Here is a 72,089-nt window from a genome sequence, read left to right as displayed (position 1 = left end):
CACTAGAGAAGAGAGAAGAGAGCAGGAGTGGTATGATAACTTGCTCACAAAGCACTCGATTACCACCTCTGTTGGCAGGAGAGAGAGGTAACTTTAATTCAGAACAGCGTGAGACTCTTCAGGAAGAAAGGGCAGAACCCTTTGATTCATTTCCCAGGGAGCAGGAACCCAGACCTAATAAGCCAGAAACCAATTGGATGAGACCACTGCGGGAAGTTCCCATGGGAGAGGGTCTCAGTTTCGTAAATGTGCCCCTGACCAGTACTGAAGTGTGTAACTTTAAGAAAGAACTGACCTCCCTGATAGAAGATCCCCAGGGATGTGCTGAACAGTTAGACCAATTTTTGGGACGATATATATATACAATATGGGGGTCTCGACATAGAATCCCCAGCAGGGGAACAATTGGTACTAACAGGTTTTGTTACCAACTCAGCCCCAGACATTAAGAGAAAATTACAAAAGACAGAAAATTGGCATGAGCAGGGAATAACCCAGCTTCTACAGATCACACAAAAAGCATTTGTCCAGACATCTGAGGATAAGCAGAAAGCAAAGGCTAACATTTTGATGCAAGCAGTTAAAGGAATAGTAGATGAGTAACATGAAAAAAAAGGCAGGGACTGTGTGCCAGCTCCTGAATGTTGGGAGAAGTGCAGGGAGTGGGAGAGTAGAGACCAGAGATAATTTCATAAATCACGACTTCCCACTTCAGTCACTGACCAATATTGATTAAAATTCATGCTAAAATTTAAATGTCATAAATGATCGTTTTTCAATACTGTAGAATTAGCGAATTTAACTACCAGTTAATTCCAATTTATGAAATAAATTGTATTTAAATGTGATTTTGCACAGGGAGTACCTGAGAGTTGAGTGATGTTATAACATTTGCAGGGAGAAATGTTTGCGCAAATAGGGTGAGTTCTATACATCTTAACTTTAAGTGTATGTGAGATAAAGAAAGGATCTGATGTGTAAAGTGGCTGGATCAGCCAGTTGAAGGGGGAGTGTGCATGTCCCTTTAAGTGCACTGTGGCACTTGAAATTGAGGCTTCAGGCTCTTGTCTTGCAGTTAGAGGTATGGAGCCCTATCAACACATTTAATACATTTCTTCTACACATTCAGCAGTCAAGGTCCGTGAGTTTAAAGATCACCCACCTCTGGAGAATAAAGATACCTCTGGGGATTCCTATGGGGATTCCTATAAGTTTAATCATTCATTTCTCTGGTGCATTTTCCTCTGGAGTGAAATTAATGCCTCAGCACAATTTCTCTGTATTGCCGCTGTTATTTAATTCATGATAACTTTCCCCCATTCATCAGGTTTATATTTAAATCCGGTAGTGCGGAAGTTACATTGTAAATAATCACGGAGGTAAACCCTGCGCGACTGGATTCAGTTTAATGGAGAAATAAACCTGCGAACTGGTCTATGGTGCTGTGTGAGTACTGCAATAGGTGGAATATGATTTAAATTGGTGGCATAGTTCAGAACAATTGGGTGCATAAGAATAATAATATCATTAATAACTCACAAATCTTGTACCAGATGCTATTCAGTACATCTTGACTTAAGGACTGGAGAAATTGGCATGTTAGAATGAGATTGGCATGGTACCAATATTTCTTGATTCAATAATGACTCCACAAGCTCCAGGATTCATGCAGCAGAACTTTAAGTGGAATATAATAGAAACTAGCCTGTACTTAAATTATTGTGTGTGCAATCTTCATAAGAACATCTTTTAACTTTTTTTTGGTGCCTGTTTTACAGACTGTTTCAAATAAGGCCAGCTCCTGTGAGCTGTGGCACAAGGCATTTTACTTAAGGCAGAACTAAAGGTTGAATATGTTTCAAGTTCTCTTGCAGGGGCTCTTGTGCTGCAATGTCTGTTATGTACTCACTCTAACAAATTGGAGGGTTGTGCCCCATACAGACAAGCAGCTCCAACTGCATTTTAATAAGGTCTAACATATTCAAAACCCATGCAAATATGGTTTGTGTTTCATTTTACAATTTTTACACTAACACAAAGGAAAGTCAGATTGTTACAAAGTGCCGTAATTTAACATTTTTATTCGTTTCTTTAATGGTTTATTCAGTTATTGTTGTATTTTATTGCTGTTTTCAATGAGCTTTACATTTATTGTGGTTTATTCAGTTATTGTTGTATTTTATTGCTGTTTTCAATGAGCTTTACATTTATTGTGGTTTATTCAGTTATTGTTGTATTTTATTGCTGTTTTCAATGAGCTTTACATTTATTGTGGTTTATTCAGTTATTGTTGTATTTTATTGCTGTTTTCAATGAGCTTTACATTTTTTGTGGTTTATTCAGTTATTGTTGTATTTTATTGCTGTTTTCAATGAGCTTTACATTTATTGTTGTTTATTCAGTTATTGTTATATTTTATTGCTGCTTTCAATGGGTTTTACTTTCATTGTTGTTTTACTCATTTTTTGGAATATTGTTCGTTAATGTTTTAAGTCCCCCTGGAATAGGGGCAGCAGAGGTTACAATTGTGCTCCTTTAGAATGTAGACAGGGCATAGATTTAATGTATAGTCATAGTGGGATATGGGTTAACAAGGGATTCCAATACGGACCAGGGGAACTGAACAGCTTTAGTGGAGTACATCTAATTTGTATCTTAGCCTACACAGGTATTAAAGACAGGAGTTTTGAAGCGATAGCACAAAGGACATGGTGGGACAAAGACAGACAGAATGGTAGTCAGGATTGTACATGTAACAGAGAGAGAGAGAGTTAATACATATGCTAATGTACACAGACAGGCTGCAACTCACAAGTTCAATGATACATATGCTAATGTTAGCAGACAAGCTGCAACACACAGTTAAATCACAAGAAACAATCCCCCCCCAGCTTGGTCTCTTTTCATCACCCCGTGAAGGGGAGCACCAGTTTCCAACAACGTGAGCTGCTTGACACTTTAATATCAGGCTCCAAACAGCCTTCGGAGATCGGTGGCCCTAGGGTTCGGGGCTGAAGAGGACATCAGATACTAGCCACAATTCAACGGAACCGCCTGATTACTCGTTCGCTGCTGAAGGCAGCGTTTCTCACAGACTGCTACTTGTTGCTGCTGAAGGCAGCGTCTCTCACAGACTTCGTCAGGACAATGCTTACAAAAGTCGGGTGGTTAAAAGACACTGCTTCAATGTTTCAACGTGAATCTGCCCATGCCCATGTTCAGACGTGGCAACTTCGGACTGATGTGGGATGGACTAGACTCTTTACTGAGAACTGGAGCCTGATACTCACAACCCTAATAAGCAGCTGGACTCGCTACTCTGACCTTCATGGTGCTCCCCTACCTAAAGACTTTACACAGGTGTTACATTTCGGTTATTGACCAGCTGGGTTAAACTACACCTTACACTTGAAAGATCAGTATTACTGATCTAAAAGAAAAGTGAGGAAGGGGGGGGGGGGGGATCAGTCACACTGACACTAGTAACCAAAGATCAGTAACACTGATCATGGTGAAAGATCAGTATTACTGATCTAAAAGAAAAGTGAGGATTGTGAGAGATGGGAAAATTGACCTAAAATTATGAACATGGAAGAAACTAAAGTTCATCAGTAAAATGGCTGTAACCAGTTCAAACAGGATAAGCTTGGGGCTTAGGATGCAGGAAAGCAGAGTCAGCACGATTAACATAAGAATCTTCTAGTCTTTGTGACAAGACCATAGGACTAAGATAAGGAATGGTAAGGTACAATAGAATGTAGGAAGTTGAGGTAGTCTGGATCAGATAAGGGTCTCCTAGCCCTGGACAGAAGTACCAAGTCATACATTTCTAATTAGCTAACCATACACAGATTTATACATATGAAATTAGCCAACCCTAGATAGAATGAGTCAACTCTGCATATCAAGAGACTGTAGCCCTGAGAATCAGGAAGGTGTGAATAAGGACAATAACATGAAGGGACACCGACAGGATACCCCCCCTGGTCCTCCAAGTATTCTGAAATTGCACGTAGGCAGGCAGGATTGCCTAATGCCAAACCTCTCCAGCAGGAGGCAGAAGAATGTAAGGGGGAGGGTATTCCTACACTGAAATCAACTGTATAAAAGTTGGGTGAGCCCCAGTGTCTGTGTGTATTCCCAGGGTAAGGGGAAGCACCCAACTTTGCATTGTTGTAGTAATAAATGTTCTTTGTTCTCAATTTTTGTCTCGAGCAATTTCTTTAAAGGTACTTTAATTCCTAACAGGAGGAATATGGAGAAATATCGAGGTACAAGATCAACGCAAATAAAAGTGAAGTGATGCCAATGAATAATATGGATTACACAGGATTCAAAAGAGAATCACCATTTAAATGGCAAACACAAGCAAACCAATATCTAGGTATCAGATTGGATAATAATTTAGGCCACCTATACAAATTAAATTATCAGCCATTAATAAAGAAATTACAGGATGTCTTAGAATATTAGGAAGAATTGCCACTAGGGAGGGTAAATTGCATTAAAATGAATGTCTTCCCAAGGATACAATACCTATTTCTATCATTACCAATTCTCTTAACAGAGAAATTCTTCAATGAACTAAAGAGAATAATAAGGAAATTCTTATGAAAAGGGGGAAACCGAGGATAGTGCTAGATAAATTAACAGAATGGTACAAATAAGGTGGTTTGCAGCTACCAAACTTTTAAAATTATTATAGAGCAACACAATTAAGGTGTCTATCAGATTTTTATCAAACAAGGGAAAAACCAAATTGGACCAAGATAGAGCTAGATAAAATAGGGGAGAAGGTACCAGAACATATACTTTATAAGTGGGATGAAAAACTGGTGCAATATCAAAGTTCACCAGTACTGCACCATTTACTCAACATTTGGAAGAAGATTCACATCGAAAGGAAAAAAACAAATTACCAACTACCAAAATTAATATTGATGCAAAAATCAACTAATCCCTTTCACAATAGATAACCTTTCCTTTAGAGAATGGGAGAGAAAAGGAATTAAAAGAATAGAAAATTGTTTTTTGGGAAATAATTTGTTATCATTTGAACAAATGAAGTCCAAATATGGAATAACTCATGGTACAATGTTTGCATACCACCAACTGGAAACCTACTTAAAGGACAAATTGGGAAGCAGACTGAGATTACCAAAAGGAAGCAGCTTTGAATATGTGATTACAGAAACAACGATAATAAAAAGATCTATAACATACATGTACATCAAGCTACAAGAGAAGGAAAATGATGAAATAAGCTATAAACCAAAGCAAAAGTGGTAAAAAGATTTAAACATAAAGATAAAAAATGAAATATGGGAAAAGTTATGCTCTGGAACTATGAAAAATATAATAAACACGAGGTTACGCATGATACAATATAATTGGTTACACAGGCTATATATCATGCCCCAAAAGTTAAATAAATGGGATCCAACATTATCAGATAGATGTTTTCGCTGTAAGAAGGAAACGGGAACAACAGTACATGCAATTTGCGCATGTGAGAAAGTGAAAAAGTTTTGGGAAGATCTAAATTAGGCATTAAATAAAATCACAAAAAGCAACATACCAAAAAATCCAGAGATCTTTCTTCTAAGTAATATAAGAAGTAAAGAATTAGGCCTCAAACTGGATGAAGCACAAAAAAGATTTATTATGATAACCTTAGCTGTAGCAAAAAAATGTATAATGTCAACTTGGAAATCAGAAGAGAACCTGAGAGTACAATGGTACATAGAAATGAATAAATGTATTCCATTGGAAAAAATAACATATAATTTAAAAACTAATGTCACATTATTTGAACAAATTTGGGAACCATACATGGAAAACAGAGAGGGCGTACCTCCACCCCCTAAAATTATAAAATGAGAAGACAAAATGACCTGATCCAGTGTGTAAAAGTAGATGACACAACTTTCTTGTTCATTTTCATTGTGTGATGACATTGTTTAATGGTTTTATTGTATTGTATATGTTGAATGTTTAATGGGTTTGGAGGGGGGTGGAAAGGAGGGAGGGAAGGTAGGGGGAAAAAGGGGAGAAAATGCCACTGTGTATATTCAAGAGGGAAATGTTTGTGTGTATTTTGATTGATATGGTTCATAGTGTGAAAAATAAAACATTTAAAAAATAAAATCAGCTGCACCTTCCTGACATTCACTCTATTATGAGTAGAGACAGAAGGAGCATGCCTGTACACAATATACCAAATTCTCAACATCCCTTTGTGGTGGCTTAGGCAGCGCGATGATGTCACCTTCGGCTATGCGTGGCACGGGGGTGGCTGAGAGCTGGAGGTTTTTAAAGTGTGTGGGTCCAACAGTAAACTTTTGTTTTCCATTTGAACTCAACTTGACCATGTTACGGGGAGGAGTCACATGATGGAGTAGTGGCCGGTAGGAGAATACCAGCCCTCTCCAGAAAAGAAGGAAAAAATTGCAGAAAAAGCAAAACCCCAGACACACAAATCACAACAAATAAAAAATAAAGGTGTGGAGAAAATGGCACCTAAGGAAGAAAAACCAAAAACAAAAGGAAGAAAAGAAGAAGGAAAGACACCAGAAGAGAAAGGTGAAGGCCTTACCTGCACGAAAAACCAGGGAACCGCCGTGGAAAGAGGAGACCCACTCCCTGAGGTTAGTGAAGACCCCGCAGGATCGCAACCCACCGACCGCTGGACTGCAAAATGGCTCACTGAGCCAAACAGAGGTGCGTAACTGCGCACGACTGAGGAATCGCGCATGCGCACAACAAGGAGAACACTGACGAGAGGGGGCACCAGCTGTGGAGTAAATCTCCACAGCACGAATAGCTGAGAGATGCCTGACAGCAGGGATCCCAGCTGTAAGATAAAGAAAGCAACGGGAAAGGGAGGGGTGACAAAGAAAAAAAAAGAAGCAAGAGACACAACAGATAACCAGTCCAGAAGAAGAGGACCAACAATAAGAAACCATGGAAAAAAAAAATACCCAGCAAACGGAGACAAGCAGCTCAACAAGAAAGTCAGAAGAGACACAGATACAAGGAAGAGAAATAGAAGACACAAACCCAAGAGCAGACACAGAAGAAGAACAAGAAGAAGAAGAAAACCAAGCTCTGCACAGAGGAATAGGAGGTAAAATGAATGGACAGTACATAGATAAAAAAAATTTTCAAGAACAAATGAAAGCATTAAAAGAATCATTGACACTAGAATTTAGTGAAATGAAAAGTACAGAAGAAAAAGTGAGAAGTGAGTAAGGGGCAGGGTTTTAAGTTTCTGCATAACTGGGACCTTTTTTGGGGGAGATGTGACCTGTACAGTAAGGACGGGTTACACTTAAATCCCAGGGGGACCAAAATCCTGGCAGAGGTATTTGCTAGGGCTACTCAGGATCCTTTAAACTAGAATGGTTGGGGGGAGGGAACAAAATAGTACAGAGCAGTAAGGAGAAGGTTAGAATGCAAACAAAGAAAGTTTGTAGTAAGTATTTGAATATGGATGGGCAGGTGATAGAGAAGAGAAATGCTCTGGAAGAAGATGAAGGGCAATTGGCAGGAAAAGTAAATAATGTTGTTATTAAAGATGAGGGAAAACAGGGATTAAAAATTGGGAAATCTCTGAAATTCATATATTTTAATGCCAGGAGTATTGTAAAAAAGGTGGATGAGCTGAAGGTGTGGATTGATACTTGGAAGTATGATGTGGTAGCGATTAGTGAGACATGGTTGCAGGAGGGATGTGATTGGCAACTGAATATCCCTGGGTTTTGTTGTTTTAGGTGTGATAGAGTCGGAGGGGCAAGAGGAGGTGGGGTTGCATTGCTTGTCAGGGAAAATATTACAGCAGTGCCTAGGAAGGATAGATTAGAGGGCACATCCACGGAGGCTATTTGGGTGGAACTGAGGAGTAGGAAAGGAGAGGTTACACTTGTAGGGGTGTATTATAGACCACCCGGAGGGGACCGAGACCTAGAGGAGCAAATCTGTAGGGAGATAGTAGATATTTGTGATAAGCACAGGGTTGTAATTATGGGAGGTTTTACTTTTCCACATATAGATTGGGAAACATTCTGTGAAAGGACTGGACGGGTTAGAGTTTGTGAAATGTGTGCAAGATAGTTTTTTACAACAATATGTAGAGGTGCTGACCAGAGAAGGAGCAGTGTTAGATCTACTGTTGGCAAATGGGATGGGTCAAGTGACGGAGGTTAGTGTTGGCGAGCACTTCGGGTCCAGTGATCATAATGCCATCAGCTTCAATGTCATTATGGAAAGAGAGAAGTCAGGGCCAAGGGTTGAGGTTTTTGATTGGGGAAAAGCTAGATTTGAGGAGATGCGAAAGGACTTGCAGGGTGTGCATTGGGACAATTTGTTTTATGGGCAGGATGTAGTAGAGAGATGGAAGTCTTTTAAAGATCAGATTTTGAGAGTGCAAAAGCTTTATGTTCCTGTTAGGTTAAAAGGAGGGGCAAAAGGTTTGAGAGAGCCGTGGTTTTCAAGGAATATTGGAAACTTGGTTCGAAGAAAAAGAGAGGCGTACATTAGATATAAGAAGCATGGAGTTAAGGAGATGTTTGAAAGATACATTGAATGTAAGAGGAATCTTAAGAGAGGAATTAGGAAAGCTAAAAGAAGGTACGAGGAAACTATGGCAAGCAGGGTGAAAACTAATCCAAAAGAGTTCTACAAATATGTTAATGGTAAGAGGAAAGCTAGAGACAAAATTGGTCCCTTAGAAAATCAGAGCGGAAAACTGTGTGTGGAGCCTAGAGAAATGGGGGAGATATTGAACAGTTTCTTTTCTTCAGTATTCACTAAGGAGAAGGATATTGGGAGATGTGAGATTAAAAAAAGCAAATTGGGTAAATATGTGGAATATTGAGATTACAAAAGGTGTAGTTTTAAGGCTTTTGAAGAATATAAAGGTGGATAAGTCTCCGGGACCAGACGGGATCTTCCCCAGGACATTGAGAGAAGTGAAGGAGGAAATAGCAGAGGCTCTGGCGGTAATTTTCCAAATGTCATTAGATATGAGGATAGTGCCGGAGGATTGGCGCATTGCGCATGTGGTTCCGTTATTTAAAAAGGGTTCAAGGAGGAAGCCTGGCAACTATCGGCCTGTAAGTTTGACATCTGTGGTAGATAAATTAATGGAGAAAATTCTTAGAGATAGTACTTATAAACATCTGGATAGGCAGGGCCTGATCAGGAGCACTCAACATGGATTTGTGGGAGGAAGGTCATGTTTGACCAATCTGATTGAATTTTTTGAAGAGGTGACTAGGAATGTGGATGAGGGTAGCGCAGTGGATGTTGTCTATATGGACTTCAGTAAGGCCTTCGATAAGGTACCACATGGAAGGTTAGTTAGGAAGGTGCAGTCTTTAGGTATAACTTTTAAGATAGTCAAATGGATTGAACATTGGCTGAAAGGGAGAGGCCAGAGAGTGGTCGTGGATAATTGTCTGTCAGGTTGGAGGCCGGTGACCAGTGGTGTGCCTCAAGGATCTGTATTGGGCCCATTGTTGTTCGTTATATACATTAATGATCTAGATGATGGGGTGGTGAATTGGATTAGTAAATATGCAGACGATACTAAGATAGGTGGAATAGTGGATAATGAAGAAGGTTTTCAAGGATTGCAGAGGGATTTGGGCTGCTTAGAAAAGTGGGCTGAAAAATGGCAGATGGAATTTAATGCTGATAAGTGTGAGGTGCTTCATTTTGGTAAGAAGAATCAGAATAGGACATACGTGGTAAATGGGAGAGCATTGAGGAATACAGAAGAGCAGAAAGATTTAGGAGTGACGGTACATCGTTCCCTGAAGGTAGAAACTCACGTGAATAGGGTGGTGAAGAAGGCTTTTAGTATGCTGGCCTTTATCAATCATTGCAAGGAATATAGGAGTTGGGAGGTGATGTTGAGATTGTATAAGACGTTGGTGCGGCCTCATTTGGAGTTCTGTGTGCAGTTCTGGTCGCCTAATCATAGGAAGGATATAAACAGAGTGGAGAGAGTGCAGAGAAGGTTTACCAGAATGTTACCTGGGTTTAAGCATCTAGAGTATAGGGAGAGATTGGACAGATTAGGTCTTTATTCTTTGGAGCGTAGAAGGTTGAGAGGGGATTTGATAGAAGTATTTAAGATTATGAAAGGGATAGACAGAGTGGATGTGGATAGACTATTTCCGTTAAGAGGAGGAAAGATTAAAACAAGAGGACATGAGTTAAGAATTAAGGGGCAGAGGTTTAGAGGTAACATGAGGGGGACCTTCTTTACTCAGAGAGTGGTAGCCGTGTGGAATGAGCTTCCGGGAGAAATAGTGGTGGCAGAGTCAATTGTATTATTTAAGAAAAGGTTGGACAGGTATATGGATGAGAAGAAGATGGAGGGTTATGGGCATTGTGCAGGGAGGTGGGACTAGAAAGGGGTGTTTGGTTCGGTGTGGACTAGAAGGGCCTAATGGCCTGTTTCCGTGCTGTAATTGTTATGTTATATTATGTTAAGAATAGAGCTGGTTATAACAGATGTAGGGAAAGGATTAGAAAGTGTGGAAGAAAATGGTGGTAGAAATGGAAGTGAACGACTTAAAATGAAAATTGGAAGAAAGTGACAAAAAAGTTAAAGAAACACAGGAGTTGTTAGCTCAGAAGATGGATATATGGAAAACTATAGTAGGCGAAACAATATAAAGATCGTGGGCCTTAAGGAAGATGAAGAAGGCAAAGATATGAAAGAATTTATAAAAGAATGGATCCCAAAAGTCCTGGGAATGCCTGAAATGCAGGAAGGAATGGAAATAGACCCGAAACCACAGTCACAACAAAAACCAAGATCCGTTTTAGTAAAATTTCTGAGACACACAACAAGAGAAAATATATTGGAGAAGGCAATGAATAAAATTAGAGAAGACAAAAAAACCACTGGAATACAAAGGTCAAAAATTTTTTTTCTACCCAGACATAAGTTTTGAGCACCTAAAGAAGAGCAAGGAGTTTAATGCAGCAAAATCGATCCTATGGAAAAAAGGCTATAACTTTATGTTAAGATATCCAGCGGTGCTTAAAATAGTTATCCCGAGGCAGCAAAGCAGACTGTTCTCGGATCCGGAGAAAGCACGAGAATTTGCAGAACCCCTGCAAGACAGAAAGAGAGTTGAAGAGATGTAACAAGAACAAAGACTGACGACAAACTACATATAAAGAAGTAAAAATAATGTATAAATAAGAACTAAAGGAGGGAAGGAAAGGGAAGTAAGGGAGAAGGGGGGAAAAAAAGAGGAGGGGTTAAAAAAATTAAAAGAAAAAGAGGAGAAAAGAGGGGAACTTTGTTGTAATGTGAAGATAAAAGTCTTTTCTGGAGGGGGTTGGGTGGGAGAGAATAACAGTCACTGCGAAATCAGTTGACACTTGCAAACGGGTTCGCAGTCCGAATGGAGAGGGGAGTTGTGGTTGCCCGGCAAGGGACAAGGGGTGACTCAGAGAGGGGTGGGACTCTTGGGGTTAAGGGAATTTTAGATGTGGGAATGGTTGAAATATTTTATGTTTTAGAAGTGTTGACATACAGTGCGTTCAAAAAATGAAAACTGAGAAATGAAAATGGTGGTGGTGAGAAAGCGGAAATGAGATGTAAACAGAGTATGAGATGGCCATGTTGAACTATATGACTATAAATATTAACGGAATACATAACGAAATCAAAAGGAAGAGGCTATTAAATTTACTGAAAAAAGAAAAAATAGACATAGCATTCGTGTAGGAAACGCATCTAAATGAAGTGAAACACAATAAATTAAGGAGAGACTGGGTAGGGCATGTAACGGCAGCATCATATAATTCAAAAGCCAGAGGTGTAGCCATATTAATTTTAAAAAAATGTACGAATCAAAATAGAGGAGAAAATAATAGATCCAGCAGGGAGATATGTAATGTTAAAATGTCAGATATATTCAGAACTCTGGAATTTGGTCAATATATATGCACCTAATGAAGAGGATCAAAAGTTTATGCAAGATTTTTTTTGAAGATTGTAGATATGCAGGGGAATATATTGATGGCAGGGGACTTTAACCTTAATTTGGATTCAAAGATGGATAAAACTGGACAAAAGACTAGCAGAAATAACAAAGTAGCCAAATTTATGGTTAAATCAATGCAGGAAATACAACTTTTGGATATATGGAGGAGACAACACCGAAAGGAGAAGGAATACTCATATTATTCGAGTAAACATAAAACATACTCAAGGATTGACCTGTTCCTGTTGTCAGCCCATATCCAAGGCAGAGTTCGGAAAATGGAATATAAAGCTAGATTGTTATCTGATCACTCACCCCTGTTATTAGCAATAGAACTGGAGGACATCCCACCAAGAACATATAGGTGGAGATTAAACTCCATGCTACTTAAAAGACTGGATTTTAGAGAATTTATTGAGTGCCAAATTAAAATGTACTTTGAAATAAATACAGAATCAGTGAAAGACACATTTATATTATGGGATGCAATGAAAGTCTTCATCAGAGGGCAGATAATAAGTTATGTAACTAAGATGAAAAAGGACTACAAATGGGAAATAGAACAGCTGGAAAGGAAAATAGTACAGATAAAGAACTAGCAACGTGGGAATATACAACAAAAAGAAGAGAATTGGCGGACAAAAAAATAAAATACAAATATGGTGGTGAAGAACATAATGAAAATAAAGCAGAAGTATTATGAGCTAGGACAAAAAAATGCACAAAATACTAGCTTGTCAGCTGAAAACAGAACAAGCTAAAAGAACGGTATTGGCATTAAGGGAAAAGGACAAACAAATTACATATAACCCAACAGAGATCAATGAAAACTTTAAGGAATTCTACGAGCAATTATACCGAAATGAGAATGAATGGAAAAAAGAAAAAATAGATGAGTTTCTACCTAAAATTGAATAACTAAAATTGCAAGAGGAGCAAATCAAATTGATAAAACTATTTGGAAAAGAGGAAATACAAGATATATTTAAAAAGCTACCGAACAATAAAACGCCTGGGGAGGACGGACTCCCAATAGAATTCTACAAAACATTTAAAGAGTTACTAATTCCTCCTCTCCTGCAAGTAATGAACCAGATAGAAGAAACACAAAACTTGCCAGATTCATGTTTTTTTCTTTTTCTTTGGTTTGGCTTCGCGGACGAAGATTTACGGAGGGGGTAAATGTCCACGTCAGCTGCAGGCTCGTTGGTGGCTGACAAGTCCGATGCGGGACAGGCAGACACGGTTGCAGGGGAAAATTGGTTGGTTGGGGTTGGGTGTTGGGTTTTTCCTCCTTTGCCTTTTGTCAGTGAGGTGGGCTCTGCGGTCTTCTTCAAAGGAGGTTGCTGCCCGCCAAACTGTGAGGCGCCAAGATGCACGGTTTGAGGCGATATCAGCCCACTGGCGGTGGTCAATGTGGCAGGCACCAAGAGATTTCTTTAGGCAGTCCTTGTACCTTTTCTTTGGTGCACCTCTGTCACGGTGGCCAGTGGAGAGCTCGCCATATAACACGATCTTGTGAAGGCGATGGTCCTCCATTTTGGAGACGTGACCCACCCAGCACAGCTGGATCTTCAGCAGCGTGGACTCGATGCTGTCGACCTCTGCCATCTCGAGTACTTCGATGTTAGGGATGAAAGCGCTCCAATGAATGTTGAGGATGGAGCGGAGACAACGCTGGTGGAAGCGTTCTAGGAGCCGTAGGTGATGCCAGTAGAGGACCCATGATTCGGAGCCAAACAGGAGTGTGGGTATGACAACGGCTCTGTATACGCTTATCTTTGTGAGGTTTTTCAGTTGGTTGTTTTTCCAGACTCTTTTGTGTAGTCTTCCAAAGGTGCTATTTGCCTTGGCGAGTCTGTTGTCTATCTCGTTGTCGATCCTTGCATCTGATGAAATGGTGCAGCCGAGATAGGTAAACTGGTTGACCATTTTGAGTTTTGTGTGCCCGATGGAGATATGGGGGGGCTGGTAGTCATGGTGGGGAGCTGGCTGATGGAGGACCTCAGTTTTCTTCAGGCTGACTTCCAGGCCAAACATTTTGGCAGTTTCCGCAAAACAGGACGTCAAGCGCTGAAGAGCTGGGTCTGAATGGGCAACTAAAGCGGCATCGTCTGCAAAGAGTAGTTCACGGACAAGTTTCTCTTGTGTCTTGGTGTGAGCTTGCAGGTGCCTCAGATTGAAGAGACGGCCATCCCTGCGGTACCGGATGTAAACAGTGTCTTCATTGTTGAGGTCTTTCATGGCTTGGTTCAGCATCATTCTGAAGAAGGTTGAAAAGAGGGTTGGTGCGAGAACACAGCCTTGCTTCACGCCATTGTTAATGGAGAAGGGTTCAGAGAGCTCATTGCTGTATCTGACCCGACCTTGTTGGTTTTCGTGCAGTTGGATAATCATGTTGAGGAACTTTGGGGGGCATCCGATGCGCTCTAGTATTTGCCAAAGCCCTTTCCTGCTCACGGTGTCAAAGGCTTTTGTGATGTCAACAAAGGTGATGTAGAGTCCTTTGTTTTGTTCTTTGCACTTTTCTTGGAGCTGTCTGAGGGCAAAGACCATGTCAGTAGTTCCTCTTTTTGCACGAAAGCCGCACTGTGATTCTGGGAGAATATTCTCGGCGACACTAGATATTATTCTATTTAGGAGAATCCTAGCGAAGATTTTGCCTGCAATGGAGAGCAGCGTGATTCCCCTGTAGTTTGAGCAGTCTGATTTCTCGCCTTTGTTTTTGTATAGGGTCCCCCTCCAGGTCCTCCCCCTCCACGTCCTCAACGGGTAAAATGTACACGTCAGCTGCAGGCTCGTTGGTGGCTGACAAGTCCGATGCGGGACAGGCAGACACGGTTGCAGCGGTTGCAGGGGAAAATTGGTTGGTTGGGGTTGGGTGTTGGGTTTTTCCTCCTTTGCCTTTTGTCAGTGAGGTGGGCTCTGCGGTCTTCTTCAAAGGAGGTTGCTGCCCGCCAAACTGTGAGGCGCCAAGATGCACGGTTTGAGGTGATATCAGCCCACTGGCAGTGGTCAATGTGGCAAGCACCAAGAGATTTCTTTAGTCAGTCCTTGTACCTTTTCTTTGGTGCACCTCTGTCACGGTGGCCAGTGGAGAGCTTGCCATATAACACGATCTTGGGAAGGCGATGGTCCTCCATTCTGGAGACGTGACCCACCCAACGCAGCTGGATCATCAGCAGCGTGGACTCGATGCTGTCGACCTCTGCCATCTCGAATACTTCGACGTTAGGGATGAAAGCGCTCCAATTAATGTTGAGGATGGAGCGGAGGCAACGCTGGTGGAAGCGTTCTAGGAGCCGTAGGTGATGCCAGTAGAGGACCCATGATTCGGAGCCAAACAGGAGTGTGGGTATGACAACGGCTCTGTATACGCTTATCTTTGTGAGGTTTTTCAGTTGGTTGTTTTTCCAGACTCTTTTGTGTAGTCTTCCAAAGGTGCTATTTGCCTTGGCGAGTCTGTTGTCTATCTCGTTGTCGATCCTTGCATCTGATGAAATGGTGCAGCCGAGATAGGTAAACTGGTTGACCGTTTTGAGTTTTGTGTGCCCGATGGAGATGTGGGGGGGCTGGTAGTCATGGTGGGGAGCTGGCTGATGGAGGACCTCAGTTTTCTTCAGGCTGACTTCCAGGCCAAACATTTTGGCAGTTTCCGCAAAACAGGACGTCAAGCGCTGAAGAGCTGGCTCTGAATGGGCAACTAAAGCGGCATCGTCTGCAAAGAGTAGTTCACGGACAAGTTTCTCTTGTGTCTTGGTGAGAGCTTGCAGGCGCCTCAGATTGAAGAGACTACCATCCGTGCGGTACCGAATGTAAACAGCGTCTTCATTGTTGAGGTCTTTCATGGCTTGGTTCAGCATCATGCTGAAGAAGATTGAAAGAGGGTTGGTGCGAGAACACAGCCTTGCTTCACGCCATTGTTAATGGAGAAGGGTTCAGAGAGCTCATTGTTGTATCTGACCCGACCTTGTTGGTTTTCGTCCACGTCCTCCCCCTCAAAAGATGCTCACAAACTCAAGCTAGCATGCTGGAACATCAGAACCATGCTAGACGAGGCTGACAGCCACCGACCTGAACGTCGGTCTGCCCTCATTGCACATGAACTCCTCAGACTTGACATCGACATAGCCGCTCTCAGTGAAGTCCGCCTGGCAGATGTAGGCAGCCTCCAAGAACGCGGCGCGGGCAAAACACTCTACTGGTCTGGCAAGCGTTCAGATGAACAACGCCTATCTGGTGTAGGGTTCATGGTCAAGAACTCCATTGCCTCCAAACTCGAAAACCTCCCGGCAGGCCACTCGGACCGAATCATGTCCATGCATCACCCTCATCAGTGTCTATGCTCCAACCCTCCAGGCGGAACCAGCAGAAAAGGACAAGTTCTACACTGACCTGCGCAACCTCATCCAACGCACCCCTACAGCCGACAAGGTTGTCATCCTTGGCGACTTCAACGCTCGCGTCGGCAAATACTCAGAAACCTGGCCAGGAATCCTGGGCAAGCATGGCGTCGGCAAGTGCAACGACAATGGGCGCCTCCTGTTGGAGCTCTGCGCAGAACAGCGGCTTGTCATTACAAACACCCTTTTTCAGCAGAGGGACAGCCTTAAGACTACCTGGATGCATCCCCGATCCAAACACTGGCACCTCCTGGACTACATCCTGGTGCGAGAAAGTGACAAACGAGATGTGCTCCACACCAGGGTCATGCCCAGCGCGGAATGCCACACTGACCACCGGCTGGTTCGCTGCAAGCTCAACCTTCACTTCAAGCCAAAGCCCAGGAACAGTAAAGCCCCCAGAAAGAAGTTCAATGTTGGAAACCTGCAGTCAGGCGAAGCGAGAGGAAACTTCCAGGCAAACCTCAAAGCAAAGCTCGACGATGCAATCCGCCTCACGGACCCATCCCCTGAAACCCTCTGGGATCAGTTGAAGACTACCATACTGCAATCCACTGAAGAGGTACTGGGCTTCTCCTCCAGGAAAAACAAGGACTGGTTCGACGAAAACAGCCAGGAAATCCAGGAGCTGCTGGCAAAGAAGCGAGCTGCCCACCAGGCTCACCTTACAAAGCTGTCCTGTCCAGAGAAGAAACAAGCCTTCCGTCGCGCATGCAGCCATCTTCAGCGCAAACTCCAGGAGATCCAAAATGAGTGGTGGACTAGCCTCGCCAAGCGAACCCAGCTCAGCGCGGACATTGGCGACTTCAGGGGTTTCTACGAGGCTCTAAAGGCTGTGTACGGCCCCTCACCCCAAGTCCAAAGCCCGCTGCGCAGCTCAGACGGCAAAGACCTCCTCAGCGACAAGATCTCCATCCTCAACCGATGGTCAGAACACTTCCAATCTCTTTTCAGTGCCAACCGCTCAGTCCAAGATTCTGCCCTGCTCCAGCTCCCTCAACAGCCCCTAAGGCTCGAGCTGGATGAGGTCCTCACCCAGGATGAGACATATAAGGCAATCGAACAACTGAAAAGTGGCAAAGCAGCAGGTATGGATGGAATCCCCCCAGAGCTCTGGAAGGCTGGCGGCAAAACTCTGCATGTCAAACTGCATGAGTTTTTCAAGCTTTGTTGGGACCAAGGAAAACTGCCTTAGGACCTTCGTGATGCCAGATTCATGTAAAACAGCAATAATTACAGTAATACCAAAGACAGGGAAAGATCCACTAACACCACCATCGTATAGACCAATATCTCTACTTAATTCAGATTTTAAGATAATAGCAAAACTATTAGCAAACAGATTGGCCGACTGTGTACCAAAAATAGTAAAATAGTATCAAACTGGATTTATTTAAAAAAAACAAATAACGGACAATGTCTCTAAGTTCATTAACTTAATCCAAGGAAATAAGATACCAACAGTGGCTGTTGCTTTAGACGCAGAAAAAGCCTTTGACAGGGTAGAATGGAATTATTTATTCAAAGTATTACAGAGGTTCAACCTACCAGAAAAATATATTAATTGGATTAAAGCATTATATAAGGGATCATTGGCAAAGGTGACAGTAAATGGATATGTATCAAACCAATTTAAATTATTAAGTAGGTCAACTAGGCAGGGATGTCCACTATCTCCCTTATTGTTCACTTTAGCAATAGAACTATTGGCAGAACTGATAAGAACAGAAAATAAAATAAAAGGGATAAAAATAAAAGAGAAGGAATATAAAATCAGTCTATTTGCAGATTACATCATAGTATACTTAACAGAAGGAGACAAGCTTTCCAAGGACATATTTTACAAAACCACTAACTCCCACAACTGCACTTTCTCATGCCCAGTCCCCTGCAAAGATTCTATTCCCTTTTCGCAATTTCTCTGTCTTCATTGCATCTGTTTCTTAGATGAGGTCTTCCAGTCTAAACATCTGAAATGTCTGCCTTCTTCCACAGATGTGGCTTCCCCTATCAATCCAATCCTCACCCACATTACCTTCATTTCTTGCTCATCTGCCCTGGCCCCCCCTGCCCCCAGACACAATAAACACAGCATTCCCTTTGTCCTTACCTACCACCCCAACAGCCTCTGCATCCAACACATTATCCTCCAGAATTTCCAGCACCTAATACATGATTGCACTATCAATTACATCTTTCCCTCTGCTCCCCTCTCTGCCTTCCATGGGGACCACTCCCTCCATGACTCTCTTGTTCACTCATCCCTCCTCACCAATTGCCCCCCTCCCAACCCTGAGTCCTTCTCCTGATGCCGCAGGAAGTGCCACGCACACACCCACACCTCCTCCGTCACAATTCAGGGCCCTAAAAAGCCTTTCAAGTGAAGCAACATGTCACTTGTGTATCCGCAGGAATGATCTACTACATCTGGTTCTCGCTTTGTGGCCTTCTCTACATCAGAGAGACTGGCGACACACTGTAAATTACTTTGCTGAACCTGCTCCATTCGCACCAGTGACAGGGATCCAGTGGCCAACCATTTCAATTCTGTCCCACTCCGATACTCACATGTCTGTCCATAGCCTCATGTGCTTTCCCAGCAAGACCACTAGTAAACTGGAAGAACAAGACCTGATTTTCCGTCTGGGCACTTTCCAGCCAGATGGCATTCACATGCCCTTCCTCCCCTTTCCACTTAATACCTCCTGCCTTTGGGTCCGTCCTCCCTCTGCCCCGACCCCGCACCCCATCTCTTGGTTCATGCGCCTGCCGACATTTTCCATACCTTGATGAAGGGCTCAAGCCCGAAACGTCGGTTATGTATCTTTATCTTTGCCACATAAAGGACCGTGCTGAGTTCCTCCAGCTTTGTGTTTACTTCCATGGATTAATCCCCTTTGACACATGCCTTCTCAATTGATCGCTCAAACGCTCTATTCCTTTGTCAACACAGGTATATAGTCCTTCTTCGGATTCAAATGAGGAAAACAAATCAACAATGCAGTAGGAATGGCCACCCTTTCTCCCAGAAGCCCTGCGCTCGGGAACAAGCCCCATCAGTGACAGTCGGCTTCGAATGCGCCCGCGCACAAACGGGGCCTGTTCTGAGCATGCGTAGTACACTCGGTCGCGGAGGACAAAGGTGGAGCGGGCGGTTCGGAAAACGGTAGGAATTTCTGAGCGCCAGTCTGGAATTTGATTGATCGGTGGGTGGGAAAGCTCCATGAATACCTGGTGTAGGTCCTAGAATTGAATGAACGGCCCCTGCGTTCCGTCGTTCCCTGAATTTGGACGACAGTCATAGGTCAACTGGGATGGCGGCGCGCCATGTTGGACAGGGCGAGATCACGGCGCATGCGTCATCACCATGACCTGGTCTCTGGAGTGGGCGAGGCTTCGGGGTTGGTTTTCACTGGGTCCAAGTGCTCAAGACACGAACCTCATGGACAACAGGGCTTCAACCAAATCGATTCCCTTCTTGGCTGCACAGATAATTTCAAGGATGGGGTATGCTGAGTTACTTCTTGGGCTTTTATTCGCCCTGTCAGTGATCATTTAGGAAATGTGAATGTAATAAATAATCATTCCTGGTCAGCATGGTATTTTGAAAGATAAATAACGTTTGACGGGTTTGCTGGAAGTCTTTTGAGGAAGTGATAGGAGAAGTTCACGGAAGAAAACTGCTGGATGTCGTGTCTTTATGTTTTCAAAATTTATGTCGACAAGTCTGTTGTCAAGTGCTTAAGTTAATGGAGGAAATGTTTTAGTATGGATTGAAAACTGGCTGTTTGCAAAGAGGTGGAAAAAGTAGGTCCTTTTGAGGCTGTATAGTTTACCTCTGGAATAATTTTTTGGATCTCACTTTGCATTAATGACCTGGAGGAGAGTTTCAGAGTGTTCAAAGAGATTCCAAGAGTGTTCAAGAGGTAAGATTTTTATGTTTGCCAAGGATACAGACATTAGATGAAACAGAATGTTCAGTTAAGGGCATTGGGATGCATATAGATTGGGTGAAAACCTGGTTAATAGACTGGAAAGTGGAGCCATGCACTTCAGTAAGAAGAATCAAAAGATAGCTTATTATCTAAATGGAGAGAGATTGCAATGAGTGTAGTTCAGGGAGTTTGAGTACATGAATCCTAAAAAGTTGGCAAACAAGACCAACAAGTACTTCAGAAGACAAATGACATATTGGCCTTTATTGCAAAGTGTTTGGAGTTTAAAAATGAGAAGGTTTTGCACATTAAAAAAAAAAAATTAGACCTATAGCATTGTAACAGGCCATTTTGGCCCATGGGTCTGTGCCACCCAATTTACACCCAAACTTCAATGATGCCAAACTCTGTCTGTTGTCTCTGTGCCTACTTCTTCAATCAGGATTCTTCACTCTCCACTGAAGATCCTTCTCCCTCCTTTTGGAAACCCCGTTCTGGCCTTTTGCCTGCTCTTGATCTTTTTATTTCCACTGTCACCAAGATATCAATCATTTGACTTCACCACTCCCTTCAGTTATTTTAATCTCACCCCCTCAGAAAGCACTTCCTTCCACCCTAATCCCAACCTCGCTATCAAACCAGGAGTATTTTGGAGACAGTAACCACAACTACCTGATCTTCAGCATAGCTATGGAAAAGGATAGAGTGGTGGAGGAGTTGTGGTCTGGCTCAGTGGCCTTTTCCTTGCTGAGTTCAGACGACAGCTCTCAGACACTGCCTTGTATTTACTGATTGAAAAGGACCCCACTAAGAAACATCAAGTCTTCATTATCACACTCCATCACTGACTTCATCACTTCCAGTCATCTCCCTCCCACTGTGAGCCTCCAACCTCATTGTTTTCCAAGCCTTCACTGCCCAATTCTATCACCGACCTTGTATCCACAAATCGAATTGTCCCAGTAGACTCATTGATTCTGCTACTCCTGCCCCACCAAACTGGAGATATCTTTTCTCGAGTCCATTTTGTCTTCCTCGGTTCAGTCACTTTCTACCTACATTCGCAATATCTCACAGGTCTTCCATCACTTCAACAACTTCCAAATTCCCTTGGACTTGACCATATCATTTTCACCATGGATGCCTAATCTGTCTGGACCTCCCATCCTCCATTATGAAGGTCTCAAAGCTTTTCGTTTCTTTCTTAATAACAGACCCAACCAGTCACCTTCCACAACCACCACCCTACTCTGGCGGAACTTTTTTCCATGCTCAATTTCTGATGCTCACTTGCCGGCTTATCCTACTTTCTCCAGGTCAAAGGGGTTGCCATGGATACCTGCATGGGTCCTAACTATGCCTGCCTTTTTGTTGGCTTTATGCATCAATTCACACTGCAAGCCAACACAGGCAAGGCTCCTCAACTCTTCTGCTACATTGATGATATTGGTGTTGCCTTGTGTACCCATGATGAGTTTGTCAACTTTATCCACTTTGCTGTCAACCCACCCTGACCTCAAATCCACTTGGTCCACCTCCTGCAACTCCCTCGCCTTTTTCAATCTCTCTTTCTCCAACACAGGAGACAAGCTCTCCACAAATATTTTCTATAAATCAACCAATCTCTACAGTTACCAAAACTGCACCTCTTCACACCATGTCCCCTGTAAGGATTTTATTCCTTTTTCTCAATTCCTCTGCCTCTGGCACAGTACCATTTTGTATTGTTTTGAGGTGGTCAACCTACCAGGGACAAGCCATAGTGATCAGGTCTCTGGCATAAGATGTGGCCTTGTGGCTAAGATGGGAAGGGAGGAGAAGAGTGATTCCATAGTTAAAGAAGCAGAGGTTTTGTGGAAGAGGTTGAGAATCCCAAATGCTATGTTGCCTCCCAGGTGCCAGTATATCTCAGATTGGGTTCATGGCATTCTCAAGAGGTAGAGTGAGCAGCCAGATATCGTGTTCCATATGTCACCAATAATATGGATAGGAAGGGTGATGAGGTCCACCAAAGAGACTTCAGAAGGTTAGGTGCTAAGTTGATGGACGAGACTGCTAAGGATGTGATCTTATGATTGCTACCTGTGTCACATGCTAATGAGGTTATAAATAAGAGGATAATGCAGCTTACCACGTGGCTAAAGAGATAGTGCAGAAGAGTGAACCAGATATTTCTGGACCATTAGGCTCTCTTCAAGGAAAGTGGGACTTCTACTGATGGGATGGTTTGCATACGAACTGTGAAGGTACAAACATCCTTGTGGAAATGTTTCTGGTGCTGTTCTGGGTGGGGGGGGGGGGTTAAACTGGTCTGGCAGGGAGCTGGGAATCAGAAGGAAAAAGCAGAGAATAGAGCAGATGGTGGAAAGGTTGATGTACATTGTGCTTATGAGCAAGGACAGGCCATGGAAAGAGCATAAATGTAGTCAGTTGGAGAGTTTGAAATGTATTTATTTCAATGCTAGCTGTATTAGGAATAAGGGAGATGAATTTAGATCATGAACATGGAATTACAATGTTGTGGCCTTACAGAGACTTGGCTAAAGCTTGGACAGGATTGGCTGTCTTCACTGAGGAATATAGCAATATATCTGATAGTCAGAGGTCTCAGGAATAGTAAGCTAAATGGACTAAAGATAGATAAGTCTCCCAGACTGGATGAGATGCATCCACGGGTTCTGAAGGAGGTGGCTTTGGAGATTGTGGAGACATTGGAATTGATTTTCCAGAAATCAATAGACTCTGATATGGTTCTGGAGGATTGCAAGGTCACAAATGTAGTTCTGCTGTTTAAGAAAGGAGGGAGGCAGAAAAAAAAATTATAGACCTATTTGTCTTGACATCAGTTGTTGGAAAGTTACTGGAGTTGATCGTCAAGGACGAGGTTATGAAATACCTTGAGGTGCATGACATGATAGGTCCAAGGGTTCACAAAGGGAAGATCCTGCCTGACCAACCTATTGGAATTTTTTGAGGAAATCTCAAGCAGGGCAGACAAGGGAGAGGCTGTGGATGTTGTATATTTGGATTTTAAAAAGGCCTTCAACAAGTTACCACATAAGAGGGTGCTTAATAAGATGAGAGCTCCTGGAATTGCAGGAAAGAGACTGGGTGGAGAATTGGCTGATGGGCAGAAAGCCAAGGGTGGAAATAAAGGGATCCTGTTCTGGTTGTTTGCCGGTTACCAGTGGTGTTCTGCAGGGGTCGGTGCTGGGGCTGCTTGTTTTTACAATGTACATTGATGATGTAGATTATGGATTCAGTGGTTTTGTGGTGAAGTTTTCAGATGACACCAAGATAGGTGGTGGAGTAGGAAGTGTTGAAGAATCTGAAAGATTGCAGAGAGACTCAGACAGCTTAGGAGAGTGGGGAAAGAAATGGCTGATAAGATCCAATGTTGAGAAATGTACGGTTGGACATTTTGGAAGAAGAAATAAATAGGCAGATTATTATTTGGATGGGGAGAAAATTCAAAATTCGGAAATGCAAAGGGACTTGGGGGTCCTCGTACAGTACAACCTGAAGGTTAACCATCAGGTTTGATCAACAGTAAAGAAAGCGAATGCTATGTTGGCATTAATTTTAAAAGAAATAATGTATGAGTAAAGAGGTGTTGATGAGGCTCAATGGGGCACTGCTGAGACCTCATTTAGATTCTATGTGCAGTTTTGGGCCACTTGTCTTAGAAAGGATGTAATAATGTATTAGGCAGTACAGAGAAGATTTACCGGGATGATTCCAGGAATGCAAGGGCTACCATTTGAAGAACACTTTGCAGCTCTTGGACTGCATTCATTGGAATATAAAAGAATGAGAGGGGATCTCATCAAAATATTTTAAATGCTGAAAGGATTGGACAGATCCTTGGTGAGTGAATAAGATGTTTCTCTTGGTGGGTGAATCCAGGACAAGAGGCCACAGTTTTAAAACTAGAAGGTACCCATTTTAAACAGAGATGAGGAGAAATTTCTTTAGTCAGAGGGTTGTGGATTTGTGGAATTCGTTGTCACATACATCTGTGGAGGCTTGACCATTGGGGGGGTGGGTGGGGGAAATTGATAGGTATCTAATTAGTCAAGGTATCAAGGAATATGAGGAAGAGGCCAGAAGTTGGAACTAGATGTGAGAATGGTTTAGCTCAGGGTGGAGTTGCAGAGCAGACTCAATGGGCTGAATGGTCTTCTGTACCTTTATCTTGTGAACAGGCATATGTGTTAGGCATTTGAGGTTATAATGGAAAAAATGCTGGATGTTCTTGAAAACAATTGGAATAATTGGTTCCCAGGACTGAATGAGGTATACTGCAGGTTACAAGAGGAAACGAGGGAAGATATTTGCTGGGGCATTGCCAATGACCACAGGATCAATGATCACATGGTCACTGGGGAGGTATCAGAGGTTTTCAGAATTGTAAATATGGTCCCCTTATTTAAAAAAGGTACAGTAAAATCCCCTGTTATCTGGAATAGGTAAAATAGGTAAAAATAGTTTAATATTGGTGCCCTCCTAGAGGTTAGTTCACACAACACACAATCTCAAGCAACCGGCAAATACACTATCTGGCATCTACAAATCCCCACCAATGCCAATTACTGAGGGTTTTACTGTAATAGGGAGAATCATGGAAATTATGGACCAGTGAATCATATGTCAGTAGTTGGCAAACTATTGGAGAGGATTCTTAGGGACAGGATTTATGAGCATTTGGAGGAGTATTGGCTTCCCAGGGATAGTCAGGACAACTTTGTGAGGGGTAGGTCATGCCTCATGAGTCTAATTGAGTTTTTGAGGATGTAATAAAGGAAATTGAAGGTAAGGTAGTAGATGTGGTGTGTATGGATTTTAGTAAAGCATTTGACAAGGTACCCCATGGTAGACTCATTCAGAAAGTTATGAGGCATGCAATCCATGCGTGGATTCAGAATTGGCTTACTGTGGAAAGCAGAAGGTTGTGTAGGTGCAGCGTATTCTGCCTGAAGGTCAGTGGGTAGTGGAGTTCCTCAGAGATCTGTTCTGGGACACCTGATCTTTGTGAATTTATAAATTACTTGGATGGAGTAGTAGAGAGATGGGTCAGTAGGTTTATAGATGACATGAAGGTTGGAGGTGTAGTGGATAGTGTAGAAGGTTATTGTCGATTACAACAGGATGCAGAGTTAGAGAGAAAAGTGGCAGATGGAGTTCCATCTAGATTTGCGAAATGATGGATTTTAGAAAATCAAACTTGAAGACAGAGAGCATGCTTAATGGCAGGATACGTAACAGTAGTAGAACAGAGTGACCTTGGGGTGCAAATCCATAAAGGCTGCCATGCAGATTGATAGGGTAATTAAGATGCTTAAGGTATACTGGCCTTCATTAGTCTAGGGATTGAGTTCAAGATTCATGGGGAAATTTTGCAGCTTAACAAAAGTCTGGTTCAATCTCACTTAGAATACTGTGTTGAATTGTGATCGTCTCATTACAGGAAAGATGTGGAAGTTATGGGGAAGATTCAGAGGAGATTTATGAGGATGATGCTTGGATTGGAGAACGTGTCTTGTGAGGCAAGGCTAACACGCTCGGGCTTTTCTCTTTGGAGCAAGGATGGATAAGATGTGACTTAATAATTGATAATATTATGGAAGGCATATATATGGTGGACAGCAATACCCTGTTCCCAGGGCGAGAGTAGCAAACATCTATAAAAGCTGAAGGGAGGAAAAAATGAGAAATATCAGGGTAATTTTTTGTTTATATACACAGAGAATAATGGGTGCTTTGAATGCAAAGCCAATGATGGGGGAGGGGGGTGGCTGGTGCTATGGGGGCATTTAAAAACTTAGACAGGCATATGGATACATAGAGGGTTATGGTTTGGATGAAGGTTTAGTTTGTTGAATTGCTTTTTATAGGTTGGCACAATATTATGGGCCAAAGAACCTGTACTGTGCTGTAATGTTCTTTGTTCTACATTCTATCTGGTCCCAGGACAAGGTCTTCTGTTCTAGGACATCTCAGATGTTCTCCTTCTTCAATAACCCTCTACTACCATCAACTTAGTCCTTACCTCCATTTCTGCACGTCCTACCTGGTCCCCTCTTCCCCTAGACACAACCAGGACAGGATTCCCCTTGTTCTTACCTACCACCCCACACAACCTCCAAATCCAATGCATTATCCTCAGCAATTTAAGGCCCCAACAAAGTGATTCCACTATCTTTCCCTCCCCACTCTGGTGACTTCTACTCAGTCATCTACTCACCCCTTCCCGCTAATCATCCCATCTGTACTTAACCCTGTGTTCACAGGAGATACTTCACTTGCTCCCACTTCTCCTCCCTCACCGCTATTTTGGGCCCCAAACAGTTCTTCAAAGTGAAGGAACTCTTCATGTGAATCTGCAGGGATCATCTACTTGCAGAGATGGCCAAACTAGAGCATATGATAAACTTCAGATGTTTGAGAGCAGCAAGATCTGAAAAATATCACTTGCATGTTTTTACTCCATGCACATTTTGTTACAAAAATTTCATGTAAATATTAAGAAATTTATGTAGGTAATAATATTTATTCATGTATGTAGTTTTAAACTGCTAGTTTGTATTAGTTTCAATAATCAAAATTAGTCAAGTTTTGTGGAGCAATTTTTTGGGCATAATTTGGGGATCAACTATTACACGCATACTACTTTTGACTGCAGTAAGTACCTGTATTGTTTGGGTTGTTGGGAGCTTGGATGGACTGTGGGCTGGGACCGGGTGGTAGGTCTGTTTTCGTGGCATTAGCATAGGCAGGAGCATTAGCATAGGAGCCGAGGCAAGAGTCCACGGTCACGGCGTCAGGAGCTTGGATCAGAGAGTTGCCAGGGTTTTGTGAGCTCGGATGGGTGGGTGGCTGGAGCACCGGGAGCTCAGATGGATAGGTGGCCAAGGCGTAGGTGACAGCCTGTGGTCAAGGCATAGGGAGCTTCAGAGGGTGGGCGGTCAGGGCCTAGGCAAGAGACAGCAGTAAGGGTGTCAATCCTCAGATGGGCAGGTGGCCAAGGTGTCGGGGCCAAAAATAGGGGGGTTAACTTGCAAGCCATGCCTACCAAAATTGCAATTCCTGTCTCATTCAACATATTTCCACAAGCCACACATATGTCAGAGTTGCGTGTGGCTTTCGAGCTGTGGTTTGGCAACCCCTGATGCTCCCATTGTGGCCTTCTCTAAATCAGAGGAACAGGGAGACTATTTCATTGAGCACCTTCACTTTGTCCACTGAAATAACAGTGGCCAACCATATTAATTCCACATACTATTCACGTAGCAACATGTTTACCCATGGTTCATCCATTGCCAAACTGAGGCTGCCTGAAAATTGGAAGAACAATACCTAATATTCTGTCTGGGCATTCTCCAACCAGACGGCATTAACATATACTTCTCCAGTTTCTGTTTAACCCCTCCTCCCCCAAATCTCTTGGTTTCCCTGTCCCTCCATTTCCTTTCCCTCAGCTTCCTATCTCCTTCTCTCTATATTAATTTTGTACTTTGTGCTCCTCTCCTTGCTCCTTCCTCCTTTCCCTCCTCCCTACCCCACCATTTTATTCAGGCGTCTGCCCGCATTTTGTCCAAAGGGCTCAGGCCCAAAATGTTGGTTACCCTTTATTTCCTGAAGATGCTGCATGACCTGCTGAGTTTCTTCAGCAATTTTTGCATATTCCATACAATCCCAGCATCTGCAGACTTTCCTGTCCAACTGTTGGGATCTGTATTCCTTGGGATTTAAAAAAAAAGGATTATTTTATTCAAATGTATTGGATCCAAAGGAGTGTTGACAGGAGAGATGTTGAGATGTTTTCACTCATGGGAGATTCATGAACAAGGGAAATAGATAGAAAATAAGAGGCTGATCATTTAAAACTTGAGTTGCTGAGAAATTTTGTCATGAATCTCTGAAATTCCCTGCCACAGTGGATATTGTAGGAGAAACCTTTGGATATATTCAAGGTGGGGATGGATAAATATTTGTAAGTTTGAGGAGTTGAAGGTTATGGTGAATTGACCCAGAGAGGAGTTGAAGTTGGCAATGATCATATTGAATGGTTGGTCAGGCTTGAGAAGGTGGTCTATTCTTGCTCCTGTTTTTTTGTGTTCTTGTACATTGTTCATTCTGTTACTCATCTTAGATTTGGGGAAACTAGAAAGGAAAGAATTTTCCTTGGAAACTAGAATTGTTTGCAGTGAATTTCTATGCTCTACTTACAGTATTGAAATGTGTCCTTTTACAGGACATTATAGGGAGAATTTACAGACAAGAAATTCAAGTCAAACATCATATCAAGATCTGCCAGAGCTATCCCGATTCATCAGCACCTGAACCTCATCAGCTTTTAAATATGAAAGGAGAACTACTTGTGTGTCCTATCTGTGGGGGACAAAATTGAAATGATGTGTGACTGGAAAAACACTGATACATGCATCTGAGTGAGTGTGTCCAGTGTTCTGATTGTAGGAGGAGCTGGGGTCAGTTACACAAACTGAGAGCACGCATTGACGACAAAGTGAAACTGTGCACGTGTTCTTTGTGCGTCAGGGTTCAACTCGTGGTCCAACCTGGCGAGACACAAGGCCACTCGTACCACGGAGAAACCGTGGAAATGTGGAGATTGTGGGAAGGGTTTCAATTATCCATCGCAGCTGGAAACTCATCGACGCAGTCACACAGGGGAAAAACCATTCATCTGCTCTGTGTGTGGGAAGGGATTCACTCAGTTATGTATGCTCCAGAGACATCAACGTGTTCACACTGGGGAGAGGCCATTCACATGCATTGCATGTGAGAAAGGATTCACTCAATTATCCAATCTCTTGACACATCATCGTATTCACACTGGAGAGAGACCCTTCACATGCACTGAATGTGGGAAAGGATTTGCGAAACTAACCAACCTTCTGACACACCATCGTATTCATACTGAAGAGAGACCATTCAAGTGTTCTGACTGTGAGAAGAAATTTAAGAGCAAAAACAACCTACGAATCCATCAGCGCACTCACACTGGGGAGAAGCCTTTCACATGCTCTGTTTGTGAAAAGGGGTTTGCTCAGTCATCCACCCTGATGAAGCACCAGCGTGTCCATACCGGGGAGAAGCCATTCACCTGCTCCGTGTGTGGAAAAGGATTCTCTCAATCTTCCACCCTGATAAAACACCAGCGAATTCATAAGTGAATGAACAGATGCATCTTGCAGTTTATGCTGCTGTTAATTGCATCCAGAAAGACTTGGTGTTCCTGCGAAACCTGTCACAAACTGAAGAGTTCTTCTTCAATTCACTTACATTTTACCTTCCCAAATTTTAACTACATTTACTTTGGCTTTTCATCCATCACAATGTTCCTATAGGCTAAATTCATTTCTCATGTTAGTTAATTTAATTACATTGTTTATTGCCATACGTACCGAGGTGCAGTGAAAACTTTAGTTTTGCATGACATTTTGGCAGCTCACAAAATGTTTCCATGCTCTGGTGCCATTTTGGATCCACAGAAAAAGTTTATAGAAAACTGCAATGTGGCAGGATCAATCATGATAATAAATGCTCTCAACTTTGACAGAATGGGCTAAATAAGTTTAAAATTTAAAGCTAAAGTATCAGTGGCTTCCTGATGAGACTAGCGGAATGATGTTTCAGCACAGACCAGAAGGGCCAAATGGCCTGTTTTCCGTGCTGTAGTATTCTATTGTTCTAAACCTCTTCATCGTTAGCTCAGTTCTCTTCTCATGCTGCAGCATAATAATTTGGTGCACCCTGAAGGTCCATCTTTGACCTTCATCCCATTTTACATTTTCAGCCCAGAACAGGCCATCCACATAGAACATTCATACCAACTCTGTTTGCATTCTGAGCTAGCCCCATATGCCTGCACTTGGTCCATAGCCTTCTAATCCCTTTGTACCTACATATTTGTTCAAATTTTTTTTGTAGTTTTATCTACTTCCACAGTTTTCTCTGGGAACTCCTTCAGCCATAGGTGACTCTCTCAATGAAAAGGTTGTCCCTCAGGTCTCTCTTCAATTGCGCACCCTCACTTTAACCCTATACCCTAGTTCTACATCAAAAACAGCACCATCAAAAACAGGTTGTGCAATAATGAATCCAGACTTATTTCAAGGTCAACTTTTCTTGACTGTTCTGCTATCTCCCACAACATTGAATACTAATAAATAATTTTGGAAGATCCAAAAATCATGGTCTGCAAGACCCTTCAAAATTCTGATCTGCAGTTAACCTTCCTGGCAAATGAAATTACATTAATAGTTTGCAAATTGGGTGGCTCTTGTGACATCAAGTAACATTTTGAACTTTATCTTCATGTGATCACTAAGACTTCCTCCTGTATCATGTCAACTGACATTTGAAAGTTTTGCCTGTTGAAATCTGCACCCTTGCCTATGTTATTTCTAAGCTCTTCCATCACCCTATAACATGGCAACTTCTGTTTTATTTTCTGCTAACTTGAGGACATCAGAATCTCTGTTTCCCCTTTTCCTGTCTTTTATTGGCATTAACCCTCTATTTAAACTCCTATACTAAGTACTGTTTATACATGCTTCCATTTAAAAATGTTCACCTTCTGTTTTCAAATCACACCATGATCGCTCCTCTCCTCATAATCTTTTTGCACCTTAAAATTCCTTGAGATATTGATGTTTCTCAAATTCTTGTATCATGAATAAAGCAAATTTAATTGCCCTGCTATTGGTACCAGTGCCTTCAGCAATCAAAGTCCTGAGATCTGGAATTCTCTCCTAAAGCATCCCTGTTCCTTCATTTCACTTTATTGAAATGAGGTGACTGCTGTTCCGACTGAGTCTTTAACCATTTTTCCTCATATTATCTTAATTAGTTATGGAGAAAATGGAACATTATGGCACAGGATCAGGCCCTATGACCCACAATGTCTATGCTGACCAAATTTAAACTAATCCCATCTGCCTGCACAAGGTCCATATTCCATTTCCTGCCTGTTCAAGTGTCTGTCTTAATGTTTTGTTAATGTTACTATTATATTTGCTTCCGCCATTCCTCCTGACATGCCTTGCAAATTCCCTCTCTCCTTAAATCCATGCCTTCTTGTACTTGACAATTGAATCCTGGGAAAAACATTGTCGCATTATTTTCTAATTATGCCTCATAATTTTAGACACCTAGGTCAATAGGAGAGGTCACTACTCAGCTGCCAACACTCCAAGTTGTTTAACAGTTCCTAGCTAATTCAGACCATTCCCAGGTTATAAAAGCCCTACTTGTGAACACTTTTCTATTGGAGGAAGCTCCCATGACGTTAACTTCAAATGTCTGTCTTTAGTAATTTTTCTCTCATAAACCTTTGATGCCATTCATTGCACTTCTCTGAAAGTATAAATACCAAATTGAGTGAATTTTGTGTATTTTCTGACATGGACAAAATCAACATAGAGTCTATAAAAACAGAACCCATTTGTTACCCAGAGATGTCCAGGCAACATCTTGGTGAACCTCTTTTGTTCCCTCTCCAATGTGTCCACATCCTTTCATTTGGTGACTGGAACTTCACACCATACTCCATATGTGGCTGAACCAGTTTAATATTGCTGTAATTTGACTTGCCAACTTATATACCCTGACCAATAAAGGCAAGTACCAAATATATACACCTGACTCATGGACACACCTCCTCTCAACAAAGTTCAATGCTCCTCTCATTGGTAGAACTCTTCTCTCTCCATGTTTAGTAATTGTTTTTTTTCTTGTCTATCTTTTGTATTTTGCTGCCATTTATTGCTATACTTTGGAGGTATGATTACCATATTTAATGTTTTTCTGCTTTTCTGACTTTTGGGCAAAATCAACTTGTTGACATCTAAAAATGGAAGCTGTTTGTTCCCCAGAGAAGGTTTGTATGCAGAGCACTTCGTTACCACACAATCTACTTGTGTTGCTACTTTCAGGGAACTATGACTTTCACCTCCAGATCTCCCTGTACATCAATATCCCCCAATGGTCTTTACATTTACTGTCATGGCTTGGCTTTGTGAATGAAGATTTAGGAAAGAGCCTGCACAATGGATTTTTTAGGTGGAGTGCGGCATATGCAGTACTGGGCCCACCCTTTACACCCTGGGTTTATCTGCCATGGCCCAGCATGCTGGGATGGGGACAGCCAGGTCCCCGGGTCATAGGTGTTACATCAGAGTGTCCTTCTCCTAGATGGATGGCCTGACGATGCTAATGAGCCCCAACTGCCCAGGTTTGAAATCAGAGTTGTACTTTCTTAGGCTGGATGACAACTGAGGCTAACGAGCCAGCCTGCCCATCCAATTATACTGCCGGACTCTCGGTTGCGCCATGATGTAGGAAACTCAGTGAAAACAGGGGACACCAATGAGAAGGTGTTGCTATGGACCCAGTAATGTCGGAGAGGCCATTTGCACTGACCATGTGGCAATGTATTACGTGTGCACTTTCCCTGGGTGAGTGGAACACCAAGCCCAGGCCTCACCCACCTCCCACCCCCCCCACCACTAACTAGTATATACTACTTACATTTGACTGCCAAAGTGAAAGATCTCACAATTGGTTGTATTAAATTCCACCTGCCACTTCTATGCTCATATTTCCAACTAATTTTTATCCTGCTACAACCTTTGATAACATTTCTCGTTATTTCAAAACCCTGCTATTTTTTCATTACCTGCAAACTTATTAACTCAACTACATTTTTGAAAAAAAAATTATATGCATTACCAACAACAGAAATCCCAGCACTTATCCTTGGGGAAGACCACTGGTATCAGACCTCCATTCAGAAAAACACCACTACCCTCTATCAGTTTGCAATTTATTTGATAATTGCTCTTTTGAAGTAGCTTGAAATGCTTGGTTGTACTTAAACTATTTTGTATTTATGGGTTGCAGTTATTGAGAACCTACAGCTTGAAAATGCAGACCATGAGTAGCTCAGCAAAACCTTGATTACTAGTATGGAGCAGAGAAAGAATACCTTGTGGTGAAAGCCAGTCAACATGACAGGACACCCAATTTTCATGTCATCAAGGGGCTCAAACATACACAGTGGAATCATTTTTATAAGTAGCCATATGTTGCTGACCTCTATATTCACTGTGGTTTCAGTAAGTGTGGTCTACAAAATGGATTGCAGTCATTCATCAAATTTACTTCAACTTTACCTTCATCTGTATCCTTACATAGTGTTCAGGGAGAAGAATCCTCAGTTTGACAATAAAATCAGAGTTGCTCAAGCTAAAGAGTAAAGGCAACTTCACAGCCATTTCAAAGACATTCATATCAGCAATAAACTGAAGAAAGCATCCATGTGGATGGAATTGTGTACTGAAATGTGGATTGTCTTGATCAGTGGCCCAGGCAAGCAATAAAATAAATCAGTAATTGTTGCTGGAGGCCTCAACCTGTAACTGTAATTAATAATTGACAATTTTTCTGAAATCCGAACCTTCACATCTTGAATGTACACCTAGTAAATGGATGAAATGCAGGCCTAATGCATATATGAAACAACAAATTCTCACTGGAAGATACCACTTTGAGGATTCAGCATTGCTATAGCTGTGTTGACCTGTTTCTCTTTCATCAACTTGAGAGAACTGAATAAATCATCAGTTGGTTGAAGGAATCATAAGAGGGAAACTATTTGAAGATTGCTCTTTATCTAGCTGTTTTTTTTAACTTCCTGGATAAATCCTGCATACACTTATTGAGAGTTGGAGCAGTGGTTTAACAATGGAAATAACAGTTCAAGCACAGACAAGTAAATATTGTATCAGAATATAATTTATCAGATTAATTATTTCCTGGTCATTGAGAATCAGTGGCCAAGAGAAGAATTTTAAAATTTACTCTTCATTAAAAAAAAGATAAGGGGGCACTTGACCATAAACTAGTAATTGCTTAAATTTTTTATGATGAGAAATGGCATTTTATCCTGCACAAAATAAAATGATTAATATAATTTGAGTTTCTCCAGTATTGTGTTTTTACTTAAATCATGGTGTCTACAGACTTTTGTGTTTTATTCTAATATAAATTAAATTGTTTATTTTTTTGTCATGTTTACAGAGAAACAGTTGAAAATTACAGGAGGTAGTTCAATAAATAAAACAAAAGTGCAGATTTATAGTAAGTCATAGAATGCCGAGTGCAATGTCATCTTTTACCAATGAGTGGACCATTCAAATATATTATTAATAATAAATGACAGAAAATGCCGCAAAATGTAGTTTATAGAATTCTGAAATAATGGTTAATTGCCAGCAGAAAGAGCACAATGGCAGATATTGAATAAACTGCAGAATCCAGTGCTCAACTGTAAGATGTTGGATAAGGATCAAATTGTGTGTGATTAGCAATGAATTGAAGCAACGGTGCCTCAAATACTATACAGTATAGTAAATGTCCAAAACAACAGATGCCACAAATCCAGACCATCCGAGAATTGGGACTTCTCGTCAACTCTCGGCTTTTGTGTGCATGCATGTATTGTGTATGTGAGTACATCCAGATGTACTGCCTGAGGATTCAGAAAGTGCAAAAATTCGGATCGATCCAAACCCTGAGGTGTCTGGATTTTAGGAATTTTATTGTAAATGTCTCTCTGGGGAGTTAACTCCAGTTGGAATCTGTGAAAACTGAGAGAAAAGCTCCAGTTAGTCTCTCAAGGGTTTAGCTTTCTTCCAAATGACATTAATTTCACTAACAATAAACAGATATCTTGTTATCCCTTTCAAAGTGTCACTATACTGAAAAAACTTGTTCAGCAAAATTTGTTCTCTGAATTGAAAAATACAATGGCTCTGTTCGACTAATGCCAAGAGTGGAAGCTTCCCATTTGATTCAAAGATAGAAATATTGAGTAAAGTTAAAGAAAAGAAGAGAATGTGGCGACCAACGTGTTTGGTGTTCAGGTGAACCAGCTCCAATTGTAACGTGCATGCATGGCCCACAACTGCGAAGTATGAACAGCTGCCAGTCAGCGACGCAACTTCCGGTTCCCAACGGCGGGAAAAAGGGAGCGACTTTAAAACACCCAGTGAGCAAACAATAAAGCAGCAAGTTTTGGAACAAACCTGTTGACTGCCAATCTTGTAGTATAAATTATGGAAAGGGATAGGCAAAACTTTAAAAAGCAAGAACAATAGATTAGCTGTTTTGTAGTTTTCACATTGTAATACCAAAGACTGGGGATGTAGAGGTACAAGGGGAAGGAATTTCTGAAATTTATTCAAAGCCATTTACCAATTGGAGAAGGCAGTGGTCTTAGAGTGAGTACTTTAACAAACAGAGAATGTTTCAGTGGGAAATCCTTTGGCAATCTGTGTCTTTATTGATGCTGTCTTTAAAGTAATAATGGAAAGAACAAAGAAAGATGAAACAAAAGGAGAATATCTAATCAGAGAATGCCTAATTTCAGCAATTGAAAACGGGCTTGGTGTAGTTGATTGGAATGACAGATTGACAGTAAGTGACTAAGCGAACCCATTGAAATTTTCAAATGACAGATGGTTCAAATACAGATTAGAAGTATTTCCATTTGATATTAAAGCAGAGTTCCCAAAGTGACAGAAGTACTGTCATTCAAAAGAGAATTATGACAAACATGAGATACACAATGCAAGTTCAGTTAGATACAGAGAGTTAGGGGAGGAACTAAAACAGGAGTAAAATGAGAACAAAAACGTGCTGGAGCATCAGTGTCAGAAAAAAATGGTCAGCGTTTCAAGCTGGAACCCTTCATCAAAACTAAGGAACAGTTCTAGCCTGAAACTGGCCATTCTTTTTTCCCCTACACTCCTCCAACAGATTGTTTGTTGTCTCAGATTCCATTGTTTGCAATCTGTCAAATAAAATGAGTGCACTTGCAGAACATAAAAGAGTGAATATTTTTGCTTAGGGGAAAATTACTGGGAGTATATTAAAGGGAAAAATGGCGTGGAGGCAGAAGCCATTGCTGAGGTAATAACTTGCAGTTGCTTAAACTAGAAAAGAGGATGTTACAGTGAAAGAGGAAGCAGAGACATTGCATGGGATAAAAATAAAGTGGATGTATGTTAAAGGTTAACAGTAAAAATGTAGAAAAGATGCTCTTTTCATTTTCATCCCTCAGAAGAGCTTCCAATAATGACAGGTTAAGGTGGAATTGACTGAGGCTATGATCATGGTCCTCCATTTCTCTTGATAACTACAGCTCAAAGTATTTCATACATAATCAAATATTCAGAAAGAAAAATTGTGTGCTATAGTGCTACCAACTTTCCAACTCTGTTTAAAAATTGTCCGCTCTTGCTATTTATTGCTAGCACTTTTACACGGTCCCTTATAAAGATTTATATAGGTCGGCACAACAGCAACAGGAGATGAAGAGCTCATACTGAGCTGAACATAAAGTTTAATTATGTTATAATTAGGCATGATTAAATTTGTTCAAATATGAGATCATAATACATTGATCAGGATTTAGGGCAGGTTCACCATCACTTGATGCATCATGATGTCACCGGTAGAAGGTAGAACAGTCCTAACCCTGGATGTGGCTCCTTGCATGTGTGAAAGCATTCACTGTCCCAGTTAGGCATGATCAAGTGTGAAAAGCCAAACCCTTATTCATATCCTGGGACACTGAATGGCCAATTTAGTGGGATGCAAGTGTGAAGGAGGCTAATGAGGACCCCTCTCATCCATCTAAACTTCAGCGTGCTCCTCAAACGTTAATGCTCAAAGATCCCTTGGAGCTGCAGCATCCAGAAAAGAGAAGGGTATTCCACCAGATAATGTGCTTTATGTACAGAGAAAATAGCAGCAAAAGTAGGTAATTCTCTTTGAATTTACTCCATTAGTTTAGTTTATTTTTAGATTATTGGCTGTTGTCGCATTTACTGAGATTCAGTGAAAAAACTTAGTTTTGCTTGATAGCCTCCACAGCCATTCAAACCACTATTGCTGATCCCTGATCTCAATAATACATTTCTACTTTCTCCTGATCCCTCTTGATGCTTTGAAAAATTTTCATTGACTTGACCACTGCAATTTCCGTGGCAGAGAATTCTACAGACTCCCAACATTGTATGTGTGAGTCCAGATTATTTTCCTCCTATATCCTGGGTTTGGTTGTAGAGGCCTCAGCCAAGCAAATAACTTACCTCATATCCAGTCTATCCAGGCTGTTGTATATTTCAATGAGAACCCCTCCCATTCTTTTACCTCCAGTGAGTGGAGACCGAACATCTCCTCAGCAAGCCACACGGCACAGAACTGGCCTTTAAGCCCAACTCGGCCATTTCAGCAAGGTTGGTGTTTGGGTTAAATCCCATTTTCCTGCTTTTTTGGGCTCTTCTCATCCTTTCTTTACATACATATGCTCAAGTGCCTTTTGAATGTAATTGTTTCTGTTTAAATAGCTTCCTCTGGCAGCTCTTTCCTGATACAGATCACAGTTACTTTAAAGGTTGACCTTCAGATCTCCATGAACTCTTTCCCCTCCCACTTTAATTATCCACCTCGCACCCATATGATTTTATAAATTTCAATAAGATCACAGCCTACTGCACTCCAGGGAATGAAGACCCAGTCTATCCACCATCTTCCTGTAATTCAAGCCCTCCAGTACTGGCAACATCCTGGTGAATCCATCCTGTACCCTTTCTAATTTATTGACTTGCTTCCTTCCAATAGCTGGCTGACCAGCACTGCACACACTACTCCGTTTGGTCTTACCCACACCTTGTATGATGATGTCTCAACTGTACTGATCATTAACCTGCAAAATCAAGGCGGGGGTGCCAAATGGTTTCTTTACCACTCTGACCACCTGAGTATTCACGTTTGGGAATATACACCCATGTATCTGTTTATTTTTTACTTTGTAAGGTGAGAGAAGGAGGAAGAATGAATGTGAGGGTAGTTTTCTGCTCTCAATGTCACATGTGGGAAGTCATGGAGTCTTCACGTCTCCTGGACATCCACGTGTGCACAAAGTGGGCTGAGCTGCAGCATCTAAGGGACTGAATCAGGGAACTTGAGCTGCAGCTCGATGACCTCTCTCCGGTTAGGGAGAGTGAGGCCATCATGGACAAGGAGTATGGCCTGAAGGACTGGGTCAAGGAACTTGAGCTGCAGCTTGATGACCTCTCTCTGGTTAGGGAGAGTGAGGCCATCACGGACAAGGAGTGTGGCCTGAAGGACCGGGTCAAGGAATTTGAGCTGCAGCTCGATGACCTCATTCTGGTTAGGGAGAATGAGGCTATCATGGACAAGAGCTACCGGCAGGTGGTCGCACAGGGGCCATGGGAGGAGGGGCAGTGGGTTACTGTTAAGAGGAGGAAAGGGAGGGGTCAGTTTCATGTGCAAGCATCCATGTCTGTAATCTTCAGAAATCGGTACTCCACCTTGAGTACTGAGGAGGGGGATAGTCAGACTATGGTGGGCAGAGGTGTAGCGTCAACCTCTGTGACCCAGAAAGGTAGGGATAAAAGGAAAATGGCGATAGTTATAGGGGATTCAGACAAACAGAGGGTTTTGTGGACGTGATAAGGAAAACCGGATGGTGGTTTGCCTCCCTGGTGCCAGGGTCCGGGATGTGACTATGCACATTCAGAACATCCTAAAATGGGAAGGTGAGGAGCCAGAGGTTGGGTACATGTTGGTACCAATGATATTGGAAGGAAGAAGTGGTCCTGCAGAATGAGTATAGGGGGTTGGGTAGGGAGCTTAAAAGGAGGACCACTAAGGGGGTAATCTCTAGATTGCTTCCTGTGCCACGTGAGAGTGAGGGCAGAAATAGAATTAGGTGGAGGTTAAACGCAAGGCTCAAGGGGTGGAGTAAGAGACAGGGTTTCAAGTTCTTGGACCACTGGGACCTTTTTTGGGGAAAATCAGACCTATACTGTAATGATGTGTTACATCTTAATCCCAGAGGGACCAGTCTCCTGGCAGGGGGATTTGCTAGGGCTATCGGGGGGTGGGGGGTGGGTTTAAACTAGTTTGGTTGGGGACAGGGTTTCAAGTTAGGCAGGACAGCAGGATGAGGATTAGTAGGCTAAGGAAACAAACAAGTTTGAATAATTTGAGGGAGGAAAAGCAGGAAGTAGTGAAAAGATGTTGTAGTGAAAATTATGAGAATGGAAGAGAGAAGGATATGCAGAAGGTAGGTGTAGGCGATCCCTGAATTGTATTTATTTTAATTCGAGGAGTGTAGTAAGGAAGCTGGATGAGCTAAAGATGTGGATTGACATGTGGCGTTATGATGTTGTGGCCATTAGCAAAACGTGGTTGAAGGAAGGTTGTGACTGGCAGTTGAATGGTCCCGTCGTATTCACGAGGGAAAGGGACATTGGGCTATACAGGATAAGAGAGGCAAAGGGCTTAGTTATGGAAGGATAGGGATTAGTAAAGTGAGAGTTTTGGAGTTTCTAGGGTCAATTAAGGTGGATAAGTCTCCTGGTCCTGATGGGATTTTCCCCAGGACTTTAAGGGAGGTCAGGGAACAAATAGCGGGGGCACTGACAGTGATTTTTCAAAGATCACTGGAGGACGGGGTGTTACCACAGGATTGGAGGGTTGCAAATGTTGTTCCATTGTTCAAAAAAGGCAGTAGGTGTAGGCCAAGTAATTATCGGCCAGTAAGTTTAACTTCGGTGGTGGGGTAGGTTATGGAGGGTATTCTTTGAGATAGTATACATGCATATCTGGATAGGCAGGGATTGATTAGGGGCACCCAGCATGGGTTTGTTAAAGGAAAATCATGTTTGATGAACCTTGTTGAGTTTTTTGAGGAAGTGACAGAAAAGGTGGATGAAGGTAGAGCGGTGGATGTGATCTATTTGGATTTTAGTAAGGCTTTTGATAAGGTTCTGAATGGAAGGTTCAGTCACTAGGAATTAGTAGATTGTGACATGGGTTCAGAGGTGGCTGGGAGATAGACAGCAGAGTGTCATTGTGGACAACTGTATGTCAGGTTGGAAGCCTGTGACAAGCGGGGTGCCTCAGGGATAGGTGCTGGGTCCCTTGTTGTTTATCATTTATATTAATGATTTCGAGGAGAGTGTGGTTAACTGGGTAAGCAAATATGTGGATGATACGAAAATAAGGAGAGTGGTGGATAGTGAGGTAGATTTTCTTGGATTACAGAAGGATTTGTTTTGTTTGGAAGAATGGGCTGAAAGATGGCAGATGGAATTCAATGTAGACAAGTGTGAGGTGTTGCATTTCAGTAAAAATAACCAGAATAGGACATATGCAGTTAAGGGGAGGGCATTGAGGCACGCAGAGGAGCAAAGGGACCTGGGGGTTATGGTACAGAGTTCACTTAAGGTGGATTCCCATGTAGACAGGGTGTTTAAGAAGGCATATGGTATGCTGGCCTTCATAAATCATTGCATCAAGTATAGGAGCTGGGAGGTGATGCTGCAGCTGTTGAAAGCATTGGTGAGGCCAAGTTTGGAGTACTGTGCTCAGTTCTGGTCTCCAAATTATAGAAAGGATATAGATAAGGTGGAGAGGATGCAGAGAAGGTTTACAAGGATGTTGCCTGTCTTACAGCATCTGGATTACAGGGAGAGATTAAGGAGACTGGAATTGGAATTGGCATGTAGACAACTGAGAGGGGACTTGATTGAGGTATTTAAAATTATGAAAGGAATAGATAGACTAGACATAAACAGACTCTTTCCCCTGAGGGCAGGGGAGATTGGAACAAGAGGCCATGAGTTAAGGGTAAGGGGGCAACACTTTAGGAGAAATATCTGAGGAAAGATGTTCTTGCAATATCTGAGGAAGGATGTTCTTGCAAAGGCGATTCACCAGACTGATACCTGGAATGGCAGGAATAACTTATGGGGAAAGATTGTGCAAATTGGGATTGTACTCGCTGGAGTTTAGAAGATTGAGAGGGGATCTCATAGAGACATATAAAATTCTGGCAGGACTGGACAGAATGGATGCGGAAGTCATGTTTCCAATGGTGGTGGAGTCCAGAACCCGGGACCATGGTTCGAGGATAATAGGCAAACCATTTAGAACCGAGATGAGCAGGAATTTCTTTACCCAGAGGGTGGTGAATCTGTGGAATTCATTGCCACAAAGAGCATTGGAGGCAGGTTCATTGAATATATATAAGAGGGAATTAGATATATTTCTTCAGTATAAGGGAATTAGGGGTTACGGAGAGAAGGCGGGGACGGGGTACTGAACTTTAAGATCAGCCATGATCTCATTGAATGGCGGAGCAGGCTCGAAGGGCCAAATGACCTACTCCTACTCCTATCTTCTATGTTTCTATTAGAGGTGGCTTTTTCACTCAGCGTGTGGTGGCAGAATGGAATGAACTTATGAATGAGATACTTGCGCCAGGGTCCCTTCTGTCATTTAAGAGAAGGTTGGATGTGTACATGGAGGTGAGGGGGTTGGAGGGTTATTGGCAGTGAGCAGGAGGTTTGAGCTAGTGGAGTTGTTCTAGTGAACCATTGTGGACTCGAAAGGCTGATATGGCCTTTTTCTGCTCTGTAAATGGTTATATGGTACTCCCAGGGTTCCCTCTTCTACAGCACTCTCCAGAGCTGCACCATTAACTGTTCAAGTCTGGTCCTGCTTTGATTCACCAAAATGCAACATAACACAATTTATCAGAGGTGAATTCCATTTACAAATCTTTCGCCCACCTACAAACTGATCTAGATTCTGATATAAACTTACATTCTCATTGTCCACAACACTAAAAATTTGGTGTCGTCTGCAAATTTAGTCATCATGTCAACTACATTGTCACCGAAATCATTAATCTGGATAACAAACTAATTTAATCTAGTCAGCTCCAACCCCTGTGGTCACGGATATCAATCAGAAAATCAGCTCTCCGTCTGATTCCTGCTAAGCCAGTTCTGAATCCACTTGGACTGTTCACCCCTTGAAAAAAACTCTATCAGATTCAGGAGATATAAGTTCCCATGCAGAAAGTCATGTTGACTACCTCTAATCAGTCCTGGCCTATCCAAATGCTGGTAGATGTGTCCCTCAGAATCCCCTCCAGTAAACGTTCCACGACAAATATCAGGCTCATTGATTTATCCTCGCTGTCCTTTTTAAATAATGGCACATGAGCCTGAGGCCAAGTATCTCCTCAAAGTCTAAAGGCTTTCCCAAGCTCCCCACGTTTATCTTCTCTGTGGTAAAGAATGATCCCAGGTATTCATCTAAGACCTCACCAACTCCAGTGGCTCCACACAAAGATGGACATGTTCATCTTTAATTGGCCCAATTTTTTCCAAGTCAATGTTTTAAACTTAACATAGCCTGTTGGGATTTTCCTTTTTCTGCCAGCCAGATCAATTTTGTTTCATTTTTGTATTTCAGATTTCTCTCTTCAGTGTTCTGCCACATTTCCTATGATTTCAATGTTAAATTTAGACATACAGCACAGTAACAGGCCAATTCGGCCCTATGAGTCTGTGCTGCCCATTTTACACCACATTAACCTACACCCTGGTACGTTTTTAAAGGATGGGAGGAAATCAGAGCCCCCAGAGAAAACAAATGCAATCCAGGATCCGTCTCAATCACAGCTAATCATTACGCCAATCGTGCCAAGTGTTTTACTTAACCTGGACTGCTTACATCTAATGTATGCCTCCTTTTTCCTTATCAGAGCCTCAATATCCCTCATTGACTAGGGTTCCCTAAACCTGTTAGTCTTGCTCTTCACCCTGACAGGAACACCCTGAACCACTGCCATCTCACTTTTAAAAGCCTCTCACTCACCAGCCTTGCTTCCAAACAGCCTCTCTGCAAGTTCCCACTAAATTAGTTATGGACTTTAACATGTAACAGTCCTAACTTTTTCCATAACTATTTAAAAACTGATAGAATTATGGTTAATGCCCACAAATTGCTCTGCCACTGTGACCTCAGTGGCATCTCCTGCCCAAAAAGGAGGTCCAGAGCTGTGCCCTCTCCAGAAGGCTGCTTATAGATTGAAGGAACTTTCTTGGGCATACTGAACAAATTCAAGCCCTTTGTACTGTTGGTGACCCAGTCAATATTAAAGAACTTAAAATCTCCCAGTAATATGAGCCTATTATTTTTACACCTGTCTGTGATCTCTCTCCAGTTCCCTATTGAAGGGTGCATACAGTCCATTTAATGTGATCATCCCCTTGTATTATATGTACTGTTGTTATATCCTCCCTCATTAAAAAGGAAAATCCCCTCCTCTCTTGCATTCCTCTCAATCCCTGTAATCCAGGATATTGTTCTGCCAGCCCTGACCTTCTCTCACCAATATTTCTGTTCTAGCTATAACATCTCATTCCCACCAGCCAATCCACGCCCTAAGGTACTTGCTTAGCCACTTAGCAATTTAAACCATTGATTTTCCCTCTTGCACCTCTTTGTTCTGTTTATTAAACTTGCTCTCTTTGATGACAGCATTTCTCCCAAATTCTCATCTGGGTCCCAATTCCTGCCAATTTAAATTGTAAAATCTTCCCTGTACATTCCATTGTGTACATAGAATGATACCGGGAAGGTTTTAAACTAATAATTCTTTTTGAAGAAGGTGTGCTCCAGGACCCTTTTAAATCTCTCCCATTTCAATTATGGCTCTGGTGCCATATTCTTCTGCCCTGACAAAAGGGTTGTGGCCTTTTGCTGTGGATCAATATAAGCAAGAAATGCAAAATACCCTTGAACTCACACAGGCCCCAGTTCCACACTCCCATGAATCTCATCAGGCCCTGGTTCAGCTGTCCCATGGAATAATGAACCTGCTAGGTTTCAGCGGACAGTGGGGCCCAGTTCCAAAGAGTTCCATGTAAGTGTGGGACCAGGGACCAGTAAGTTTCCGGAGATAGTAGGAATGGGGCCCTGGAATCTGGTACCAGCCTGTTTTTTGCTCAGACCTTAATGAAGGCCTCAGGCTCCAAATTTTGGTTAACCTTTATTTCCTACAGATGCTGCATGACTGTAGTGCCAGTTTATGAAGTAGATGAAGACGATGTAGTCAAATAATATTCATGGCTTTTATTAGCAGAAACCTCTGGTTCAATAATGAAAGACTATGGGTGCATACACAGTTATACCCAAGGGGAGTGTCTTTAACGGTAGAGATAATGCACAGCCAATGTTAGTACAGCAAGGCTTGCCAGAGGGAAAACAGGCAGCTTAGCAGAGATTCACCACAGTGACCTGATGAGTTTCTCCAGCTCGTTTGTGCATTCTACTAAAGCAAAGCTGTAGTGACCCATAAAGCCCACGAAATGGCAGCAGCATTGCATAGAAATCCCCACAGATCAGACGGGAATGCAATGTTTTCTTAGTTTATTTGTCACTAAATATCCAGTATAGCGAGAAGGATTCTTCTGCGAACAGATCAACAGGTTATCTCTAGCATTATATACAGTTGTTATAGAGCACCATTCACAGAATATGTGATTCCAGAGAACTTTGGAACACTACCGCACAGATATAAATACTTTGGCCCATCAAATTCTGCCATAATATTCTGCCTAGTCCCATTGACCTGAACCCAGATCATACTCCTCCATCCCCTCCCACCCCACCCACACACATGTATCTGTAAAAACATTTCTTAAATGTCAACATCATCATTATCCACTTCAGTTGGCAGCTCGTTGGACACTGTCTACACTCTCTGCCTGAAGAAGTTCCACCTAATGTTCCATTTAAACATTTCACCCTTGCCCCACATCCTCTACTTGTATTACCAAACCTTAGTGGAAAGAAAAGCTACTTGTATTTACTCTGTCTATCCCACTCATAATTTAGTAGACCTCTGTCAAATCTCCCCTCAATCTCTGATGCTCCAGGAAAAAAGTCTTGATCTGTTTAATGCTTCCCTGTAACTCTGCTCCTCAAGTCCCAGCAATATCCTTTTACATCTTCCCTGCACTTATTCATTCTTTATAGATATCTTTCCAATTATGTGACCAAAACTGCACATAATGCACCAAATTTGGCCTCACCAATTTCTTATACAATTTCAGCATAATATCCCAACATCCCAACTCTCATATTTAATAGTTTGATTTGTAAAGGCTCCCTTGTGACTCAACCTACCCATGACATGACTCTAAGAGAATTATGTATCTGTATTCCCAGATTTCTCTGTTCCATAGCATTCCACAGGGCCCTACCATTTAGCATGCATGTCTTTCTTTGGTTATCCTCCTAAAGTGAAATACCTCACACTTGTATGCATTAAATTCCACCTTCCACTGTACCATGCATTTTGTAGCTGGTTCAGAACTCACTCCGAGCTTTGAATGTATTCTTCACTGACCACTATACCTCTAATCTTTTTGTTATCTGGAATCCAATTTAGCACATTCTCATCCAGATTGTTGATATGGATGTCAAATAACAATGGTCTCAGCACTGATCCCTGAGGTACATCACTACCACAGGCCTCCAGGTAAAGAGACAATCACCTACTGCTACTCTATGGCTTCTCCTGCAAAGCTAATGTTTTATCCAAGTTCCTCACTCATCCTGAATACCTGAGTGACTGAAGCTTCTTGACCTAGCTCCCTTGTGGGATCTTGTCAAAGGCCTTAATGAAGTCCATGTGGACAACATCCATGTCAGAAAAGTGACAGATGAACTTAGATCATGGATCTGGACATGGAATTATGATGCTGTGGCCATTACAGAAACTTTGATGATTCATGGACAGGATTGGCTGATGCAATTTCCAGAGTTTAGCTGTTTCAAAACTGATAGGGAGGGAGGTAAAAGTGGGGGGAATGGCATTGCTGATCATAGCATCTACTGAAGGGGGGGGGGGGTGGGAACTGGAGGGATTGTCCACTGAAACTTAGAAATAGAAAGGGAGTGATAACTCTATTTTAAGTATTTTATAGGCATCCAAGTAACCACTGAGACTCCAAGGAACAGGAAAGGAGGCAGATTTTGGAAAGGGAGATTTCAACTGCTGACTGACATTTCCTTAATTCAAAAGTTTCAGATGGGGCAGAATTTGCTTGATTTCACAAAGAAGGATTGCCAACATAGTATCTGGACAAGCCAACCAGTAGAGTGGCCTTTATGGATCTAGTACTGAGCAATGGATGTGGTGAGGTGACAGACCACTTGATTGAGGAGCATTTTGGAGGTAGTGACCACAACTCCATGACCATCAGCATAGCTATGGACAAGCACAAGAATGGACAACATGAGAAAATATTTAATTGAAAAAAGGACTAATTTCCATGAGATTAGGTAAGAACGGGAGAGTAAAGTGGGAATAGATGTGATTAGCATCAGCTGAACAATGGAGGATGTCCAGGGACCACATGTGTTGAGATCTAGACTGGTGTGTCCTGCTGAGACAGGGAAAAGATTGTGGGGTAAAGACGTCATAGTTGACAAGAGAGAGGGGATGACAAGTTGGGAGGAAGAAGGAAGCCTACAAGAGCTTTGGTAAGTAATAGTCTCGAAGAGCTTACAAAAGTTTCCAGGAAGGAACATAACAAAAGAACTTTGGGGAGCTAGGTGTCATGTGAAGACATTGGCAAGGCGGATCAAGAAAATGCTGAAGACATCCTACATGTTTGTGAAGTATAAACAAATGATTAAGGGTAGGACTGATTGTAGAGAAGAGACAGGGCAGATCCTAAATGAATAATTTGCTCTGCTCTAGTGTTCACAAGGGACTGAGACCTTGGTGATTATGAGGTCAATGAAAAGCAGACTAAGGTCTCCTCACTGATGATCAACACAGGTACACCTCAAGGATGCATGCTTAGCCCACAGTTTACTCCCTCTACATCCACAACTGAGTGGCTAGGCAACAAATGTCTACAAATTTGCAAATGACACCACGGTTGTCAGCAGAATCACAGATGGCAATGAAAAAATGTACAGGAGGGAAATAGATCAGCTCGGTGAGTGGTGTCACAAACACAACCTTTCACTCAATGTTAGCAAAACCAACTGTGGACTTCAACAGATAATCAGGAGAACACGAACCAGTCCTCATTGAAGAGTCATCAATAGAAAAGGTGAAGAACTTCAAATTCCCAGGTGTCAGCATCTCTGAGGATCTGTCCTGGGGCCTCCATGTCGATGCAATCATGAAGAAGGCTCACCAGTGGCTATCCTTCATGAGGTGTTTAAGGAGATTTGGTCACCAAAAGCTCTTGAAAATTTATTTATGTCTAACATGGAGAGTATACTGTCTGTTTGGATCCCTGTCTGGTATGGAGATGCCACTTCACAGAACAGGAAAAAACTCCCAAGAGTTGTTAACTTGGCCAGTGACATCATGAGCACCAGTCTTCTACCAATCAAGGATGACTACAAAGGCAGTATCTGAAGAAATCAGCCTCTATCCTTAAGGACCCCCACCATGCCCTCTTCACTCTGCTACCACCAGGAAAGAGGTACAGGAGCCTAAAGGTGAGCACCTCCATAGGTGCACAAGGACAGCTTCTTCCCCTCTGTCATCATATTTCTATTTTCTTGCACTATTTATTTATTTTTGAAATATTTGTAGCAATATTTTCACTGTAATACTGCTGCAAAACAACAAATTTCACGAAACGTTCATGCACTGGAGCATGTTGAAATGATGAAAGAGGAAGTGCTGAATTCGGACCCCTTCAATGAGATCTGCTGAAATGACTTGGAAGAAGAAGTGGAAGGGTGAATCAGTGTATTTGAAGATGGTACAAATGTTGGTGGTACTGTGGATAGTGTCACAGTTTATAGCAGGGTTTAGACAGGAGGCAGAGCTGGATGGAGAAGTGGCAGATGGAGTTCAATTTGGAAAAGTGTGAAGCGAGGCACTTGAAAGGTCATCTTGAAGGCAGAGTACATGGTTAATAGTAGGATTCTTGTGGAACAGAGGAACATAGATCCCTGAAGGTTTCTTCAGGTTAAGAAGGCATATGGCGTGTTGACCTTCATTAGTCGGGGTGTTGGGTTCAAGAACTCTGAGGTATTGTTGCAAACCTAGAAAGCTATGGTAAGACTACACTTGGAGAATTGTGTTCAGTTCTGGTCGTCTAATTACAGGAAGGAAGTAGCTGTGTTAAAGTTGGTGCAGAGGAGATTTTCCAGTGTGTTGATTGGATTGGAAAACATATTTTATCAGGCAAGGTTAACAGAGCCAGGGGTTTTTATTTGAAATGATGTTGGATGAGAGGTGACTTCGAAGTATATAATCAGAATCAGGATTTATTGTCATGAACAGGCATGTTTTACAGCAGCATCATATTATAACCATCTTACTACATTACTACAATTAGAAAATAACAATAATAGTGCACGAAAAGTAAGGCAGCGTCTTTGATTATTGATTATTCAGGAATCTGATGACAGCGGGGAAGAAGCTGTCCTGAGTGCTCATCTTTAGGCTCCTGTACCTTTTCCCAATGGTAGCAGAGTGAAGAGGGAATGGCCAGGGTGGTGGGGGTCTTTGACGATAGAGGCTGCTTTTTAAAGACTCTGAGGAGTCTCCATCCCTCATACAGATGTCCTCGATGGAGTGAAGTCTGGTGCCTGTGATGTCGCAGGCCGAGTTAACAACCCTCTGGAATTTATTCTTGTCCTGAGAGTTGTTTGGAGTGGTGCAACCAGCCAGATTGCTCTCCACGGTACACCTGTAGAAGTTTACGAGAGTTTTCGGTGACATACCGAATCTCCTCAGACACCTCACAAATTATAGCTGCTGGCGAGCCTTCTTTGTGATTGCATCAACATTGAGTCTCCAGGACAGATTCTCGGAGATGTTGACACCCAGGAATTTGAAGTTCACTACTGAAATGTCAATAAGGACCGGGTCGTGTTCCCCCAACATCCTTCTGAAGACCATAATGAAATCCTTGGTTTTGCTATCGTTGAGCACATGTTGTCATTACACCACTCAATCTATCTCCCTCTTGTACGCTTCCTCATTGCAGTTTGTGATTCTGCCAATAACTGAGGTGTCAGTGGTAAATTTGTCGATAGCATTGGAATTGTGCCTGGCCACACAGTCATGGGTGTATAATGAGTGGGCTAAGCACGCATCCTTGGGGTGCACCTATGTTGATAATTAGTGAGAAATAAAGCTGGCATAAACATCATTAAAATTGTATCCTTCAAGGTAATGTTGATTATTTACTAGACAAAAACTCATACCATTTTGTGTAAGATAAACACCAGAAAACAGGTGTTTGAGGCTGTTCAAGATGGAAATATATTTTTTGTTAAATGATAAAATGATGTAATGCAAAGACAGGGGTCGCTTCTACCCCTTTACCCATTTGAAATTGTGTAAATATAGAATTAAATCTCTGCATCTTTGGAGTGAGACTTAATGTCTCCTGATTAACCTTACTCACTTCCTGTATTCGAATTGATTATTATTTAAATAATGATCTACAGCTTTAAAGTGCTAGTTTGCTGTGTTTGTGTTCTATTCTGCTGTCTAATTTCATTTCAGCGCTACTGACTTCCACACTGTTAGCATCCTCGTGGATCTCTTTCCATTTTAATGAGATTTTTCTTGTGGAAAGATGACCAGAACTGCAATATTATTACAAATGAGGCCTTACAACTCTTTCTCCTGCTGTAATGTCATGTCTCATCTCCTTTACTCATTGCCTGACAGACGAAGACAAGTGTCCATTCTTCACCGCTTGGTCTACATGCGTAAACTGAAATTCAAATCAGTTTTGAAATCTTCAACTCTTGTCATTCTGTCAGTGTTCAGATTTCGCTCTTTCTGCCAAACCATCAATTTGTCTCACGTTTTGTTCTTATTCCATTGCTGTAGGATGTCACAATCAGAGCGTATTTCGGACAGAGGAGTCTATTACGTCTCCCACCCCCTCCTACCACAGCATTGACCCATTTTTGGATTCCACTACACCAGGCATTCCTTCTCTCACCTGCACTCAGTTCGGAAAATACATCCCCCCCCCCCCCCCCCCCCCGAGTACCCAGACCCGTGACATTGCCACTCACCTACGTACAGCGTAGGAACAGGACATTTATCTGCATTGTGTCAATGTGTACGAACTCTCTGGTGCTTTGCCCACGCTGCGTACCCTCCTATCGCCTGCACTTTCTGGTGTCCATCCAGAAACGCCTTCAACACTGCAACGTTTCTGCTCCCAACTCGTTCCGGGCCCCAAACATTCTTGCGTGTAAAAAAATAACTTTACGCATCTCAGCCAGTGCAACCTCGCCCCGCATTTTCATGCATGTCCTCAAGAAAGTGTCACTTTTAAATTTCTGACCGTCTACTCTCTCTCTCTGCATCTCCTAATTTGATAAATATCTCGTAGATCCTTTCAGCCCCTCACGCTTTAGAGACAACAAATGTACTTTGTCCAGCCTCTCCCCAGTATTCCCTGTTCACGGTTGGCCGAGCGGTAAGCGCAGCGCCAGCGTTCGGGACCGGAGCGGGGTTCCAATCCCGCGCAGTCTGTAAGGGGTTTGTACCTTCTCGCCGTGTCTGCGCGGGTTTTCCCGGGGTTTTCTCCCACCGTTCGAAATGTAGGTTGATTCCGTGTAAATTGGACGAGGGCCGAAACAGCCTGTTACCGTGCAGTTTGTCTAAATTTTAAAAAAACCTCATTGCCTCAACTCCATATCGCATCCTGATCAATCTCTCCTGTATCCTCTCCAAAGCCTCTTCACCCTTCCTTGTAAGGAGGCGACAAGAAAGGCAACGAATGATCTCAGTGCATCATTCACAACATTTTATGAAGCTGCAACATGATTTCCTCAATGTCCTAACCCGTGAGGGGCTTCGTAACCACAGTAGACTCAAAGAAAATCACTTTATTCGAACGAAGTAGTCTCAACCCAATGGTATGAACCTTGAATATTCTGATTTGAGATCAGCCTTTTTCACCCCCCGCTTTCTGCTTCGTGTCCATGTCTCCTTTCCCCATTTTGATTCCTTTTCCTATAACTCGTTCAGCGCCCATCGACCACTTTCACCTCTTACCCCACAGCCCATACACTTCGCCCACCGGCTCCTTTTAGTGTCTACCTCCTTCATGGTTTCCAATAACCACCCTAATTCCTTTTTAGATTCCAGGACTGTAGACTTTTCACAATAACTTATCATCCCATCTATTTTCACCTGAAATTTCGCTTTCTCTAGTCTGTTCCATCTCCTTGTTTTCTCTCCTCTGATTCCACCCCTCACCTACCCCGGCTCTCTGGAAAGTTACCCCTCACCTTTCCTCAGTTGTCAGCCACTGACCCTTGCCTCACCTCTCCTCCTTTACACTGGCCGCAGTCCCTCTCCACTCTCAGTGGTCCGGGAACTCTAAAACGTTCTTTCTCCTCCACCACCCCCCCCCCCACACCCCCACATATGCTACAAGTTCCTCCCGTGCTTTGTTTTTCTTTAGCTTCTGAAAACAACCCTCTTTCCACAGGTGCTTCGATTATATTTCACCGTGGAAGTGTTATTTGTCTTTTTCGATCTTTTTTTTAGTTATATTATAGGTAAACGATACATGAGAAGGAAAAAATATAATTATTAAAACATCATATGATACAACACATTGCATTACACCACAATTAACGAAGATGTTCTCATCTCTTCAAACTGAAATCTTAAAAAAAACCTCATTTATTAATAAAAAAATTAATTGTCATCAACATAGAGAAAGGATGTAAAATTAAATATAGTCCGGAAGAGAAATTAATTATACTAACTCAGTCCTGTGGAAGTAATTTATAAAAGGTCGCCAAGTCTCTTCAGATTTAACAGGTATCTGTTATATGACTCCGAACTTTCTCTAAACTTAAACATGACATCATTTGAGAGAGTCACTTAGTCAAAGTAGGCGGACGAGAATCATTCCATTTAAATAAGATCGCTCTTCTCGCCAACAATTTAGAAAAATCTACAATTCGATGTGTGAAGGTGGGAACTCTTCCCATTTCTGGAAGTATAATTCCAAACAGAGCAGTCAATGGGTTAGGTTGCAGAAAGTTTTATTTGTCAAACCAAAAAAAAGACAAATATATGAAATTCATGATACATAGAACTGTGACAATCTTTCTGAAATGCGGGGAACCGCTCGAAGTCAAAATTTAATAACTTGGATTCAATCTTTCATGTCTTGGATATTTTATGTAATATATTAAGCGGGTATTTAATCGCCTCCTTTAATTCGTTTCTGAAGTTTTTCTGAGTTACCGCGTAAATAAAAGTATTGGTGCAAGAATTCAATAATTGAAGCATATTTGCACTTTCTTGCAATATAAACTTAGGATCGCTGAAGCCAACTACTTGATCATCGTTCGTTAATTGATCGTAACAGAAGTGCACAAGGTATGTCATCCACAATAGGATGAAACTGCCTGAGATGGCAAAAAGCAAAACAACGGACTTCCTCCGGTTCTCCATCTCGGGATCACTTTGTTTCTCTGCGTGGTTCTGCACCCGGAGCCTCCTGCGCGCTTTGCTGGCCGAGAGTATGTATCTCACTGTCAGCGCATTCAGCAGGAGGACGAGAACGAACGGGGTGCAGGGGGTTAAAATACGATCGAACCAGTCAAATGCTCTCCACAGAGGAGAAGTATAACGGATCTCCTTCAGTCTGCAATACCAGGGAACTTTATTAATCACAAACATGGGCTCGTGTATAAAGTACCAGGGCACGCTTTTCAAAGAGCCCACTACACAGACTGTTCCTATAATCGCAGCCGCTGTCTTCTCGGTGCAATACTTAATTTTCAGTTTCTGGCAACAAATGACTACAAATCGATCAAAAGTGAAAGCGACCGTCAACCAGACGGAGCTGTCCCTGGAGGCATGAATCAAAGCGGTGGAGAGGCTGCACACGGGCGTAATAGACAAGAAGCTGCCTGGGAAATAAATGCCAGGAATCCGGTTCAGCAAAACGGCGGTGATAATGACTAATAGATCCGTCACCGCCATCGACACCAAATACTTGGTTATACATCCTGAGAGGCCACACCTTCCCCTGGAAAGGATCGTAATCGCCATTAAATTAACTAAGGACAGAAAAAGAGGTGGAATGTTATCGACTAGATATGATTATCAGATATTTGCATAGTTTGACAGCATTGTTGGGTTCCAATGCACCAGCAGCGTCGATTTGTTGCGTTAACAGCCTGTATTTACTGTCAGATTTGAGGACGGTTGTCAGGGAATGCCAGCAATCCATTCATGGATGAGAACGTGTTAGAAAATGTGTGGGCTAATGCGATTTATCATTCAACAAATATCAATTAATGGCGATTTAACATTCTTTCCACGTGGAAGCAAAGGGATAAATAATTGGTCAAGAAATTCGTTCGTATTTTCCTTAGATTGGTGGTATTATCGAGATATTTAACAGATTAGTCATGGTATTTTGGCCCAACTCACCAGCGTCATCGAAGTGGATATTCTGGGCCAGTCCCATTGACCTGCATTTGGCCTATATCCTTTTAAACCAGTGGTTCGCAACCTTTTTCTTTCCACTCACATACCACTTTAAGTATTCCCTATGCCATAGGTGCTCTGTGATTAGTAAGGCATGGTCCTCCAGAATGGAGGACCATCGCCTTCCCAAGATCGTGTTATATGGCGAGCTCTCCACTGGCCACCATGACAGAGGTGCACCAACGAAAAGGTACAAGGACTGCCTAAAGAAATCTCTTGGTGCCTGCCACATTGACCTCCGCCAGTGGGCTGATATCGCCTCAAACCGTGCATCTTGGTGCCTCACAGTTCGGCGGGAAGCAACCTCCTTTGAAGAAGACCACAGAGCCCACCTCACTGACAAAAGGCAAAGGAGGAAAAACCCAACACCCAACCCCAACCAACCAATTTTCCCCTGCAACCGCTGCAACTGTGTCTGCCTGTCCTGCATTGGACTTGTCAGCCACAAACGAGCCTGCAACTGACGTGGACATTTACCCCCTCCATAAATCTTCGTCCGCGAAGCCAAGCCAAAGAGAGTTAAGGCGATATGTGGGTGGAAAGAAAAAGTTTGAAAACCACTGTTTTAATCGTCTCTCATTGACTCGTTATGTGCATGGTTTCATAACTCCAAAGGAAATGGGCCAATGACAATTTTTCTCAAACAAAATATTTCAGAAACAATTGGGTCTAGAGCAGTGATTCTCAACCTTCTCTTTCCACTCACATACCACCTTAAGTAATCCCTTACTAATACAGAGCAAGGGTGGCCTAGGGATTACTTAAGGTGTATGTGAGTGGAAAGGAAAGGTTTGAAAACCACTGATCTAAACTCTTCCAAAGCAGATGTGTATGTGTTCAAATGTATTTTGAACATTCCACTTCTATTGTTTCCACTGGTAGCTCTTTCCAGATGCAGTTGATTGAGTGATCTCATTATCCCCCACTTTCCTATTAAACTTTTCCTTTCTAAATTTAAAAATTTGCCCTGCTTCTCTGTGCACACAACTGTGTGCATTCACTTTTCCCATGCCTTTTATGATCTTATCACCTCCAAGGTCTCCTCTGCACAGAGTAAATACCCCGCCAATCCAACCTCTCTCATTAACTGAATCCCTCCAGTCCCAGCAACATCCTGGCAAATCTCCTCTGCACCCATTCCAACCTACTGATATCCTTCTCATAGCTGGGTGACCAGATTAAATAATATGGTTTGTGTAAGTATTACATGTTCCCATTTTCAGTTAAGTTTCATTTGAGAGAGACTGTCTCTTTAAGAGAACAATCAAACTGCAAGCCCTGCAGGCTTTGGAGACTCACGGTCAGTTGACAGGATTGGGACAGCATGTACCAAAATTGGATACTTCTGAAGAGAGAGGATGCCCTGGAACACAGGTGCAGAGATCATATTAAAGAAACTCAGTTTGATTGAGGCTACTTTAAGGAGAAAGCACAGGAGCAAGGAACTATTGAAAGTGATACTGTCCTGAAGTGGTCTCATGTGATAATAGATAATTTGTCTAATTTCTTTGTGTTATAGCAGAATGAATATGCCACACCATGACCCAAAGGGAAGTTCACTTTGAACGGCTGATCCACGAAAGGGTTCTGGAAGCAGAGGAATTCTGCAGTTGGATTGTGACCATTGTGAAGGTCAAGATAGGGTTCTGGAAGCAGAAGAAATACTGGATTTTGGCTGATCCACGAAAGGCTTCTAGAAGCTTTGAGAGAGAAGGGGAGTTTTGATTGTCACTCACCTGAAAATGACATTTTTTTGGAAGCAGTTTGACAAGGATGTTGTGAGTTTACAACAGTCAGTTGCCTGATCTCTTCCACCTACTCCGTAACTACTTATTTGCATCATTTTAAAGCCTATATGTCAACATTGGATTTTCTGAGACTGAAATTTGAACTGCCTTTCCAGAATCATGCCTGAGCTGTTGTGGCTTGGGGCATTACAAAAACACACACACACACACGAATATTCGTGCTTAACTCGGGGTTAAGTAGGTAAGTTTAGATAAATTAGATAAAATGTTATATTATTGTTAATTGTGACAGAGTATATAGATATGTTTTTGGGATATAAATTGGGAAAGGTTTGTTACTGTAAGTTACATACAGACACTTTAAAACAGATCATATTTGAAATATTGGAGCTCCGCTAATGCTAGACATTTCAGCCCCACAGCCTTCGCAAGAGCTTTGCAGAGTGTCCAAGAGACTTCACTAATGGATGTTGTTTACAAAAAGTCAACAGATGAAAGATCTTGTCAGAGCCGCAGATTGTCTGGAGCTGTTCTAAGAGGGTCTTGTGGCTTGGCAAGCAGAGAGTCAAACAGGCTTTTTCTCTGAGAGAGAGAGAGAGAGAGCGAGAGGGATCAGTTCTACAATTTACAGCCAGCAACAGCAACTGGGACTGGAAAAGGACAAGTTGGCAAACTTGTGAAAAATGGGTTGTAAGTTCTTTGTTCAGCCTGGTTAAAGCCCTTGTGGTTCATGCAAGAGGAGGGGATTGGCTGGCTAATGTTTCACTTGGAATAAAAGAAACAAGAAGGAACTCTGTGGTGACCTGAAAGAAAGAGGTTATCATCTGGAAAACCCTGATGGGGCAATTTTCTTCAGCAAGTCACTGAAGTGGCTGATGAAAGTAGATCAGTTGTGGATGTCCTGGAATAACAAATCTCTCTCTGAAAACTGACAAGAACTTACCTGAGAGGTAACCATTTACCTTTCAAGCACCAAAGCCTGATAAACTTTATATATGTTACATTCTGTGCACAGTACAAGTTTGCCTGCAACCAGTGAACTTGGAGGAATAAGAAATGAGATTGGATTTTCTTAACCTACACACACACATTACTTACACGTGCGCTTAAAATTAGAAGGGGGTTAAGTTAGGTTAGTTAAGTAACTAGCGATAAGTTAAAGTTCTGTTTTCATGTTTAAAGATAATTAAAAGTAATCTTTGCTTAAGTAACCATTTGTCTTGGTGAATATCTATTGCTGCTGGGTTTATGTGTCCTCTGGGCTCATACAATAATTAATAATAAAAAATATTACAGGTACAAAATATAACACGGTCTTGGCTAATTTCTATTGATGCTGTCTGGTACATAACAGTTACTCATATCTGTTATAACAAAACAAAATGAATGAAAAATAATAGCAATTTTTGCCATTCTAACTGCTTCTTTTGTAGGAAGCACCTGAATTAGAAGCCTCATCAGAGCCCTTAAACAATAATAGCAAGACATGTTAATAAGACTATAAGAGATTGGATCAGAATTAGGTCAGTTGGTCCCTTGAGTCTGCTCCACTGTTATAATAATCTTCACTCCCATTCTCTGCCTTCTCCCCATGGACCTTGAAAGTGTTACTAATCCAAAACATATCACCCTCCACTCTACCCAGTTACCAAAGCCATCAGTGGCAGTGAATTCCAAAGATTCACCAGTGTCTGGTTGAGAAATTTCTCACTCTGTTCTGAAGGGATGTCCTCTTATTTTGAGACTGTGCCCTTTGGTTCAAGACTCTGCCACAACTGCAGACATCTCCACATCCACTCCATCCAGCCCTTTCAATATTCAGTGAGTTTTCATGAGATGAGGAGTTCCTCCTCATTCTTCTGGACTGCAGCAAGTATAGGCCCCAAAGCCATCAAATGTTTCTCATCCATTAATCTTCTCATCCCCAGGTGCTGGGATCTGGGGCAGCAAACAACTTGATGGAGGAACTCAGCGATTGAGGTTAATCAGTGGGACAAAAAGAATTGTTTATGGTTTGGTTTGAAAGGCTGATGGAAGGCTCTGGCCGGAAACATTTCTTCCACTTTGCTATTCTTCCCGCCAAGTTGTCCCAGCACTTAGTTTGTTGTTTCCCTCTTGGCCTCCGACTGCACAGGGAGAAAAGTCACAGCCTACCCAACCTCTCCTTGCCATTCAAGCCTGCCAATCCTGCTAACATACTGGTGAGTCTTTTCAGTACACTTCCCAACTTAATGACATCCTTCCAAGAGCTGGGTGGCCAAAACTACACCTAGTGCTCCAAGTACAATCTCACCAATGCCTTGTTCAGTTGTGACCGGGCTTCAGGCAACATGTCCTGCCAGCAAGACACTGGTAAGTTTTTGGACCTCAGGGCCAGCAGCATTGCCTTCCAGATGGTGCTGTTCTCCCTTTCCACCTGGCCTTACCTCTGGGGTTATAGCTGGTGGTCCTGCTGGTGGCTATGCCTCTGGTCAGGAAGTACTGAAACAGCTCCTCACTCATGAATGAGGTCCCCCGGTCACTATGAATGTAGTCGGGGTACCTGAACAGAGTGAAGGTATGGGAAGAGTCACGTAAAACATACTCGAGGATTGATATGTTTTTGTTGTCGGCTCATATTCAAGGGAGAGTCAGAAACACTGAATATAAAGCTAGGCTACTTTCAGATCATTCACCCCTGCTATTAGCAATAGAACAGGAGGACATCCCACCAAGAACATATGGATGGAGGTTAAACCCCATGCTACTTAAAAGGCAGGAATTTAGAGAGTTTATTGAACGCCAAATGAAAACATATTTTGAAATAAGCACAGAATTGGTTAAAGATAAATTTATACTATGGGATGCAATTAAAACTTTCATTAGAGGACAGATAATAAGTTAATGTAACTAAGATGCAAAAGGAACACAATCGGGAAATAGAGCAGCTGGAAAGGGAGATAGCAAGTATAGAAAAGAAACTAGTGAAAATAGACGATATAAAGAAAAAGAGAGAATTGGCGGACATCAAAATAAAATATGAAACATTACAAACATACGAGGTGGAGAAGAACATAATGAAAACAAAGCAAAAGTATTACGAATTGGGAGAAAAAACACATAAAATATTGGCCTGGGAACTTAAAATAGAACAAGCTAAAAGAACTGTATTGGCATCAAGGAAAAAGGACAAACAAATCACATATAACCCAACAGAGATTAATGAAAACTTTAAGGAATGTTATGAACAATTATACCAAACTGAGAATGAGGGGAAAGATGATAGAAAAGTTTTTTTAGCTAAAATTGAACTGCTGAAATTGCAAGTAGAGGATCAAAACAGATAAAACTATTTGAAATAGAGGAAGTACAGGATATATTAAAAAAGCTGTCAAACAATAAAACACCAGGAGAGGATGGATTTCCAATAGATTTTTATAAAACATTTAAAGAGTTATTAATTCCTCCTCTCCTGGAAGTAATGAATCAGGTAGAAGAAACGCAAAACTTACCAGACATGTGTATGACAGCAATAATTACAGTAATAACAAAGACAGGGAAGGATCCATTAACACCAGCATCATATAGACCAATATCCCTACTTAACTCAGATTATAAGATGAGAGCGAAATTATTAGCAAACAGAGCGGCCAACTATGTACCAAAAATAGTAAAACAAGATCAAACTGGATTTATCAAGAAAAGACGAACAGCAGACAATGTCTGTAAATTTATTAATTTAATTCATGAGCTCAAGGAAGTAAAAAACCAGTGGTGGCTGTTGCCTTAGACGCAGAAAAAGCCTTTGAAAGGGTAGAGTGGAACTACTTATTTGAAGTATTACAGAAGTACAATCTGCCAGAAAAATATATTAACTGGATTAAAGCCGTTGACTGTTGGAAAAGATAGTAGTAAATGGATATGTATTGAACCAATTCAAATTAAGTAAATCAACTAGGCAGGGGTGTCCATTATTCCCCACATTGTTATCCTTAGCAATAGAACCATTGGCAGAGCAGATAAGAATAGAAAATAAAATAAAAAGGGATAAAAATAAAGGAGGAGTATAAAATCAGTTTATTTGCAGATGACATCATAGTATACCTAACAGAAGCAGAGATATCAATAAAAGAATTACATAAGAAATTGAAGGAATATGGAGAAATATCGGGGTATAAGGTCAATGCAAATAAAAGTGAAGTGATGCCAGTGAGTAATGCGGATTATACAGAACTTAAAAAGGAATTACCATTTAAATTGCAACCACAAGCAATCTGATACCAAGGTATCAGGTTAGACAATAACTTAAGCCACTTGTACAAACTAAATTATCTCCATTAATAAAGAAATTACAGAAAGACTTAGAACATTGGAAAGAATTACCACAAATGTTGATAGGGAGGGTGAACTGTATTAAAATGAATGTGTTCCCAAGGAAACAATACTTATTTCAAATGTTACCAATTCCCTGAACAGAGAAATTCTTTGTTGAACTAAAAAGAATAATAAGGAAATTCTTGTGAAAAGGGTGGAAACTGAGGGTAGCGCTAGATAAATTAACAGAGAGGTATACCTAAGGTGGTTTGCAGTTACCAAACTTCAGAAATTATTACCGAGCCACACTATTAAGCCATTTATCAGATTTTTACCAGACGAGAGAAAAACTAGACTGGACTAAGATAGAACTAGATAAAATAGGAGAGAAGGTACTGGAACATATACTTTATAAGTGGGATGAAAAGATGGTGCAATATAACTTACCAGTATTGCATCATTTACTTAATATATGGAAGAAGATTCAAGTAGAAAGGAAAAAAATGAATTACCAAATGTTATTGATGCAAAATCCACTTACAATAGATTTTACAATAGATAACCTTTCCTTTAGAGAATGGGAGAGAAAAGGAATCAAGAGAATAAAAAATTGTTTTTTGGTAAATAATTTATTAACATTCAAACAGTTGAAGGACAAATATGGAATAACTCATGGTACAATGTTTGCATACCATCAACTGAAAGCTTATTTAAAGGATAAATTGGGAAACAGATTGAGATTACCAGAAGGAAACAGCTTTGAATATGTGATTACAGATAGAATTATAATTAAAAGATTTATAACAAATATGTACATGAAGCTGCAAGGTAAAGAAAATGATGAAATAAGCTATAAACCCAAACAAAAGTGGGAAAAGGACTTAAACATAGAGATAAAGAATGAAACATGGGAAAAGTTACATTCTGGAACTATTAAGAATACAATAAACACAAGGTTACGAATGTTACAGTATAATTGGTTACACAGGTTATATATCACTCCTCAAAAATTAAAAGAATGGGATCCAACAATATCAAATATGTGTTTTTGCTGTAAAAAATGAAATTGGAACAACAATACATTTAATTTGAGCATGTACAAACGTGAATACGTTTTGGGAAGAACTAAATCAAGTATTAAATAAAATCACAAAAAACAACATACCAAAAAATTTTTCTTTTAAATAACATAAGTAAAGAATTAGTCCTCAAAATGGATAAAGTGCAAAAAGATTCATTATGATAGCCTTAGCAGGAGCAAAAAAAATATGTCAACTTGGAAAATGGAAGAGAGCATGAGTATACAGCAATGGTACATGGAAATGAATAAATGTATTCCATGGGAAAAATAACAATGAAAAAAATAAAGAACAAATTTGGGAACCATACATGGAACACAACAGAGAGAGCTTGCCTTGGACCTCCATCCCCTAAAATGATAAGAAGACAAAACGATTTGCTTTATTGTGTAAAAGTAGCTGACACATTTTTCTTGTTTGTTTTTCCCTTGTGTGAAGATGTTGTTTTATGGTATTGTATATATTGAATATTTATTGGTTTTGAAGGGGGTAAAAAAAGGGGGGAAATACCACTGTGTATATTTAATGAGAAACATTTGTATATATTTTGGTTGATATGGTTCACAGTGTAAGAAATATAAAATTTATAAAAAAAACAGAGTGAAGATACTGCTCAGGGCCTTGATGACCATCACTGAGGTCATATCCGGGCAGGGAATTGCAAAGGGGAACCTAGAAAACTCATCCACCACCGTCAGGAAGTAGGCGTTCCTATTTGTGGTCATGAGGGGGCCCTTGAAATCGACACTGAGTTGTTTGAAAGGGTGAGTGGACTTGATGAGGTGTGCCTTTTCTGGCTAGTAGAACTGAGGCTTACACTCAGTGCAGATTTGGCAGCGTCTGGTCGTGGACATCCTCAACAGAGTACGGGAGGTTCCTTGACCTGATAAAGTCGTATAACCTCGTAACTCTCGGCTGGCAGGACCTGGAGATTGTTGAGATGTGCACTGGTGCTCATCCCTCAGGATAGGAGGACCAGGGGATCGTTGAGCTTACAGCTCAATCCTCCACCTCAGAATCTTGTCATTTTAGATTTTACCCCGTTGTTTAGCACTGAACATGAAGGTCACTGCCCTCTGATCAGTCAACAGGGTAAATCTTTTATCGGCTAAGTAGTGCTGCCAGTGGCACACTGCCTCAACGATCACTTGCGCCTCCTTCTCCACAGAGGAGTGCCGGAGTTCGGGGCCGTGGAGGGTGCAGGAAAAAATGCTACTGGCCTGCCTGCCTGGTATAATGTGGCAGCCAGTGCGAAGTCGGAGGCATCACTTACCACCTGGAAGGGGACGGACTCAACCACTACATCCATCGTGGCCTTAGCAATGTCCCCAAGGATCTGATTAAAAGCAACTTGGGCCTCCGCTGACAGTGGAATTAGGGGATGGGCCTTATTGGCGTAGTTGGGCACCCAATGCATGTAATATGAGAACAGCCCTAGGCATTTTTTCAGTGCCTTCAGGGTGTTCGGGACAGGGAGCGCCAGAAGTGGTTGCATGCTGTCAGGGTTGGGAGCAATGACACCATGTGCCACGACACATTCAAAAAGGGCCAGGTGCTCTGTGTTGAACACGCACTTGTCCTTATTGTACGTCAAGTTAAGTAACTTGGCTATACGCAAGAACTTGGCGAGGTTTGCGTCGTGGTCCTGCTGATCATGGCCGCAGATGGTGACATTGTCGAGGTAGGGGAATGTTGCCATCAGCCTGTGTTCCTCCACCATCTGGTCCATTACTCTCTGGAAAGCAGAAACGCCTTTAGTAATGCCGAAGGGCACCCGCAGGAAATGGAAGAGTTTCCCGTCGGCTTCGAATCTGGTATAGATTCATTCGCTCAGACGGAGGGGGAGTTGGTGGTAAGCCGATTTGAGGTCAATAGTTGAAAAAATTCTGTATTTGGCGACCTTATTGACCAAGTCGGCTATACGGGGGAGTGGGTACACATCCAGTTGGGTGAAGCAGTTTGACTATAGTCAATTACCATCCAGGGCTTGTCTGCCCTCTGACTACGAGGTCCTGTGCTCTCCCGGAGATGGCACGAGGGGCTATGATCCCCTCCACCAGGAGTCGCTGGACCTTAGCCTGGATAAATTGTATACCCTCCAAACTATAGCGCTGACATTTGGTGGTGATGGGGTGAGGTTCATGAACAGAGACAGAGGAAACACCCTTAAGGTGGTGAGGCCACAGGTCGTAGTCAGGGACTGAGTGCCAATATCGTTGGATGGTGTTGGAGATTGGGTGCCGGAGCCACAGGACAGTAACTGAGGCTGGGTATGCAGTCGGGGATGGACACCTGAATGCTATGGGCTGCGAATGGACAATGGTGGCTGGGGGCCTCCAAACGCCATCGTCACACTCCTAAACCGACTCTGAAAGTCAAGGCCTAGGAAGACCGGGGCATCGAGACAGGGCATGATTAATTACACAAAGTCATTATAACATTTCCCCCCCCCCACCCCCCACCGTCAACGACGATACACAATACCCCCGGATACTTGTCTGTTGGTCCCTAGCTGCCATTGAAACCATTCCAGTCATGGGTCGGACCACATCAGGGTGTACAAAGCTTTCCATACTGCCGCTATCAAAAAGACAAGTTAGTTTTATGCCCATTCACCTCAATCTCCAACATTGAGTTCGAGATCGGGTGAGGTCTGGCTTGGTTCAGTGTCACTGAAGTGAGGAGCCACGTTCCTTCATCGTCGTCGTCGGTGGGGAGACCCACCCAAGATGGCATCCTCCATGTTGACCACACAACATTGGATGAAGAAAAAGCCAGAAATGGAGTTGTGGCTGACGGAAGTGATGTCACTAGAATGGTAGGGCAAGGTGCCGAGGTTGGGAGCGGTGGCCAGTAAGATGGTGCTCCCCTCACTGCGCATGCCATCAGTCCCGGAAGCTCTTCCGGGATGCATGCCGCTCTGCTCGCTGGCTGCGATCGGGACCTGCAGACCCTTTGATAGTGGCCCCTCTTTCCACAGCCCGAGCATGTCGCTCCTTTCACGGGGCAGAGGCGCCTCGTGTGCATGGCCTGCCCACAGAAGTTGCATCTTGAAGATTGCAGCCGTGGTCAGGTCGCTGATGCCCAACACTGAGTCCCAGGCTGATGGCCCTCGTGGTGGAACATACACAGTTGGTCCGCTTATGCCTACAATCGACACAGCTTGGCGCTGTGCCGAGTCCAGAGTTCTGACCAGTTTGATAGTCTTTCTGAGAGGTAGTGGGTCCTCCTCGAGGAGTCTTTGCTGGATGTAGTCCGACCTCAACCTTGACACACAGGCATCTCTGATCAGCTCTTCCATGCACTGGTTCAGCCATATCATGCCGGGCCGTGAAATCCCCCATACAGTCTTTTCCTAGTGTGACCAGAGACCAGACGAACTCTTCGGCAGACTCACCAGGCTGTTGTTTCCGGGACGCCAGCAAGTAACGGGAGGAAACTGAGTTCACCTTGGGTTTATAGTGCAGCCTAGGATGGTCAAGTAGGCCTTCTGGTCGACTCGTCCTTGAAGGATCTTGAGCTTCTTTTAGTCCGAGTCGACCACCTCCGCTGCGGCTTCGAGAAAATTATTAAAACAGTTCACCTACTGCTCGAAGAGTACCGATGCACCTAGGATTTGGGGGTCTACTTTCAGCCTTTCGGGGCAGCAATATCTCCATAACCAGAGAGTTCAAAATCTTGATCAATGAATTGTTGTGCGCTATCGGTAGCTCCAATAATGAAGCAGACAGAAGACTGAGGGGAACTATCGGCTTTATTGAGAAAGAGAATGCTGGCGCGGTTCCAGGCTCGGAAAATGAGCGGGAAGGAGAGGGGACTTGACCTTTATGGCCCGGGGTCAAGGCAGGGAGACCCTGGAGCGCGGGCCAGCCATATCATCAATCAGAAAAAAACGTCAATTAATAACACAATCTTTGATTTTGTAAAATACGCGCAGTTCTGGGAGGATGAAATAAATATATGAACCTTCATATCTTGGTTCCCGTTTCCTTTGCAGTCTGTGCGTTTACGGCTCTGAATGGAGAGTCAACTTTTCGGGTCGACCCTTTATCGAGGTTGCGTCCTGAAACCTTTTGACTGACCATGTTCGTCCGTCCAGGTTTTCGATATTTTCCTCAATATTCCATGATTTGTTTCCCTCGTTTCTTTCCCTCCCTCTGCTTTTTGTTTTGCACAATCCACAATTCCAATCAGGAAGAACGCGGGTGTCTCGCATCCATTAGGGTTAAAGCAGAAATTGAAGACCGAGGTCGAGGAGTGAGATATTATGATTAAAAACATAAAGGTTAAAATTGCAACGATTTCAATATAATTTAATAATAAACGTTGATTAGAGCAATACCCAATTTCTGCTCTCTCTCGTCACCTTGATTTTTTTTAGGACCAAGACAGGATCTGGTAGACAGTGCTACTTGCCTTGCTTCAATTTGCCTGACTGGAAGGCACCATGTGAAAGTAAACCGGTGGGGTCAATATAGGAACAATAACAATTCATTTAATTCGTCAACCGAGGCGCCAGTCAGCCAACTTTCGAGGAAAAACATCGCCAGAAGAAACAAAATATCGTTGTAACGTTTCACCTGGAATAGCGAATGCCGCCAGGGCAGTGTAGTAAATGGCATAGACAGGACCTCTTGGCGGGGCGTGCATTATCGCGATCAACGTCAGTCTGGTTCGTACATGCAATCTGCGTTGTATTCATATGCTCCTTTATAATATCTTGTCAGAAGGAAATCTCCTTAAATTCTCGAGAGTTATAATTAGACAATAGCTCTATTTATGGATCAAATTGTTTGAACCTTCGGATAAGTTGCATCATCCTTTTGCTCTTTACCTTCATTAAACGAAAATCATTATTTCAGTCGGCTTCAATTTCATTTCTGATGTTGTAAAATGTGTGCACCTAAAAGATGCAGGCATTTGGCTTCCGGCTCAACAGCCCAATCCCCCCCCAAAGCAATCAAGCTCTTGAAAGTCCAGGTACCGTCCTAGCCCCGAAAAATTTCAGGACCAAAGTCTGTATGAACTGCATCTACAACATTTAACAGTCATTTCATATTTCCTTTTCTAAAAATCACGTGGTGATTTAATTTATGCTTGTAATTTGCGCGTATATTTTACATATCCGTGTACCTACTGCAAGCAAGAACAACATTAATATTTATGTGAATGGGAATCATTACCATTCCATATCTTTTTAAAATGATGGCTCCAATGCTCTGGAAATTATATTTTATTGGCTCTTGTTATTCTTATCAGCTTTATAGCTTTGCATTCAGGCGTTCCAAATTTCATGCATCAGAGATGTCTCCAGCTCATCAATATTTAATTGAATTCTAATTCCTCCTCATTGTTCACCATATTTTGGAGTGTTGCCATCATGAACAGATCTTGAATGGTCTCCCTTAATATTTATCTTCCAAATGAAGGTCAAGTAAAGGAATAATTCCACCACTTCCTTCAGGACAGCATCAAAGTCTAAGACATGAACAATTAATTTTCAAAATTTGCTAAGCCCCCAGCTCTAGTCAGATCGGGCTTCCATCTCACTTCCACTTGGTCCATACTCAGTTTTCTCTGAATCTCCGCTCCCCTCATCATTGGCATGCCCTTCACCTCTCTCTCCACTTCTCCAATATTCTTCTATCCAGTGTCACTCCTTACTCACTTTTTTCTTGCCATCTCTCATCCCATTTTAGTCTCAATAAAGGGTCCCAGCCGCAAACCATGGATTGGCTATTTCTCTCCATGGTTGTTGCCAGCTTCTCATTACTGGTTGACCATTTCAGCATCTGCAGTTTTTGTTTCTCCAGTTTTACCATGGATCCCCAGGAAAGCCCTCTGCACATTTCTTTATACAAAGCAAACTACAGTACTGAAAATATCCCTGACAAGGCTTGTGTTAATGAGTGGCATGAGGATAAAATGGGTGGTGGATGGTGCACATGGACACCAAGTGTGGAAGGTCAAATTTTCAAGTTGTTCTAGTCCATGACTCGATGACTTTCCCCCTCCCCCCACATTCTGGGATATGGAAATCCATAAGATGAAAAGAGGAAAGACTGAATTCTGTGAAATCGGAGAAATATACAAAATCCTAGAGGAATTCAACAGGTCAGGAAGCATCCAAGAAGGCAACAGATGATCAATGTTTCCAGACATTATATTGAGGAATAGGAAGAAAGGGGCAGATGTCCAAATCAAAGTATGTGTGTGGGGTGCCAACTTTCCCACACCAACAAAATTATACCGCCCAAAGTATGTGTGTGTTGTTCCAACCTTCCCACACCAACCAAAATGTCCTGCCCACCCATGTGCAGTTATCCCATATCCCTCTAAACCTATCCTTTTTCCCCCAAACTTTATTTAAAGATAGAAAAAACATAACATACAGTCCAGTAATCATCAAAATTTGATTTTACAAAGACCCCAACAATGAAGACGCTGTTTACATCCGGTACCGCACGGATGGCAGTCTCTTCAATCTGAGGCGCCTGCAAGCTCACACCAAGACACAAGAGAAACTTGTCCGTGAACTACTCTTTGCAGACGATGCCGCGTTAGTTGCCCATTCAGAGCCAGCTCTTCAGCGCTTGACGTCCTGCTTTGCGGAAACTGCCAAAGTGTTTGGCCTGGAAGTCAGCCTGAAGAAAACTGAGGTCCTCCATCAGCCAGCTCCCCACCATGACTACCAGCCCCCCCACATCTCCATCAGGCACACAAAACTCAAAACGGTCAACCAGCTATCTCAGCTGCACCATATCATCAGATGCAAGGATCGACAATGAGATAGACAACAGACTCGCCAAGGCAAATAGTGCCTTTGGAAGACTACACAAAAGAGTCTGGAAAAACAACCAACTGAAAAACCTCACAAAGATAAGCGTATACAGAGCCGTTGTCATACCCACACTCCTGTTCGGCTCCGAATCATGGGTCCTCTACCGGCATCACCTACGGCTCCTAGAACGCTTCCACCAGCGTTGTCTCCGCTCCATCCTCAACATCCATTGGAGCGCTTTCATCCCTAACGTCGAAGTTCTCGAGATGGCAGAGGTCGACAGCATCGAGTCCATGCTGCTGAAGATCCAGCTGCGCTGGGTGGGTCACGTCTCCAGAATGGAGGACCATCGCCTTCCCAAGATCGTGTTATATGGCGAGCTCTCCACTGGCCACCGTGACAGAGGTGCACCAAAGAAAAGGTACAAGGACTGCCTAAAGAAATCTCTTGGTGCCTGCCACATTGACCACCGCCAGTGGGCTGATATCGCCTCAAACCGTGCATCTTGGCGCCTCACAGTTTGGCGGGCAGCAACCTCCTTTGAAGAAGACCGCAGAGCCCACCTCACTGACAAAAGGCAAAGGAGGAAAAACCCAACACCCAACCCCAACCAACTATTTTTCCCCTGCAGCTGCTGCAACCATGTCTGCCTGTCCCGCATCGGACTTGTCAGCCACAAACGAGCCTGCAGCTGACGTGGACTTTTACCCCCTCCATAAATCTTCGTCCGCGAAGCCAAGCCAAAGATATATATATACATATATATATGTATATATAGATAAGAAACAAGAAAACAATAAACCCCAGAAAAATAAAATAAAATTTAAAAAAAAACAAACCCACCCTCCCACCCCTTCAGCCAGCTCCCGTAAGGGCAGCCAAAAATATTAAAAAAATATAAATGTTAAGAACAATTCAAAGTATATCTAAATGTATATATGCCAAATACGGAGACCATTTACTAACAAAAAAGGAATAATTATCATGTAAATTATAGGTAATTTTTTCCATAACAATACAAGTTTTCAATTAATTGTGCCAACATAGTATATTAATCTCTGTATTGTCTTTCCAAGTGCTTGCAACACATTTATACACTACTGATAACACCAAACATACAAAAGCAATTTGAATTTTATCCAAACCCAATCCCCTCAATGAAATCAAATTACCCAACAGGAAAATCATTGGGTCTAATGGTAATGTAAAGTTATACAATTTTTCCAAAACTACTTTAATTACTTGCCAGAATGGTTGAACTTTAACACAAGTCCAAACAGCATGTAAAAAAAAAGTTCCAATACATGAATCACATCTAAAACATGAGTCTGAATTATTAAACTCATATTTTTTTCAGTTTCTCTGGAGTCAAATATAATTGATGTAAAAAATTATAATTAACCATTCCATGGCTTACATTAGTAAATTTGATTACATTGTCCCGACACATATCCGCCAATCATCTTCACGAAAAATAAACACTAAATCACTCCCATTTAAGTTTAGATTTTTCCCAATCCAGTTTATCTATATTATCTTGTAACTGAAATATAACTCTTCTTTGGTACAGAGGAAATCAAAGACTCAAATCTTGACAAAGTAGGTAAATTCATCTCTCTACCATAATTATCCTTTACCAAGGCTCTAAGTTGGTAATACACAAAGAATTTACAGATATATCAAATCTTTCTCTAAATTGATTAAAAGAAAGAAATGGTCCCTCTTTAAAACAATCCTGTATTGTCTTTATACCTTTAAAATCCTAACTCTTTAAATAATTATTAAATATTGAAAAAGAAATAAGCTGATTATTATACAATGGAGTTAAAATTGATCATTTATCTTTTGATCGCAAAACCCTATTTTTAAAAATCCAGATCTTTAACAAATGTTTCAATACCGGCATATTATATTCCTGTAACAAATTCAAGTTCCAACAAAATATAAATTCATGTACCTCGACCTCAGAAATACATGCCATTTCCACCTTAAGTCCAGCTAGGAGGTTGATCTAGATCCATCAACCTGCTAATAAACTTCAACTGGGCCACTTCATAATAATTTTGAAAATGTGGTAACTGAAGTCCACCTAATGCACATTTCCATGTAAGTTTATACAATGCCACTCAAGCTAATTTACCTTTCCATAAAAACTCCCCCACTACCTTATTTAAATTCTGAAAAAAAAACCTTTTGAAAGTAAACAAGGTATTGACAAATAAATATTGAATTCAGGGGAAAAGATTCATTTTAATATAATTAACCCTACCAATCAAAGTTAATGGAAGATCTTTCCACTTAATCAAATCTACTTTAATCCGTTTTAATATAGACACATAATTAAACTGATATAATGACTGATAAACAATATTTAATTTTATTTGTCCACCTTAATTTTGTAATAAATTTAATTTCTGAATAATCTCCTATTCTAACTGGTAAAATTTTCACTTTTATCCAATTAACTTTATATTTGACAAACACTCTTGTAACTGCTTCATTGACCATTCAGGTTCCATCAAATATATCAATACATCATATGCAAATAAATTAATCTTATATTCTTTATTCATAAACTTCATCCCTCTAATTTCATCATTTTGTCTAATAGTCTGAGCTAATGTTTCAATAGCCAATGCAAATAAGGCTGGTGACAATGGACAGCCCTGCTGAGTTGAATGAGTCAACCTAAATGGTAAACAAATCTGATCATTTGTCACCACGCTAGCAATCGGGTTCATATATAAAGCTTTAACCCAATCAATGAAAAAGGGCCGAATTTAAACTTTTCTAACATCTTAAATTAAAAAATCCCATTCAATCCTATCAAAAGCCTTTTCTGCATCTAGTGCAACCACCATAGGATCGTTAGGCTGCTTTCAGTATGCATTGACCAAAGTAATCAATCGAAGAATATTATCTGTTGCATTTCTGTTCTTAATAAAACCTGTTTGATCAGTATGTATCAACTTATGTATGTAGCAAGTTTATTAGCTAATACTTTGGCTATAATTTTATAATCTGCATTTAATAAAGAAATAGGTCTATATGAAGACACTTTTAATGGATCTCTATCTTTTTATGGAATAAAGTTATTAAAGCACTTGAACAAGATTCCAGCAACTTCTGTTCTTCAGTAACTTGTTTTAACACATCTCCAAATACATCATCATGAAAAAATTTATAAAATTCCACAGGAAATCCATCTCCCCCTGGGGACTTTCCATTTGGCATTTCCTGTATAGCTTCTTTGATTTCAAAATTTGTAAATGGAGATTCCAATTCCTGAATATCTTTCTCATCTAATATCGGTTACCATAATTTAGATAAATAAAATTCAATAGAACCATTATCCTGCTTCCTATCAGAAGTATATAATTTTTGATAGAATGAATAAAACTGATCATTAAGGCTTATAGGTAATTATTGAATTCTTTTTAATGGCATTATTAGTCCAAGATGCCTGTTCAGCTTCCAATTGCCAAGCAAGTACCTTGTGAGCTGTTTCTCCCAACTCATAATAATGTTGTTGAGATCAATTAATTAAATGCTCAAACTGATAAGTTTGTAAAGTATTATAGCATAATTTTAATTTTGCTAATGCAACTTTTTTGTCTTCAGTCACATCCTTCTGAAAATCTTTCTCTAATTCAGCCATCTCATTTTTCAACATTAAATTTCTGCCATATGTTGTTTCTTAACTTTCAAGGAATAACTAATAACCTGTCCTCTAAAATAAGCTTTTAACGCATCCCATACTACAAAATGATTACCCACAGAATTAATATTCTCATTCAAAAATAAAGAGATATGTTCTTTAACAAAAGTAACAAACTGGTTTGGCTTGGCTTGGCTTGGGTTCGCGGACGAAGATTTATGGAGGGGGTAAATGTCCACGTCAGCTGCAGGCTCGTTTCTGGTTGACAAGTCCGATGCGGGACAGGCAGACATGGTTGTAGCGGTTGCAGGGGAAAATTGGTTGGTTGGGGTTGGGTGTTGGGTTTTTCCTCCTTTGTCTTTTGTCAGTGAGGTGGGCTCTGCAGTCTTCTTCAAAGGAGGTTGCTGCCCGCCGAACTGTGAGGCGTCAAGATGCACGGTTTGACGTGATATCAGCCCACTGACGGTGATCAATGTGGCAGGCACCAAGAGATTTCTTTAGGCAGTCCTTGTACCTCTTCTTTGGTGCACCTCTGTCACGGTGGCCAGTGGAGAGCTCGCCATATAACACGATCTTGGGAAGGCGATGGTCCTCCATTCTGGAGATGTGACCCACCCAGCGCAGCTGGATCTTCAGCAGCATGGACTCGATGCTGTCGACCTCTGCCATCTCGAGTACTTCGATGTTTGGGATGAAGGCGCTCCAATGAATGTTGAGGATGGAG

General features: G+C 41.9%; 2 protein-coding genes and 1 long non-coding RNA gene across 3 annotated transcripts; 2 read left to right on the top strand and 1 right to left on the bottom strand.

Moving 5' to 3' along the window:
- The first annotated feature begins 19,525 nt into the window (after positions 1–19,525).
- LOC138744564 (uncharacterized) lies at positions 19,526–56,765 on the top strand. The gene is made up of 2 exons (XR_011345626.1): positions 19,526–19,580; positions 55,326–56,765. It is a non-coding gene; the product is annotated as an uncharacterized lncRNA (long non-coding RNA).
- Positions 28,896–34,322, top strand: LOC138744561 (zinc finger protein 239-like; the record flags this gene model as incomplete). Its single annotated transcript, XM_069900926.1, has 1 exon — positions 28,896–34,322. A coding segment is annotated over one exon (651 nt), but the record flags the coding sequence as incomplete, so codon positions are not given.
- On the bottom strand, positions 52,469–55,286 carry LOC138744060 (probable G-protein coupled receptor 139). The gene is made up of 2 exons (XM_069899553.1): positions 55,106–55,286; positions 52,469–53,373 (listed from the first exon to the last, which is right to left on the bottom strand). Exons 1-2 carry the CDS (start codon positions 55,284–55,286, stop codon positions 52,469–52,471), a joined length of 1,086 nt encoding a protein of 361 aa, XP_069755654.1.
- Positions 56,766–72,089: the final 15,324 nt, after the last annotated feature.

Source organism: Narcine bancroftii, chromosome 10 (assembly GCF_036971445.1).
Source record: "Narcine bancroftii isolate sNarBan1 chromosome 10, sNarBan1.hap1, whole genome shotgun sequence".
NCBI lineage: Eukaryota > Metazoa > Chordata > Chondrichthyes > Torpediniformes > Narcinidae > Narcine > Narcine bancroftii.
The sequence above is the reverse complement of the archived record's forward strand: the minus strand, read 5'-3'. Positions and strand labels throughout refer to the sequence as shown.

What these genes read in the sequence shown, in the direction of transcription:
- LOC138744060 (XM_069899553.1), bottom strand. Translation starts at nt 55,286, where the DNA reads ATGAGACCACTTCAGGACAGTATCACTTTCAATAGTTCCTTGCTCCTG. An exon ending in CCCAATCCTGTCAACTGACC is followed by an intron (nt 53,374 to 55,105) that starts GTGAGTCTCCAA and finishes TTCTGTCCTTAG; the next exon opens with TTAATTTAATGGCGATTACG.